General features: G+C 35.1%; 2 protein-coding genes across 2 annotated transcripts; both read right to left on the reverse strand.

The window, feature by feature from the left end:
* Positions 1-25,302: 25,302 nt before the first annotated feature.
* LOC131160775 (citrate-binding protein-like) lies at positions 25,303-26,604 on the reverse strand. The gene is made up of 2 exons (XM_058116659.1): positions 26,323-26,604; positions 25,303-25,743 (listed from the first exon to the last, which is right to left on the reverse strand). Exons 1-2 carry the CDS (start codon positions 26,602-26,604, stop codon positions 25,303-25,305), a joined length of 723 nt encoding a protein of 240 aa, XP_057972642.1.
* Positions 26,605-41,786: 15,182 nt separating this feature from the next.
* LOC131160776 (citrate-binding protein-like) lies at positions 41,787-48,103 on the reverse strand. The gene is made up of 3 exons (XM_058116660.1): positions 47,825-48,103; positions 46,562-46,998; positions 41,787-42,021 (listed from the first exon to the last, which is right to left on the reverse strand). Exons 1-3 carry the CDS (start codon positions 48,101-48,103, stop codon positions 41,787-41,789), a joined length of 951 nt encoding a protein of 316 aa, XP_057972643.1.
* Between the last annotated feature and the right edge of the window lie 23,986 nt (positions 48,104-72,089).

A 72,089-nucleotide genomic window follows, 5' to 3' on the forward strand; every position in this document is an offset into this window, starting at 1 on the left:
ATGCGCCTAAAAAATCAAAGAAAGGGTACGAAAAAAACAAAAAATAAAATAAAATTGTAGCCATCCTCAAAAGTCTTCAATCGAGCCCACCTTCTGGGCTTTTTGCACCTGCACACACGAAATGATCAAACTTAGGTTAAAGGCAGCCTAACTAGAAGCCCAATTTAGGCTTATTTTGCCTTTTGAGGGCCATAGTGGGCTTATGCTAATTCTAAAGGCCCGCTATGAGCCTGTGCCATCTTTTAAGAGCTCAGTTGGGACTTATTTTGGAAATTAAGGCTTAGAGTCAGCTCTGTGGGTTAAAAAAAAATAATAAGAAAAGGAAAAAAAAAAAAGTTATGATGATCAATCCATAAGTGATTTTGACTCTATGATTAGGATAATTGTTTGACAATGTTTAGAAAACTACGATTTCATGCATGATTGGGTAGCATTCAACATCGTATTACGGTAAGCATTTAGAAAGAAAATTGATTTTGCAATTTTTAGTTATTCTTGATTTTGTTTATCATGGGTCTCATAGTCTGAATCACATAAGTTAAAAGACCCTCACTCGAACACCCAAACAAACCTCGAGGTCAAAATCTAAAAACCCCCAAAATCCTACAGAGTTCCCAAATAGCGCTTGAATTCAAATCCCAAAACCACATAAAAAACCTTGAAAATCCCCAAATAGAACCAAAATTTTTACTCGAATGTCTAGGTCAAACCACCCATCACCAGATCAATGGACTAGAATACCCAATCCAACCCGTTGACTCGAGTCAACCAACCCAACAACCCTAATCCAAGTCCACTTGACCCAAGTCAACTGACCCCAACTACCTGTTGACCCTGGTCAACTGACCTAAGAACCCACACCCATTAACTCTAAAACGAACCCAAATCCTAAGTCCACATAAAACCCAAGTTGACCTAAGCCCAATCTAAAATTAGTCTAGACTCAGGCCCAATTATGGCCCAGGCAAGAACCCGATTAAAATAAACTTGGCCAAATCCCTACAAATCTACCTAACTAATCTAGCCCAAACTCAAACCTAACACATCCCAAGCCCACGTAGGCCTTAAACCATCCTAGACCTAGACAAACCTCAAGCTCAACCTAACTAAGCCCAAGACCCCACAACCCTAGCCTAACCCTAAAACCCAAAACCCCAACCTAGCTGTAAAACCAAGCCCAACCTAACCCAACTTGACTAATCCAAACCAAGCCCTTCCTAACTCTAACCCAACCAACCTAACCCATCAATTAATTTTTACATGAATTTCGATTTATGCTTAGTCGGAGTATTTATTTTGTTCCGTTTGGACGTGACAAAGTTACTCGAGCTTAAGTTTGCATATTTCATCTTATTAATCTCTTGATTGGATTAACAAGAAAAGAAGTAAAGTTCAAGAAATTAGTAAATGGTGGAAGCAAAAGGACGTTAAACTCGTAACTCAAGTGTTTGATAAATTGTTTTAGTGAATCTATTTTGTTTTGGTTGCGTTATTGGATTTATATTTTTGGAATCTTGGTAAAAGTTCAACCTCATTTTAGTATTTTTCTCAAGTAATTCCCATTTTGTTTACTGTTTTCATAGACATAAAAACCCCAATAAGAATTTCACATAACATTTTACATCAACAGGTTTTCACTAAACTTTAATTTCACAAATATTTGGATAATCAGTGGTCCCTACGGAATACGATCTTGGATTCTTAATACAACTTGACACTTCTACACTTAGAAGCACAATTCAGAAGGAGTCATATTGCAGGAGTTTTGGTGACAACGATTGTGGTGGTGGCAGTGGTTGTGGTTGTGGTGGTGATTATGGTGGTGGCACAGATTTAAGCCATGCAAAAATAGAGAGAGAGAGAGAGAGAGAGAGAGAGAGAGAGAGAGAGAGAGAGAGAGAGAGAGAGGGAGAGAGAGAGAGAGAGAGAGAGAGAGAGAGAGAGAGGTAGAAGAGATGATAAAATTATTGATAAAACTAATATTTATTACTATTAATATACATCGATAAAATTAAATTTGTGTAAGAGTAGTGTAGACACCCTATTTTTGCCCTAACCAAATAAAACAAGGGGTCCCCTCTTATTTTCTTATTATTATTATTATTATTATTATTATTATTATTATTATTATTATTATTATTATTATTATTATTTTCCTATATTATTAGTACTTTACTATTATTTTGTTAGTATTTTTATTATCATTATTATTATTATTTTTCATTTTTTATTACTAGTACTTTTATTATCTTTATTTTATTTTTACTTTATTAGAATTTTTTTATTTTTCATTTATTTTGTTGTTTTTGATATATCATTATTATTATTATTATTATTATTATTATTATTATTATTATTATTATTATTATTATTATTATTATTATTATTAGCATTAGTATCTTATTTTGGCCATTATTATTTTTGTTAGTTTTGGTAATGTTATCATTATTATTATTATTATTATTATTATTATTATTATTATTATTATTATTATTATTATTATTTATTACTGTTAATATTAATATTATTACTTTATTTTTATTAATATTATTATTATTATTTTATCGATAGTATTTTATTTTTATTTTACTATAATTATTTATTATTATTTACTATTAGTAGTATTATTATTATTATTATTATTTATTACTATTATTACCTTATTGATGTTATTACTATAATAATTATTATTATTATTATTATTTCTATTTTCATTATTACCATAAGAATAAAAGTAAAAAAAATAATAATAATAAAAAGAAAATCAGAAAAAGGAAAGTTCATTAGGGTTTTTGGGGAGATGCCTATTTAAAGGCATGTTCACGGGGTGAACAGGGGGAGGGAGCGCACACACCGGCAGCGCAGACAGAAGGCCAAAAAGAAAGAAAAAAAAAAAGCCCTAACTCTGATCCTCATCTCTCCCTCACAGCAGCGCACAGCAGCACGCAGCCAAAGCAAAAAAAAAAAATTTCTGCTTTTCTTCTTCTTACCCAGGGATTCCCCGGGGGCCTTCCGGGGCTCTCCCTAATCACAAACCTCACCATCCCTCCATCTTCTTCCTCCTTCATTCTCGTTTCTCTCCATCTTGTTCCAGTTCTGGCCGCCGCCATCCACAGTCCTCGCACAACTCCATCTCCGGCCACAGGGGAACTCCCTGTTCCAGCCTCCATCATCACCGGCAACCGTATCTCCCTCTCCTTATCTGTTCAGCTACTCGGCCACAGTTTCAGTAGCCACCTTTCAGAGCTCCAGGGTGCAGAACAGCTACCGTTCGAACCAGCATCCCTACTCCACGGCCACCCTCTGCCCCGAGTCCACAGGCGGCTGTTCCTCTCCAACAGATCCTCCACGCCCACCGCACTGTACTTGCTACCAACCGGAGACCCTCTGCAGTTCCCCACTCGCCCTCGCCGCTACAACACCACACCAGCACAGCCTTTAACTGTGCTGTCACCGTCGCTCCCCGCCATACACCATAGCCGCCATTCCGCTGACAACCCCAAGGTAAGCTCTCCTGCTCTTTCATGGTCACACACACACGCACACTGTTTGGGTTTTAACATTTAAAATTTTAAGTTTTTTAATTGTACATGTATATTATATGATTAATACTAGTTATTTTATATGGCTACTATATATTTATATTATAGTTGTTGTATATTAATTATAGAATTTCTATTATTATTATTGATATTGTTATTATTATTATTATGTATTAGTCATGTATTATTATTAAAGTGTTTATACAAGTATCGTAATAAAGCTTTTATTATTATTGGGTATTGACATTGTTATATTATATCATATTTATGTGGCATATTTACTTTGTTATATATTTTTACATACTTATGTGATTGTTATTATTATGGCCTTATATATTTATATTTATGTTATTATTGGTTGCATATTTTAATTGTATATCTAATTTGCATGTATATATTTTTACGTAATATTATTGTCTATTATGTATTCCTGTGATATTATTGTTTATTATTGTTGTAATTATCATGTTAATATTTAGTTGATCTTATTATATAGTTATTTTATGGTTTTCATCATTGTCATATTGATATTGCATATTTTGGGTTATCATTATTGTCATATTGATATTGTATATTATGGCAGTTATATTGTTTATAGGTTTTTCGATTATTATTATATATTATTTAGGGTTGATTTGTTGCCTTAATTTCATTAATTGTTTTAAATATATATTATTGTTTATTAACATGTTAATTTTTAGGTCGATTTGTTTCCATAATTTCAGTTAGTTCCATATTTATTATTTTGCCTTTTGCATATTAGTTTTAGGAAAGATTTGCTTCCATAATTACATTAGTTGCTTCCATATGTATTATTGCATTTTGTACATTTATTTTAGGGTTCAAATTGTTTCCATAGGGATTAATTGTTTCCATATGTGTATATATTGAGTATTAACTTTAGGGTTTTGATTATTTCCAGGTTGTTATTATTGTATTTATGGGATGTTAATATCTTATCATATGGTAGTGTATTATTGTCATTATTAGTATTACTGTTATTATTATTACGTATGATATAGTATCATTATTATTATTATTCTAAGTTTAGTATTATTATGATAGGAGTTACATTATTATTATTATTATTATTATTATTATTATTATTATTATTATTATTATTATTATTATTATTATTATTATGCGTGTATTATTACTATCTATTAGGTTGGTTTATTATTAGGGTAAGTTATTAGGTGCTATAAGCAAATTATTATTATATAGTATATATAGCATATATGTATCCCTATTATTATTACATGTATTATGGTAATTTAATTTCTTAGTTTATTATATTATTAATATATATTAAAACCTCCCATACTAGTATTTTCCTATAAAAATCTTATATACAATTTCAAAATTTTGGGAGTGTATTTTCTTACTCATTATCCCTATGATTTTATTGCGGGGGTATGAGCCTTCGGGCATCACGTACCCTAAGCTCTGAGGGAATATATATATATATATATATATATATATATATATATGTAAGTATTTATTTATTTATTTATTTATTTTTCATATGTATTTATAAGTTCATAAAAAGGAGTAATTTAAAGACTTATTAGATTAACTTAGGGATAATTTCTAATTAATTAGGTACCGTTCGTAAGAACGGGCGCGTAAGGGGTGCTTGTACCTTCCCCTCGCGTAACTGAACTCCTGAACCTAACTCTAGTAACATAGACCCGTTCTACCCCTAACGGGGTAACAATTATGTGTTCTAACCGCACCAAAAGGTTAGTGGCGACTCCGACCTTTTCCATGATTTTTCCATAAAAATATTAAAATGATTTTAATTTCGCCGCCCGGGGCACACACGCTCCCGGGGACGTCGCGACAAGTAGAAGAGATAACAAACACATATTTTGTTGGGTTTGCTGACATGTGTCAATTCCTGCGGTTATTTTTGCCTATTATGCTAGGCATATATACTAATGTGTAGGTTGTACATCAATTTTTGTCTATGTTGTTGTGCAATAAATTTATGTATGACAAGTAGAAACTACCATACCTCTTATGAATTGCCCCCAACTATTTCTAACTATGTATCCTCCTTCATTCATGTGTTATGCTAGTTGTAGTGCCATTTCATTGAAAACATCGTTGTCATTTCCCACTTAATGTAGTGCTATTATAGCTAGGCATGCTAGTTAAATGTGGTATGTATGCATATTATGGTCAAATATTACTTTGAACAATAGAATATTAGTGAGTCATTCATATTCCCCTAATATTGCTTGACCCTTTGTTTCGACTTGGGATATGATGAGTGTATATACTTCATAGTTTCTAGATTTTCATCTTACCTACTTCGCCAGTTACAAAGTTTTTTCGGATCTCTTCAATGAAAAATATCCTTCTTCACACTTTCTTCTTCATTGAAATGTTCATCCTATATTCTACTAGGCATGCTCCCTTCAATGTTTTTCTTCTTAGTTTTTTACCTTTCTACTCCTCTCTTCTTTGACACCACAAATGGCTTCTAAGAGGAGACTCTTTATAGATGAGGGTGTTAATTATCCCCCATTTGGGAAGTCTCATAAATAAATACTTATTGTAAAAAGTAATTAAAGTAAGTACTTATATCAATAGGTAGTGTTTGATTTACACTTAAATAAGTATTGTTCCAAAAAGTACTTTTGCAAATTACTTTTTTAAAGAAAAATAAGTATTTTTTGAAAAAAAAAATTTCAAATAAGTATTTATAATGAGTAATTGCATACTACTTTTAGATAAGTACTTTATCAAATAAGTATTCTTCTTCATAAATTTACTTTTCCATAAGTGGTTTCAAATGATCCCTGAGCCCATGTCTTAGGTGTGCTTCTCAATCCACCACCCTTTCTATTGGTAGCGCATTCAAGCGTTAAGAGGTTGCAACAAGTCTTTCCTTAGCTGACTTATGGGTTACCAGACCTCAAAAGTTGAGCCTTTAACAAAGCTGGAATTTTTTTTCCCACTATTAATCCTCACCTACAAGTTTGGATCATAAAGGAAGAAAGAATTCCAACACACAAACCCCCTTCCAAAAAAACAATTATTGGATATGCGGCTCATATTGAGTGGAACGCATGCACGAGAAAGCATGTTGAAACAAAGAGCAACATAGCTAAACTGCAGGAAGAAACTATCAATGGTTGGCTTGATGGTTTCAGTCTGCAGAAGGAACAACTCTCGGTAGATAACCGTCGACGATTTTGTTCAGCCTAGATCATTGATTTTGAATCGAGAGATCAATATATAGATTGGGAGATTTCGAAGGATTTTCCACTAAGGATCGCGACATGAGTGTTTTAGATATGGTCTAAGTCTTTTGTACACATAGACTTGATATACAAAACTATATTTTTAACCTTTGATGTAAGCTTGATCAATATGATAGTGAAAATCAGCCGCTTGCTCCCGTAGATGGGGCACATTACCAAACTATGTAATTTCTTGTGTTGTGTGTTCTTATTATTTTATTTTATTCTCTTTGTGATTGTTAATTTCCATATATTCATCATTGAGTGCTTGAATTATTCATTCCAATTCAAATTATGTGTTTCCGTTGCATATTCAAATCAACCAAAAAAAAATAGAATTTTAACTCACTTTTATAGTTAGGCGAGGACTTCATCGACTACTACAAGCAATGCTATATGTCACAAATGTTTTGGTAATATTTCTTTTCATTGTGCACATAAAAACTTCTAGTCTAGCTTATGTCAAATTTATACTTTTTTGTCCCCCCCCCCCCCTCCCCTCAAATGAAGAGATTAATTACCAATTAAAAATGAGAAAAATTAAAATTGGGATATAAAGCATATATATTTTAGAATCGAAAAAATTAAGAAATAAAAATTAATTTCGTAATTTGGCATAATTATTATACTATATTGAATCAAATTAAATCCTTTAAAAAATATAAAGACATGTTCATCTGGAATACTTAAGCATGGAAAGTTGCTCCCTACTGTTAAAGATTAAACCTAACGGTCGGACGGTGGGAGCTCCACCAACGCAACCATTTATGTTGAAATTATTAAGTTGCAGGCAACCTACTCCACTTACCAGCCCACCTCTATTGAAACTAATTCCCACCTATTGTTCTAACAATACTATAAATAGATGTGTGTGTGTGTGTGTAATGTAAAGTGTGGTGCAGAGAGGGACATTAACTAGTGAAAATAGAATTCCTCTGTATTTTGTTTTAGATTATTTATTGAAATCAATTGTGTGTAATTGTGCAATTTCTCACTAAGTTTCAATCACAACCAGTGATTGAGTGTGTTCCCTCAACCTATCAGTGGTATCAAAGTACCCAGGTTCGCTGAAATTCGCCAAATAGAGGCAAACAGACAGAAATTCAATTTTTTTCCCAAATTTGAAGTTGCTCAAAATTAACTTTTGAGCATACCATTGTAAAATTCTCGTTGAGACGAGTCCAGAGGTGAAAACTACATCTTAAACGGAGTCTAGATGAATACACACATGCTAACACGTGCCACCAGACAAATTTGCGTCATCAGCACACGCGTGTAGGAGTACTGAACGGCGACATCACGCATCATCTTCACCCGATTGACATGATCCGACTAGCAAACCCAATCCGCGACCCGACCGAGCAACAAGCAACCTAGATTTGGACCTGCAATCGACCCACGTCCACTTGTCGACACACAGCACACCTAAAAGCTGCCTTGTGGTGTAACGGTAATCGCTGACACCATTAATCTTTGTTAAGTCAAACCGGCCCAGTCAAATCAGTCCAGATTTCTTTTAAGCCGGTTCAGTGGGTTTTAAACCGGTTCTTTGTAACCCAAAACCGATTCCTAAAGTTTTTTGACCTTCTAAACACATTGGTGGTATCATATTTAGCAGAATCTATCCCCATCACTCTATTTTTTGATATATTAAACCTGATGGCGAATAGTACTGCACAAGCAGTGATTCCAAAGCTAATATGGAAGAACTATGACAACTAGTCTATTCAAATAAAAGCCCTATTAATTAGGTGCTCAGGATGTCATAGACATTGTTGAAGATGGGTACAGAGAAACCCAATCAAAAGAAGTCGAAATATCTATGTCTGATGCTCAAAAAACGATCTTGTAATCAGATCGAAAGAAGGATTGTAAGGCAAAATACAAAATCCACCAAGGCCTTAATGAGGTCACGCTCAAAATCATGGCCTCTGCCAAGATATCCAAAGAAGTTTGGGACTCTCTCCATCGAACACACAAACGTGCTGACAAAGTGAAGAAGATTCATCTTCAAACATTACGAGGTGATTTCGAATCCTTAAGAATGAAATCTAATGAATCTATTGTTGATTACCATACACGAGTTATGGTAGTAGAAAATCATTTGAGAAGAAATGGAGAGACTCTCAAAGATGAGAGAATTTGTGAGAAAATTTTGCGATCTTTGGATCCAAAATTTGATTATATAGTTGTGACCATGGAAAAAACAAAAGATTTGGAAACCATGTCTGTAGAAGAACTTGTGGGCTCACTCCAAGCCCATGAGCAAAAAGTCAATAGAAGGAGTGATGATAAAGCACTAGAGCAAGCCCTCCAAATGAAGTTGACCCTCATAATAGATAGATACAATAAAGGGGGGACGTCATAGTGAGGAAGAGGTCGAGGATCTCGTGAAAGAAATTTTAGAAATTTTGAATCTCGAGAAGGTGGTAGAGGCGGAAGTGGTCCCACTAGAGGAGGATGCAATCAACGGAACTATGTCCCAGGAGGCAGAGGACATGGAATAAGAGGGGGATACAATAATTGCCCGAACGTAGACAAGAGAAACGTTCAGTGTTACAACTGCCACAAGTATGAACACTAAAACAATGAGTGTAGAGGTAATACCAAAAATAACAAAGTAAATGAAAATTCTAACTTTGTAGAAAAGGAGAAAGCTGAATGAGAATCATTGATGTTGACGAAGCCAGCAATCTCATGACTGGTAGAAAGAACCCATTTAATGAACTTAATGAGAAAGTTCAGGAAGAGATATCATTTGTTGATCTCTCTAAAGTCCCAGTTCAAGGAAGGGGAAATGTCCTAATCAAGAGGAAGGATGGAGACCATGCTTTTATCTCCAACGTGTACTATATGCTAGCCATGAAAACTAATTTACTTAGTCTCGAGCAGCTTGTGGAGAAAGGCTACCGAATTAGCCTTAGAGATAATTAGATGGTGATAACAACACTCAAGGTAAGATCGTTACTCGAGTATAAATGACAAAGAATCGAATGTTTCCACTCACCATTCAACATGAAACACCAAGGTGTTTATGCGCTATCATCAAATACAAATACTGGTTATGGCATCTCAGGTTTAGACATCTAAACTTTGAAAGCTTGAAACAATTAGGAAGCAAAAATATGGTGAAAGGCTTACCCAACATCCACCACCCAAATGTGATATGTGAAAGCTATGTTCTGAGCAAACAATAGAGAAATTGCTTTGGAAAGAAAGTCGATTGGAGATCTACCATGTCGCTCCAACTAGTACACACAGGTGGGTGTGGTCCATTGAGGCCGTTTTCAAATGGACAAGATAGATACTTCCTCATCTTCATTAATGATTACAGTAGGAAGACTTGGGTCTACTTTCTGAAAATGAAGTCAGAGGTGTTTAACAAGTTCACAAAGTTCAAAACTCTTGTGGAGAAGCAGAATGACTATTGCATCAAGTCACTCCGATTAGACCAAAAAGGAGAGTACAAGGATGAAGCTTTCCTAGAATTCCTTAGGCAACAAGGGATTCAAAAACGGTTCACACCATTATACACTCATCAATTGAATGGTGTAGCTGAGAGGAAGAACTACACGATCCTTAACATGGCCAAGAGCATGTTAAAGGATAAGAATATGCCAAAGAATTTTTGGGCAGAAGCAGTATCATGTGTAGTTTATCTGCTTAACTAGTGTCTTATGAAGAGTATTGATACAAAGATGCCACATGAAGCCTAGAGTACTCACAAGCCCAGTGTGAGTCATCTTAGAGTGTTTGGCTCCATAGCCTACACCAAGGTCCTAGAGGCAAGAAGGACAAACTTGGAAGATAAAGGAGAGAAGTGTATCCTTGTGGATACAATGACAACACCATGAGATATCGACACTACAATCCCATCAACAAGAAATTCATTCATATTTGGGATGTCATATTTGAAAAAAATGAATCCTAGAAGTGGGACGAGGCTGAATCTTCCAAAGATGCATAATTGACACTTGAAGGAGAACTCATACAGATAAAAGAAGTGGCTATCTAGTCATAAGTTGTCGAGCTACAAACACCTCCACACAGTTCACCACAGAGGAATGAATCTCCATCACCAATTGAGTATGAAATCTCAGACATGAGGCCTAGAGGAGCTCGTAACCTTACTGATCGGAATGAATCTACAGAATCTATAGAAGAGTATGTTAAGCTATATTGTCTATTGTTGACCAGCGACCCGGTTAGCTTTGAGGAGGCTAACGAAGAGGACAAATGGAGAAAAGTGGTGGATGAGGAGATTCAATTTATCAAGAGGAACAAGACTTGGGAGCTGACAAAACACCTGAAGGGCCGCAAAACCATTGGTGCGAAATGGGTCTACAAGACCAAGAAAAATACTCAAGGAGAAGTCCAAAGATACAAAGCAAGACTTGTCGCGAAATGCTACAAACAAAAAAGAAGGGATTTGAAACCTAAGGTGTAGTTCCAAGAGGGGGGGTGGATTGGGTTATTTAAAAAATTCTTTAGAGTCTTTTTAAGGGTTCTTGATTTTTTACATTCTTTTAAAGACTTCTTAAAATTTTTGCTGATTAAGCAGTCTATACAAACACTTACTTCAACTATTCAATCCGTAATCACAACAACCAATGCAATAACCATTCAAGCCAAATAAACACCATTCAAGTAATTAATATTAGTTTTGCAATATTCAGCAACCCTATTTATGAATGTGCAACTCCTGTAGTTGGCTTTTGAACTGAAGATTAAAATAACATCCAAACACTTTTTCAAGATCAAAATTTAAATAAACCTTCAACTAATAGGTTTTGGGTTGTTAACCAATCAACGTACTCCCTTATGGTTTCTGCAAAAAATTGATTAACCAACGTACTCCCTTTCGGTTTCTGCAAGCCCAAGAACAAATTAGGTTTTGGTTTATTTAATTTCCAATATGCGTTGTTTTTATAATTGAAACAATTACAACATTCATGCAGTTTATAGTTTTTCTAAAATTTAAAAAGAGTAAAGGGAGAGAGAGTCACACTGCTGTTTTTAAGAGGTTTAGCTTACCCCAGCCTACATCCTCACCTTAGGTCAACCACCTAAGGATTTCACTATACCTTGTTCCTTTTGGGTGGAATAAAAATTTTTACAATAACCAACTTCTTTTTTAGGAAGAGAAACCTCTCCAAGCAACAACCTTTGTTTGGTCCAATGATCCAAGAATACCTTGAACCATCAAAGATCAAGTAAAAAATGAATGGATATCTACGTACAAAATCACTCTTAAATGCAGAGCAAGTTGTACAAGTTAAATCTCAAATCGTACTTCAAAACCAAAACTAAATAGAAAATATGAAGTTCAAGGTTTAGAAGTTAGCAAAGTTTCTTTCTCATAAGAATTTTAGATGCAACTCAAAATCTTAATCCAACAATTTGGTAGAGTTTTCCCCCAGCAAAGGTGTAATCAAAAATGAGTTTTAAGAGAGTTTTAGCATAGAAATCATGGATTGCTTGAATGTATTCTTCATTTAGCAAGGAATGTATTTATAGACCTTTTTAAGGAAAAGTTTCCTCATTTAACAAGAAACATTTGGGTAACTTTTTTAAAAAATATTAAATTATATAATTAAATTTGAAAATCTTCTGTTTAGGTAACTTTTCAAAAAATATTAAATTATAAAATTAATTTTGAAAATCTTCCCACAAGTTTGAAATTCAAAAATTCTCCACATAGTCAGTCGACTAACTTACTCAACTGGGTCACTACTCACTCAACTAGGTCACTTTTTGTACTAGTCAGTCGACTAAGCAGTCCTCTCTTTTCAAATATTTTTTATTTTTAATTTCTTTAAAATATAGTTTACTTGAAAAGCTTAATTATAACTTTTCAAAACATTTTCAGGACTTTTTTTTTTTTTTTTAAGTGCTGGTCTCTAAGTTTTTGTATCTTAAGGAGCTTCACATATCTAAATAGTGATGACTTGAAGTACTTAAAAATATCCTTCTAAGCATGATCTCCTTAATCACTAAGTCTTGCAACCTCTTGAGGTTCAGCCTTTACTTTAAGGTCTGCTTGGCCTTTAAGCTCTTTATGTATCTTGTATTTCTTCAATGTTCGGAGAAGCTTTCATTTGATTGACTTTGATCTCCAGCTTACTTTCATGATTAATTGTGAGTGTCCTTTTACTTAGACCTGAATTAAAACCACTCAACAACACATGTTAAACCATTATTCATTTTGTTATCATCAAAACAAGATTGAAAAGCTTAGTTAGGCTAACAATCTCCCTCTTTTTGATGATGACAAATGAGGAGAAAAAAAAAGTATGAGTGTGCCTTAAAAAGACTCTCCTTTACAACAAGCATCATTTTATTCGCCCTTACAATAAGCATCATTTTAACAATATTTGTAGTTTCAAGACCAATTTCAATATCATACAATATCATGCTCATTACATCAATCAAGTTCAAGTTCATTCAATGTCAAATTCTTCTCCCTCTTTCTTTTGATACATATCTCATGTTCGAATTTTCAATCTCATGCTCAATTTTTGCTCAATAGTACTCCGTCTTTTGATATCAATCAAAAAGAGTAAGATATATAAAATAAAATAAAATAAAAAATTAAGTTTAACTGAACACACACTGCTCAATATATTGCAATATAGTATATATAGTGTGCTTCAATGGTCAAATAGTCATACATATTTCATTTTTGTCATTCATATTGCATATGTGTTGTGTCATCTTTAAAATTTACAATCAGGCATATGTTGTACAACATTCATATTTGCAAAAGAAAAAATTCAAAAGTTATATTTGTCATTCATCATTCTTTCCCTCTTTTAACATTAATTCATGAAAATTAGGGAAAAAGCATACTACAAGCAATGAGTCATAATAGTTCCCCTGAATTTAGTACATTCAGATTTGACACCAATTATGCTTTTTATCATTCCATGCTTCAATTTATTGATTCATATCAGTTATGTGCTCATGGATACTAATATCAGTCAATATCATGCACTACTCATAAATGCCGAATTTCATTTATCTATGTGATCCATTATAAACATACATGTTCAAGAGTCATTTCAAAATTCATGTTTCTAAATCATGCTTAAAAACATTATTCTCAGATATTCAAAATATAGTGAGCCGTAAATCATTAATATTTTTGCATCATCTCTAAAGATTTCAAGATACCAATTTTAAGATGCACACATGTAGCATTTTTCATATCACATAAGCATGAAGTCTATTAAAAAAAAATAAAGGGAAGGAAAGCAACCAAACTAAGTACTGTGTCATACAACACATCAAAGTACAGGCCAAAAATATTTAGAGCACACAAAGAGACAAACCCTGGGTCAGTTGACAGACTGTAGATTTTTCTTTAAGCTTTGTCCTTTCAGTTAGTTTATCTATTATATAGTAGACCAAGCTCTCTTCTAATGGTTATGAATTTATCTTCTGAGAGTGGTTTAGTGAAGATATCATCCCATTGATCATTTGTATTGATAAATTCTAGAATGATGTATTCTTTTTGGACATGATCTCTTAGGAAGTGATGTCTTATGTCAATGTGCTTGGTTTTTGAGTGTGAGATAGGATTTTTAGATATGCTTATCGCACTCATATTATCACACTTAATTGGTATAGTTGTGTATTTTAAATTGAAATCTCTTAATTGATGTTTCATGTAAAGTGTTTATGCACAACAACTCCTAACTGCTACATATTCAGCTTCAACAGTTGACAAAGCCACAGAGTTTTATTTCTTAGAAAACCAAGAAACTAAAGATCTTCCTAAGAAGCGGCATGTGTCATTTATACTTTTTCTATCTATTTTACACCCTACATAGTCTACATATGAATAACTAATCATTTCAAAGTCGGTGTCCTTAGGATGCCATAGCCCTAAGTTCATAGTGCCTATTAAGTATCTTAGGATTCTCTTAACATCTATTTGGTGTGATTCCTTAGGTGCTGATTGAAAACGTGCACACATACACACACGAAACATGATGTCGGGTCTACTTGCTGTTAGATATAGTAGACTCCCAATGATACCTCTATAATACTTTGTGTCTATAGATTTTTCCTTTTCATCTTTGCCTAGACTGATGGAGGTACTCATAGGTGTTCCTATGGGTTTACTATTTTCCATACCGAATTTTTGTATCATTTCTTTTATGTATTTATATTGACTTATAAAAGTCTTATTTTTAGCTTGTTTAATTTGCAGTCCAAGAAAATAGTTTAACTCTCTCATCATGCTTATTTCAAATTCTTCTTGCATACATTTTGCAAACTCTTTACATAGATGTTCATTAGTGGCACCAAATATTATATCATCTACATAGATTTGAATTAAAAGTATGTCATCTTTCTCAGTTTTAATGAACAAGGTACTATCTACTTTTCCTCTTGAAAAACCTTTCTCAATTAAAAATCCACTAAGTCTTTCATACCAAGCCCTAGGGGCCTGTTTTAATCCATACAACACCTTAGTTAATCTAAATACATGATTAGGATTTTCTATATTTTCAAAACAAAAGGATTGTTCAACATATACCTCTTCATTGATATACCCATTTAAAAATGTACTTTTGACATCCATTTGGTATAACTTAAATTCTTTGTAGGCAGTATAAGTTAACAATATTCTAATGGCCTCCATTCTAGCTATAGGGGCAAAGGTTTCATCATAGTTTATCCATTCTTCTTGGTTATACCCTTTTGCTACAAGTCTAGCTTTATTTCTAATGATTATATCATTTTCATCCTTTTTATTTCTAAATACCCATTTAGTTCCTATAATCGAATGATTTTCAGGTTTAGGTACTAATTGTCATACTTTGCTTCTTTCAAATTGGTTTAATTCTTCTTGCATGACAACTATCCAAGCGTTATCTCTAAGAGCCTCTTCAACATCTTTAGGTTTGTTTTGAGATAAGAATGCATAGTGATTACATAGATTCTTTAAAGAAGAACTAGTAGTTACACCTCTAGATGGTTCACCTATAATTTGATCTTGAGGGTGATCTTTTTTGTACTTCCATTCTTCTTGGTTATACCCTTTTGCTACAAGTCTAGCTTTATTTCTAATGATTATATCATTTTCATCCTTTTTATTTCTAAATACCCATTTAGTTCCTATAATCGAATGATTTTCAGGTTTAGGTACTATTTGTCATACTTTGCTTCTTTCAAATTGGTTTAATTCTTCTTGCATGACAACTATCCAAGCGTTATCTCTAAGAACCTCTTCAACATCTTTAGGTTCGTTTTGAGATAAGAATGCATAGTGATTACATAGATTCTTTAAAGAAGATCTAGTAGTTACACCTCTAGATGGTTCACCTATAATTTGATCTTGAGGGTGATCTTTTTTGTACTTCCATTCTCTTGGTAATTCTGGATTTTCTATAGATTCATCTTTTAAGTTTTCTTCATTTACTTCCTTTTCTTCCTTGATTTCCATCTCATCCTCCTTTTTGAAAATATCATCTTTTTCTTCATTTTTGACTTCTCTTGAAAAATGATTTGACTCATCAAAGTCTACTTGAATTGATTCAATTATGGTGAGTATTCTTTTGTTATAGATCCTATAGGCCTTACTATTTGTAGAATATCCTAGGAAAATACCTTCATCCGATTTAGCATCAAATTTTCCTAAGTTATCTTTGTTATTGGGCACAAAACACTTACACCCAAAGACGTGAAAGTAGGTTATGTTAGGCCTTCTTCCTTTCCATAATTCATAGGGTGTCTTGTTTAGGCTTGATCTAATAGAAACCCTATTGATTACATAGCAAGTTGTATTTACAGCTTCGACCCAAAAATACTTGGATAAGTTATTTTCATTTAGCATAGTTCTTGCCATTTCTTGCAGGGTTCTATTTTTTCTTTCCACAACTCCATTTTTTTTTTTGGGTTTTTTGGTGCTGAAAGTTGTGGCTTATGCCATGATCATTGCAAAATTTTTCAACGTCTTGATTCTTAAATTCTCTACCTTGGTCACTTCTTAGTTTTGAGACATTGTACCCTTTCTCATTTTGAAGCTTCTTACATAGAGTGATTAACGAATTACAAGCTTCCTCTTTGTTAGCTAAGAATAACATCCATGTGTATCTTGAGTAATCATCAACAATTATGAAGGCATATAGTTTTTCTCCTAAACTTTGAGTTTTAGTAGGGCCAAACAAAGTGTATGAGTTCTAGGGGTCTACTAGTTGATATATGTTTCTTCTTTTTGAAACTTTTCTTGATTTGTTTTCCTAGTTGATAGGCATCACACACTTTATCCTTGACAAATTTGGTGTTAGGCAAGCCTTTAACTAAATTCTTTTTAGAAAGCTTGGATATAAGATCCATGCTAGCATGTCCTAGCCTTCTATGCCAAAGCCAATTATTTTCACTCATGGCAGCTAAGCAAGTTATATCTTAAGAGTTCAAGTTGTCAAGGTTTATGCAATATACATTGTTCATTCTATGTGCAATGAATAGTGTCTTATGATCCTTAGAATCTGAATTATGCATTTGTCGTTCTTAAATATTACTTCAAACCCTTTGTCGCTAAGTTGACTAATGATTAATAAATTATGCTTTAGACCATCTACTAACAAGACATCATCTATAGTGAGTGAAGAGTCTTTACCTATTTTACCAATTCCGATGATCTTGCCTTTTGCATTGTCACCAAAGGTTACAAATCCTCCATCCTTTTGAGTGATATCTCCCGTCATATGGCTTGAACCCGCTATCCAAGTACCATTTATATTTAGATGGAGTGGTCCTAAAGCAAACCTATAAGAAAGGATTTATGTTGTTACTTTTGGAACCCAAACTTTCTTAACTTTCTTTAAATCTTGTCTAACTTTAGCATTTATCTTCCATTTATTTTTTACTTTGATGTACTTTTTCTTGAGTGGACAATTAAACATAATATGACCTCTATTTCTACACATGTAACAAGTAGTATGTTCATAAATGTTTGTTGATGAAGTTCTTGCATAGTGTTTAGATTGATTTACAAAATATCTCATAAACAAGTTTTTATTTTTCTTGTTTGATGTTCCATTGTAACCAATTCCTTCTTTATTGTTAGTCATCCTTTGTTGTTCTACCATATTTCGAAGTGATCTTTACTTTCGTAAAGTTGTAAATGATTTTTTCTTTTTCTTGAATTTGGTTTTTAAGATCATTTATTTCTTACACTCTCTTGCTATCTTCATTCACTTGAGACTTAGCGAATTTTTTAGACAAGTTATCTACTTTCTTCTTAAGCTCTTCAATCTTTAAATTTTTTTCTTCTTCAACAAGTTTTGAGGATTCAAACTGATTTCTAAGTGTTTCGTTTTGTTGTTTCAAGCTTATGTTTCTCTTTGAGACTTTAATAAACTTGTTTTGTAGAGAGAATAATTCAGATTGAAGTTCTTTGTAAGAGGGCATGCTTTCACACAAATTACTACATGATTCATCACATGAATCTTCATAGAGAGAGTAATAAGAGTTTACCTCTTCATTATGTGTCATGAAGCACATGTTTTCTACTTCTTGATCGCTTGACTCACTCTCCGATTCACTTTCACTTGTGTCATCCCAAGTTGCCTTCATTGCAGGCTTCTTTTTCTTCTTTTCCTTCTTGAGTTGTGGGCATTCTGGCTTGATGTGCCTAAACTTTTTATGATGATAGCAAGTGGGAGGATCATTTTTGCTTTTGTATTCCTTTTTATTACTTTTCACTTCTTTCAGCTTTGGATCCGTTGAATTTTCTAGTGAATTTCTTGTTTCTTTTCAAGAATTTTCAAAGTCTTTTAGTTATGAGAGTTAATTCTTCATATTCTACTTCGCTAGATTCATTATCTTCCTCACTTGAATGTTCTTTCAAGGCTTTTAGAGCTATAGACTTCTTGTTTTTGTTTTCATTGCTTCTTTCCTTCAACATCATTTCATAGGTTAGAAGAGATCCTATGAGTTTATCTAAGGAAGTTGTTTTAAGGTTTCTCCCTTCAGTTATGGTTATGGCTTTTGGTTCCTAAATAGGTGGAAGAGCTCTTAGGATTTTTTAGTTCATCTTATGGGTGGAATATGTTTTTCCTAAGGCACTTAGTGAGTTTATGATATGTGTGAACCTAGTATACATGTTTGTTATAGTTTCATTGGAATTCATTCTAAAAGCTTGGTATTCACTAGTTAACATATCAATTCTGATGTCCCCTAACATCTACCGTGCCTTTATAGGTTACTTCTAATTTATCCCAAATCTCTTTAGCTATTTTCCACGCCATTACTCTATTGAATTCATTTGCATCAAGTGCACAATATAAGGCATTTATTGCACTTGAGTTAATTTACAGCATTTTGTAATCTAATTCGATTAGCTCTTTATTTTCTTTAGGGACTTCTTTTCCATCTACTAGTGTAGTAGGAATTAGATTTCCATTTGTAACAACATTTCATGCCTTCTAGTCCATTGTTTGAAGGTAGATTCTCATTTGTCGCTTCCAAAAAGTGCAAGTTAGTCCACAAAAAATGGGTGGCCTAGTTGAGGATTGACCCTCACCAAAGGGAGCTACACCTATTTGTGCCATTTTTATCTTTATATAGCTACTTGTTAGGTTTTGCTATATGATACCAATTGAAACCTAAGGTGTAGTCTCAAGAGGGGGGTGAATTGGGTTATTTAAAAAAATCTTTAGAGACTTTTAAAGAGTTCTTGATTTTTTACAATCTTTTAAAGACTTCTTAAAATTCTTGTTGATTAGGTAGTCTACACAAACACTTACTTCAACTATTCAATTAGTAATCACAACAACCAATTTAATAACCATTCAAGCCAAAAAAAAATCACCATACAAGTAATTAATATTAGTTTTGCAATATTCAGCAACCTTGTTTATGAATGTGCAAGTTTTGTAGTTGGCTTTTGAACTAAAGATTGAAATAACATCCAAACACTTTTCTCAAGATCAAAATTTAAATAAACTTTCAGCTTATAGGTTTTGGGTTTATAACCAATCAACGTACTCCCTTATAGTTTTCGCAAAAAATTGATCAACCAATGTACTCCCTTTCGGTTTCCGCAAGCCCAATACCAAATTAGGCTTTGGTTTATTTAATTTCCAATATGCGTTGCTTTTATAATTGAAAGAATGACAACATTCACATAGTTTATATTTTTGCTGAAATTTAAAAAGAGTAAGGGAAAGAGAGTGACACTGCTATTTTTACGAGGTTCGGCTTACCCCAACCTACATTCTTGCCTTAGGTTAACCACCTAAGGATTTCATTATACCTTGTTCCTTCTGAGTGGAGCAAAAATCTTTACAATAACCAACCTCTTTTTCAAGAAGAGAAACCTCTCCAAGCAATAACCTATGTTTGGTCCAACGATCCAACAATACCTTGAACCATCAAAGATCAAATAAAAAGGAATGGATATTTGCTGACAAAAACACTCTCAAATACAGAGCAAGTTGTACAAGTTAAATTTCAAATCGTACTTCAAAATCAAAACTAAATAGAAAATGTGAAGCTCAAGATTTAGAAGTCACCAAAGTTTCTTTCTTATTGATATAAGAATTTTAGATACAACTCAGAATTAGAACCCCTTTTTAATCAGCAATTTCATAGAGTTTTCCCCCAGCAAAGGTGTGATCAAGAATGAGATTTAGGAGAATTTTAGCATAGAAATTATGTATTGCTTGAATGTATTCTTCATTTAGTAAGGAAGGTATTTATAGACCTTTTTAAGGAAAAGTTTCCTCATTTAACATGAAGCATTTATGTAACTTTTTCAAAAAATAATAAATTATAGAATTAATTTTGAAAATCTTCCATTTAGGTAACTTTTTAAAAAATATTAAATTATAGAATTAATTTAAAAAATATTCCGTTTAGGTAACTTTTAAAAAAATATTAAATTATATAATTAATTTTGAAAATCTTCCCGTAAGTTTGAAATTAAAAAATTTTCCGCAGAGTCAATCGACTAACTCACTCAACTAGGTCACTAACTCACTCGATTAGGTCACTTTTTGCACTAGTCAGTCGGCTAGGCAGTCCTCTCTTTTCAAATATTTTCTATTTCTGATTTCTTTAAAATCTAGTTTGCTTGAAAAACTTAATTATAACTTTTCAAAAACATTTTCAAGAGTTTTTTTTTTTTAAGTGCTGATCTCTAAGTTTTGTATCTTAAGGAGCTTCACATATCTAAATAATGACTTGAAGTATTTACAAATATTCTTCTAAGCATGATCTACTTAATCACTAAGTCTTGCAGCCTTTTGAGGTTCAGTATTTACTTCAAGGTCTGCTTGGCCTTTAAGCTCTTCATGTATCTTTTATTTCTTCAATGTTCTGAGAAGCTTTCATTTGATTGACTTTGATCTCCAACTTACTTCCATGATTAATCATGAGTGTCCTTTTACTTAGACCTGAATTAAAACCACTCAATAACACATGTTAAACCATCCTTCATTTTGTTATCATCAAAACAAGATTGAAAAGCCCAGTTAGGCCAACAAGATTGATTATGGAAAAATATTTGCCCGAGTTGCTAGGCTTAAAACTATTAGATTACTAATTTCACTATCAGCACAAAATAGATGGAATATTTACCATATGGATGTGAAATCAGCACTTCTGAACGGTTTTCTAAAAGAAGAGATCTATATCGATCAGCCACCTGGATATGTGAAGAAGGGCAATGAAGATAAAGTTCACAAGATGAAGAAAGTACTCTATGACTTGAAACAGGCACCTCGTGTGTGGAACATGAGGATTGATGACTATTTCTAGAAGAATAGATTTGAGAAATGTCTCTACGAGCATGCGCTATGCATGAAGATGGAGACGGACAGAAGCATGTTGATTGCCTGTCTATATGTTGATGATCTGATCTTCAAAGAATTCGAAATGACGAATATTGGTCAGATGGCTTATTTCCTTGGCATAAAAGTCGTGCAAAGCGAGAAGGGAATCTTTATCTCCTAGAGCCACTATGCAAAAGAAGTACTGAAGAAGTTTGGAATGGAAAAATGCAATCTTGTGACAACTACATTTGAAACTGGATTAGAGTTAAGAAAGAATGAGCAAGGAGATGTTGACCCCACATATTTCAAGAGTCTAGTTGTAAGCTTGATATATTTGATGTGCACTAGACCAGACATACTCTATAGAGTTGGACTTGTTAGCAAGTACACAGAGACCCCTGACCAGTCCCATCTAAATGCAGTGAAGAGGATACTCCGCTATGTCATGGATACCATCATTGATGGTATGTTTTATTCATCAAGAGGTGATTGTAAATTTATTGGCTATTCAGATAGCAATTGGGGAAGAGATCTTAATAAAAGAAAAAGCACGATTGGATTCACATTTTTCATGGGAGATACAACATTTACATGGTCATCAAAGAAGCAACCCATTGTGACGTTGTCATCATGTGAAGCTGAGTATGTTGCTGCCAACTCAGTTGTTTGTCATGGTATATGGATCAAGAATGTACTGAAGTAATTGGGATTTCTTCAAGATAACCCCACATAAGTCTACATCGACAACCGATCAGCGATTGCACTTGCGAAGAATCCAGTTTACCATGAAAGAAGCAAACATATTGATACTCAGTATCATTTTATCAAGAAGCATGTCAAGAAGAAAGAAGTTGAACTAATATCTTACAGAACGTATGATCATGTTGACCCTATGGGCCATGCCCTGTTTGATTATGACAAATACTATGGTATTTAATGTCTATCTAGTTTGTGTGCAGGTTTATATTAGCAAACCAATTGATGGCACATGAAGACTTGAAGACTAAAGACCCTAAAGACTCATTGTAATTTATATTTTGTGTAATCTGGGTCTGTAATAGTAATTAGGATATCAATCTGTAATAATGTATGCATGGCATACATGTAGGAACTAAAGCTCAAAGACTGTAGAGACCTTAGGCGGTCGACCGACACCAGGTTTTTTGGCATACTTAAAAAGGCCTTAGAAAGACCCTAGGTCCCAACACTTAGTGCACAAAGTCCCCAATATCACTTTTCATATCAGAGGAATCAAATCAAGGTTAAAATGAACTGAATGGAAAATATTGAGAGGGTTTGGGTGATCGAACCCATGTCGTGTAAAATGGCTCGGGCGACCAAACTAGTCAAAATGTTGACTTTGTGTTCAGGCACCCGAACTCATTTTCAGTGTATCGTCCTCGAGCACCCGAACCTGTGTTAGGACACTTTTCAACTACTCAAACGACCGAACGACAAGCTCAAATTGAGCTCGGGCGACCGAACTAGTTAGTTCGGTTAACCGAATTATGAGCTGGACACCCGAACTATCGAATAAATGCTACTGACTTTTGTTCGGCCGACCGACTCACTCTTTGGGCACCCGAACCACTAAAAACTAGATTTTTGACTAAGTCTGTTCGGGCACCCGAACCTCTGGCCGGGCACCCGAACATCTGGCCGGGCACCCGAACCTCATGGGTTAAAATGATTTTTACTGAATTTTAAACGGGGTAAATTAGATTAATTTTCTTAATGGATTTTTAAACAAATTTAATTATTCCCACGGTGTCCCAAACGGTCAAATAAATCCTCCTTGCCTATAAATACTCATTCATTTGTCATAATTAGTAAGGATTAGCAAAATTAATTAGGGCCAAACTCTCTCAAATTTAAAAAGCCTTCTTTAGCCTATAATACTCCCATACACTTCAAAACTCCATTTTCCTTGATCATTCAAGTGTTGTGAGTATATTTAATGTGCTTGTGCATCATTCTAATTTGCTCATACTCTTATTTGCTATATTGATTGTTTGATTTTTGTTGAGAGTAAAGCATCAAGTTCTTCCACTGATTTAACTTGATAAATCTTGTGTGGGAAAACTTGGAAGGTTGTGGTTCTTGCATTGTCATTGCAAGTAACTTAAACCTATATTTTTTTGTGCAAAAATCATTTTACAAAGTTAGATTTCAAATAACTCTTGTGCTTGCTACATTGAAGAAAATATTTTTGAGTTTGTTTGAATATTATTGCTAATGTACATCTTTGAAACCCTAATCTGAGATTGAGATATAGTTTATCTGGTTTTCAAAGAATAGCTTGTTTGACATACACTCTTGTGCTTGATTAGATAAAGTCATTATTCTGAATGTTAATTGCACACATAGAGCATCGAGTTTTTAGTTCATATATCATTGAGGTGCATTGACTATATTACGCGTATTTGGGTACATACCTACTTTACATGAAAGTACAATCACTGTACCCACTAGATTGAGAAAAATATTGTTATATTTCTAAGCGTGGCCTGAGGGGGTTTGATCTAGTCTGGAAGGATTAGGTTAGGGTCAACCCTATAAATTTGACCTAGGGCCTTCTCCGCCCCGCAAGGAGAGTTTGTAAAGGTTGAGGTCAGCCCTGTGCTAATTGACCTGGTTGTATTAGGTGCCGCTCCACCCGTTAAGTGAGTAATTAGTGGAATCCTCGCACTTGCAAGCTAGAGGCGGGGACGTAGGCACAATTGGTCGAACCTTGGTAACATATTGTGTGTCTGTTTATATTTCTGTATTTTATATTTACCGCACATGTATATTATTGTGTAAATGATGCACATGATTTAAATTCTGCATATTATACTTATCTGTGCATTTGGGTAGATAGACCTAGGTTGTGAATGTACTGTTGCTGAACTAGTTTAACCTAGGAGTAAAAGTTTTAAATTTCAATTCACCCCCCCCCCTCTTGGGAATACACCAAATCTATCAGATCAAATTGCTGATATTTTCACAAAGTCACTCAAGCATGATATTTTTGTAAGATTGAAGACAATGCTCAAAATGATAAAGTCAGGAGAGTCAATTTTAAAAGGGGGGGGGTGTTGAAGATTAAACTTGACGGTGGGACGGTGGTAGCTCCACCAACCCAGTCATTTATGTTGAAATAAACCTACCAGCCCACCTCTGTTGAATTTAATTCCCACCTACTGTTCTAGCAATTACTATACATAGATGTGTGTGTGTGTGTGTGTGTGTGTGTGTGTGTGTAATGTAAAGTGTAGTGTAGAGAGGGACATTAACCAATGAGAAGAGAATTCCTCTATATTTTATTTCATATTATTTATTGAAATCAATTGTGTGTAATTGTACAATTTCTCACTAAGTTTCAATCACAACCAGTGATTGAGTTTGTTCCCTCCACCCATCACCAATCATTTATTTTCTCTATAGTTTTGAACATTTCAAAGGATTATTGGACACCTCAAAATGAACTGGGTGAGTTGGTGACATAGTGTATTATGAGCCTTTGATCCCTTATGTTTCGTTATAACTCCCATATAAAAAAAGTAGCAACATCGCCATAAAAAAATGCATGCAAATGTTCTAACTAATAAAAATTTTGACATACAGAGGTATATGCTCGTTCATACTAATTGAGTAATGATCACTAATTTATTAATTTTTTCCGCAAAATTGCACTCAAACACTCTCTTTTCTCTAAGACTCAAGCAGTACTATTGTTAATTACAACAATTTCCGAGAAATATTGTCTTTCTTGGAAGGTAGTTTTTTAGAATCATTGTCAACTTTTTTCATAACTCTAATTCCCTTCCAACGAGACTCCCCATAAAAAGAAGCATTTTCTTGTTGATAGACCCCAAACTGAAAATGATGGGTGGCGTTCTGACGGTGAGGAGCTACAAGCTTGAGAACGCCATCAATAAAAGTTCTTGTGATTGCAGCTTCAGTATCATGTATCACGTTTAGCTTAAACCACCTATCATATATATTTTGTTCAAGGACGTTGCTCAAATAGTATGTAAGTGTACCATTATTAACTTTGAGCATTAGAGTTGTAGGATGAGTTTTTGCTCCAAATACTTGCATAATGCATACACCTGATGTCCCTGATGGTACATATCCATATCCTTCAAATTGCCAAATACCAGTACTGTAATAGTATCCCTGAGACAAATTAATTCAAATAAAAAAAAATGTTATCAGTGCTGTACAATTGGATGCAATATCAGTCACAAAATAAAATAATTTTACCAAATGACAATGGACCTTAAAAAAGTTAGTAGTAAAATCTGTAATAAAAGTTTAGCGTGTGTGTATGTGTGTAGGATGAATCGTACAGAAGAGGATTGCATAATTACTTAAGTTGTATATTCTCCCAAGTCCCATGCATGTATACAGCTTCAAGGGAAAAAACACAAAAATTAAGGATATCTGGTTATGTAATTAATCATTAAGGTGAATGAAATAAGTTATGCATAATTAAGTTGCTTTGCCTTTTAAAAAAAGAAAAAAAAGTTATATATATTTAAGTGTTTCTAAAGTAAAAACTTTCTGCACTGTCTACGTAGCTCTTCTTCCATGCATGCATTATACATAGCTCATGCTTTGTTTCCGTACTCTTTTAATAAGAAAATTAACCATGCATGCATATGTAACAGAGGTATATATATATATATAATAAATTCTAATGGAAAGAACAAAAAACAAGGAACATATGGAGAATATATAGGAGAGAACGTTTACCTCGACCCGAAGTTCGGAGCGAGGGTGAGTTGGGCTGCCATTTGATAGAGGATTGTCAGTAGAATAAACCCAGAAGTTGTGAACGCCATTCACAAAGCTGTACCGCTTGCTTGCCGGGAGGTCATACGGTTTCAGGTTGTGAAAGTTGGAGTTGCTCAAAGGTACGTCAACAAAACCCTCAGTTGGATCGATGGGCTCGGACCCAGCAGCTGCATGGTGCGCCAACAAAAGAAGATGAACCAGCCCAAGAGACACCAATTCAAGTACCGCACCCATCGCCATCTCCTCGCCTAAAATTTTGTAAGTTATAATATGAGTGATGATTGTGTTTTTGGAGCGATGCTGATGATGCTGTTTAGTGTTGATGAATTGTGTTTATGTTTTGAATGAATGACTTGCATGCATATATGGTGGGTTTGGAGTAAGCTTGGGGCGGCTGGATGGGAAACGTTTAGCTTGGGGCGGCTGGATGGGAAACGTTTTTGAGAGAGAGAGAGAGAGAAATCTTGTACCTTCTTTTTTTAGAATTGTTTAATTTGAAGAAGGCATCCACTAGTGGAATGGAAAGGATGACGATTAGGAAAACATCTTTTTGATCTTGATTAATTAATTGGCTAAGTTTTTTACCTTAACCTAATTATATATTTTCAATTTTGGCTAAAAAGTAAGAATAGGTGGCCATACAATTATAATTAGCTAGAGACAACAGCTACCTAGGTACACATATACGTAATGTAGTATCATATCCCTACAGAGCATTAACTTTACAGATGAATAAGTTGTTCTCCACCACAGAAGTTGGGATTCGAAGTCAGCAGCAAATGCATTTGGGCGGCCGTTGAAAGGCCACCCACCCACCGCCCTCCAGCCACATCAACTCTGCGGACTGTAGATATAAACGTGTCTTGACAATTAAGAGAACATTATCTGCGTTTGATTATGATGAAGACCTTATACGGGCGTGCAAATATCGGTGCATGGGCGGCTGGTTGACTAGGTTCTTTATTATATCCTTGGGAATTAAGTGTCTCAATACCATAGCCATGGTCTGTGAAAGCTTATGCTACATTTTCTTCTGGTGAGGATAAAACTCATTAAAAAGTTGTTGAAAATTCCGTTTGTGTTTGTCCCGCAGCGGAAAATGTGCAGGATAAGATGCTTGTTGTTTATTGAATTTGCATTCTGAACACATTTTCAATGCAATGGGAACGTGAGTGGTTATGGAGATATATGCTAAATTTAAATGAAAATTACTTATTAGGCCAGCCACACATAGAAGGTGCAAGGATGAAAATTCAGACAAGGAATACCTTGTTAAATGGAGGTTTAGAGTAAAAGAATCACCAAAACTATAAAAGTTTGTAGAAAGGAGGAAGAAAGAGTGAGGTCATCAAACTCATATTATAAAAGGTAAAAAGAAGATAGAGGGGAATAGATCAAGGATAGAAAATAATGTTGTCTATGGTGTGGCTCTTATATTTGGAGTTTCATAAATAAGGGAAGGAAGAAGAACATGTGGGGGGGGAGGCGCTGCACAGTAGAAACTCGTTGATGAGTGCCCTGAGCTCGTCGACGAGTAGATACCAAGAGCCAGAATTTGTCAGAATTGTAACTTGTCGATGAGAGTATGGACTCGTCAATGAGTGGTCTTCTTCGGATTGTCAACGAGTGTCGCCTGGGCTGTGAAGAGAAATTCAAAATTTGAATTTGGACGTTGTGGTAGTTGGGTATTCAGAGGGAAACCTCCGAGGGGTTGTTATATATGTCATTATGGGCATATTTCAACATATGCTTGTGTTTGGTCGATGAAGTTCTCTATCATGTGATGGAGGAGGATTCTCCATCGACTGTGTGGCGAAAGCTTAAATGCCGGTATATGTCTAAATCCTTGTCGAACAAACTTTTCATTAAGCAATGATTGTATTGGCTTAAGATGGTTGAGGGCTCAGACTTAAACCAACATATCAACATTTTTAATCCAATTGTGAGTGATTTGGCACGTGTTGATGTAACATTCGAGGAGGAAGATAAAGCTTTGATGCTATTAAATTTCCTTCCTACATCTCAAACTTATGAAAATTTGGTTACAACTCTTACATGGGGCAAAGATAATCTAAATTTGGAAGAAGTGACAAGTGCATTGCTTGGTTTTCATCAAAGAATGGTGATTAGCAATGAACCTTCACATGGTGAAGGACTTATTGTAAAAGGTAATCAAGAACATAGGAGACGTAAGTCCCAAGGAAAATCTCAGTTGCAGTCCAAGAAGAAGAAGAAGGACGTGAAATGCTCTAAGTGTGGTGAAATCGGGCACATAAGGTTGGAATGTCGGAGTGGAAGAAAGGGAATTCTAAAAATTAGCAACGTTCATCAAAATCTGCGTGTGTAGTGGAAGGAGATTCAGAATGCAGTGACAGAGATATGTTGTGTATTTCATCGGGTTCGAAGTGCCTCACAGAAGACTCTTGGATTCTAAATATCAGATGCTCTTGTCATATGACAGCAAACAGAAAATGGTTTAACACCTATAGGTAAGTCAATACTGGTTGTATTTTGATGAGAAATAATATTTCATGCAAAATACTTGGTATTGGAGATGTAAAAACAAAAATGTATGATGGTGTTGTAAGAACTATATATGATGTAAGGCATGTGGAGGGTCTAGGAAAAAGTGTTATTTCATTGGGTATTTTAGACTATAAGGAGTGTAGTTATGAGTCTGAAAAAAGGAGAAATGAAGGTGTGTGAAGGCGATTTGATAGTGGTGAAAGGAGAAAAGATAGAGGAAAATATCTATGACCTACTAGGTGTTACGGTTGTAGGTGGAGATGCAGTCGTTGAATCTGAATTAGTTATTTTGTAGCACATGCAATTGTTAATAATCTGAACTCTGACTTACTAAATAGTAATATTTTGAATCCCTAAAGATTTAAACATCATATAATAAACCAATAAAGATACCATTCATTGCAATCCTTAAAATATAAAATATTACCTATTCCCCCGTCACCTACATTTCCCGCACCTCCCGGAGTAAGCATGTAAACTCGCACCTAGGTAGTGTTCCTTTGATAACCGCCTCGGGGTGCTAGATTGTTCCCCTGATACTGATTAGGAGTGGGTGCATTATTTGGAGGCCCATGACAGTCCTAGGCCAAGTGACCAAGCCCACCGCACCGATAGTAGTTAGCACTCCCAACCCGTCACTCACCCTGATGCCGCTTATTACATATAGAACACTGAGTGCATATCAACTCTTACCTCTTGTCCAAATTTCTATCGTTACCCCTCTATGGACCTTGACTGGTATCAACGTGGAACTCTGGAGGCACACGCCTCTTCCTCTGATCTGACATCTCTGCACCTCTCTGCCAACTCATTTCCATCACGATCGCTTTATCCACCAACTTTGAGAAGTGTTGAACTTGAAACCCCACTACCTATTCGTAAACCCTCTGACTCAAACCCTCCTCAAATTTTTGTGTCTTCTTTGCCTCATCACGTATCATATACAGGGCAAATTGGGATAGCTCCACGAACTTGGGTGCATACTGTTGCATGGTCAAATTCCCCTCAGTCAAGCTAAGGAATTCCTCTGCTTTTGCATCTCTGGTTGACACGGGGAAGTACCTATCAAAGAAAATCTCTTTAAAGTGGCTCCAAGTCAAAGCTGTAGGACCTAGTCTCTGTTCCTCCACCACCTTTACTACTCTCCACCATCGCTTAGCCTCCCTAATTAATATAAAAGCAGCGTATTACATCCTCTGCTCATCTGTGTAGTGCAGAATAGCCAACAACTCCTCTATGTCCTGAACCCAATCCTCAGCCACTATCGGGTCTGCTCCTCCAACAAATGTCAACATGTTTATATGGATGAACTGCTCAATGGTGCAACCCCGCTTCGCAGGTGGGTCATTCTGACCTCTGAAGCCCCGCCTCATCTCTGCCCTAACCTGTCGGGCTAAACCTCGTGGCAATGTGGGGGTATCTATGTCATCCTCACTAGAAGTCTTCCTATGATTATCCCCTTCATCGTCCACGCCTTTACCTCTGGGATCCATCCTTAAGATCAGATAAAAATCTATTTTCAGAATCCTAACATCATAACACAATCAACACAAATATCACACTAGGAATTTAGAAGATATTCAATACACTATACAGGAATACATTGACTCCCTTTCAGAAACTTCTCCCTCAAAAATCAATCCTCTTAACATTCAAGTGCAACTTTTCAAGTTTCCGTCCCACCGCTCAGAAACAAAACTGTCTATGGTTTGCGTGACTTTTCTAAAACTGTCGACTGCTTCAGAAAAATCACAGAAGCCATCGATGGATTTCTACTTCCATGCACCGAAACAACAATCAATGCCTAGTCTACCCATTCCTACCCTCATCATCATTCCTTCCTACACTATGGTAATGATCATTCCTAGAGTCTATATAATCTGTATCCTAAGCTCTGATACCAACTGTGACGCCCCGACCGACCACGTGGGGTTCCGGGTGTTATTTCCCTATAATATAGTCTCTAATACCACAATTATCATATATGCAGCGGAACTAATTTAAAACACCCCAAATACATTACCAGAGTTATATACCATTACCACATAAGTATCTCCAAATAACGTTATTACGACCCAAAGATTCAAAATAAAAAAGAAAGGTTTAATGTCTTACAACCACTTACAATAATTACAATAACTAAACCCTTCCCCAAGCTTTCTAAGCTCGGTCCCCTGCAAGTCTTGAAAATTTAAATGTTCATTAGGGTGAAGCACCTTTCAGTAAGAAGGAATATATTAAAATCAGTGTGTGGCTAACATGAGTTTTCGTGCAGACAAAATATAACCTTTACTTTAACTTTAAGAAACACTGCATTTAAAATTGTAACTCATGCCTATATAAATAGGTAAACATACTTTCCATTTCATTCATAGCATAGTTCTATCATGCACTTTCAATCCATTCATAACATAGTTCTATCATTATACATAAAAGAACCTTTCTGTCTGACAATTATGCAATATCACACCCCGCATGATCAAGTTGTGCGGTACGAAAGCTGGACTTAGCCCGAGTGATCAACCCAAAGCTAAATCAATAAAGTCATGTTCGTAAGTATGACTTGCCAACCCCATGCTGGCCCGTATACGAGAGGAATAATCCCATGATGACCCGTATATGGGAGGGTACAACCTCATGCTGACTTGTATACAAGAGGATAAAATCCCATGCTAACCCATATACAGGGACGAAACACTACTTTTTTCTAGCCAAGTTGACTATTCCATACCACACTTTCACCCTACAGTGTGGTTGCACTATACTTCTTCTAGTAGCTTTGGTACCGAGCTTTCACATGATCATTTATCATTTCATTATCATTTCCGTGGCCCTTACACCACCATACCCTCTATCATTTCACTATTCATGGATTCCTTTAAAAATTCTCGAAAAACCAGTATACTACTATACATTTCCGATATAGCATCATAAAAATCACTACAAAGTGTATAACATAATTTAATCTCATGCCACACAATTTGGATATTAATTCATATTTCCATAAATAATCCTGAGAAAAGGATATCATATATACTTGTATATTCTGCTGAACATACGGGAATGATCATCTCCACAAATTAATTTAACAAAGATCTATTTCGAATGAAAACAAAGATAATCAACCCTAACCACTTTAATCTTTCACAAATACATGTATAATAACTCAAAACCTTTATTTCATATACCCAATTCATTCATAAAATCATATATAGTATTTCTATAATCAGATACTCAGTTTTAAATGTTTCAGCTTTCGAAAATAACTAATACAATCTCATTTCTTTACTTATACTCAACTTTAACCGGCTGAATTCCACAAATACAACTATCATAATATTCATATATCCATATATGGCAATTTAATCGGTTGAATTTAGAAAACAAGCTGACATAATATATTCCCCTTACCTGTTCCTGAAAATATGCCTAAACATTTAGAAGATAAAAACTCTAGCTTTTCAAAATTGCCGCGGGAGCTGATCCAGCAACCTGAGAATGGAGAGGTAGACAATTGGAGAGTGAAAGCGAATCCCAGGGAGCCTGGGTAGAGAGAGAGAGAGAGAGCATAACAGAATAGAGCTCTAGTTTTTATAGAGAAAGAGAGAGAGATGAAGTTTTTCTAAAATAAAATGAGCTAAAACCTATTTATAGGCGTGCTGGCCCGCACGAAACCATCAACGATTTTTCTGGGCTTGATGAAACCGTCGACGGTTTGGCACTTAAAATGCTCTCAGTAGTTTAAACCGTCGACGGTTTTCTAAGATGGCCTCAAACCGTCAACGGTTTGGTGCTGAACCAAACCATCTTCATTCTTTTATTTTATTTTTTTCTTGCTTTTCCTTCCCTTTTATTTATTTTCCTTTAATTCTCGGGTTTGGGTCTCTACAATTGGAAATGAAATTATGTGAAGGCAAATAGATAATGATGAAAGGACTAAACATAGCTGGAAATATATATGCACTACGGGGTGTTATAGTTGTAGGTAGAGCTGCAGCTGTAGAATCTGAGTCAGAAGTTCTATGGCTTATGCGGTTAATTAAGGCATATGGGTGACTACATGTATTCATATGTTCAAGGTGTTATGATAAAGGAGATTAATTAGCGGATTTTGGAAACTTTGAGTGTCTCTCAAGACGTGGAAGTAGGCAAGAGGTCGAACCACGTTAAATTACGACGTTAAGCTTTTCTCCCTTATACTTCTCATATTTATTGTGTTGCTCATTTTATGATATAATTTCTTGCATCTTGCCAAGTCTTTTTATTTTGTAGGAAAGAACAATTATCTGCAAAAGAGTCTATTCCCCCCCCCCCCCCTCTAGACGCGACTCTAGGGCCAACACCAACATTAAAACAAATCTCTAGAAAACCCATGTATAGAGTTCCAAAACACTAGTTGCTAGAAAACAACTAAAATGTCAGCAATACACATTAAATAACTAAAATATATTCAAACCATGTTAACTGAAGAGTTTCTAGTTAAATTTATTTATGACTATGAAATTTGCTACTGTGCTCCTACATCAGATTGGCACTTACCCCATGGTATTTTCTTGAGAAAGAGTAGGTTGGTCAAACCCATATGGTTCAAAAAATTTATACGCAATGGTTCGTCCAACCATTAAAAGATTGTGGGTAAGTTGCAACAAGAAATTCTGCTATGAATGTTGAATCATTGAACATGTCCTTCCGCGTGTTCTTTATCCAAGAACTCATCTCACCCTTTAATCATCTTTATCGCGATTACTTGTCAGAGGTGTAAGAGACCACACTAGATTTTCTTTGGAAAATTGTTGAGGAATCCCTACCAAATCAACATTGATGAATCTTACTAGCATCGGCAACATGTTGTTTCCTTTTTATAATATCTTTACTACATCTTTGGTAACTAGTAGTATAAAGGATCACACGAGTGTGGCAAAAAGTGTTTGTTGAATTTGTGTGTCAAACACTATTTAGAGGTGATGCAAGTCTGGTTTGTTCTAGAGATGATAAATTTGGGTAGGAAGGGGATCATTATTCTAGCCTCCATTAGAAGTATAGGAATGAATGCCATAGGTACCTTATAGAATAAAGGCTTGGAGTGAAAGAATTATATGAGTCACAAATACTCATAAAAATAAGAGAGGAAAGAGGGAGATAATAAGAACTAAACTAAAAAAGGCAAGAAGATAAAGAAGAATAAGGTATAGATAAAGATAATAGAGAGAGAGAGAGAGAGAGAGAGAGAGAGAGAGAGAGAGAGAGAGAGAGAGAGAGAGAGGATCGACCAACCCTAGGGTTAGCTCAATCAACCTTGGCAAAATGGCTGCTTGGTCGACCAACCTCTAGGATAGGTCACTAGACCCTAGGTTGAATGCATCTACTAGGTATTCATAGGTCAACCAAGCCGGTAGGACTATCAAGTACTAGCTAACAAGTTGTCACACTGATCCCAATAGGAAAAAATGGCTAGTTTGACTCCAAATTCTATATATATGTCCTCTAAGCCCAAAGAAAGGAAGAAAATAATATTCACATGGCATTTTCTCATACTAATAGTCTTAATCGCTTTTTAATTTCTCAAATTTGTTTATCTTCTTCAATAAGAGAAAATACCGAAATTCTTTGTACCATAACTTGACATATATCTATGTACCTTAAATTTTTGTATTCATACTTGGTATTTCAAGTTGTATATTGTTCCTTGTATGAAAATATTTCTTTCATATTTAAATATTTTAGTCTCTTTGCCTCCTTCAAAACAAGGGATATAATTGGTGTCCTTACCTTCGTCAAAGTAAGGGGTATAATTTGTGACCTTGCCTCTGTGAAAATAAGGAGATTTATGGAATCTAAAAATGGTTGGGTCTTGAGAAGTGCAATAAGCTTGGAATGGTTGAACCACTATAAAAAGTAGTAGTAATGTGAATTGTATTACTACAATTGCAATATTATATATCACCAATTTCAATAACATTTCATTTCATCGTGCATACAAAAAACTCTTATCATCTCATAGCTAACTCTTAATTAGTGTTCATGAAAAAAACTATGTATTAATCACTAATTACAAACTATAAGAATTTAAAATAGGGACAACATATTTTTAGAACAAGAAAAGTAGAGACAAAATATTTTCCATATTTTTGCATACTTATTATCTATACTCAATTAAATTTACTTTTTAAAAAATTAAAGCCATATTTATCATTAGAGCATGGCGTGGAAAACTCCTCCCTTTTCCCATTTCAATTTTCAACCTTCACAAAGGATTATATACACGACAAAGTGTAAAATATTCCATATAGGTTACATGGTGTATTATGCACTATCGCGTCCCAAACTTGGTGGGGCCTCGAGTGCCATTTCCTACACATATATCTCTGATACCATAATTATAATGACCCGAACCCAAACAGGGGTTCCGGGTGTCCCTGTCCATAGTTCAATATAAACATGTACCAGAAGATAATTAAACCTCAAAACACCTTACCAGAGTTCTAAACCATCCCAGATACACATATTTATCTCCATGTTCTATATATTACATCCCAAAATAAATGAAAACATAATATACAGGTGTCTCACTTACACTTACAGTAACTACCAAAATCTAAACTCAGCCTCGTAGCACGCTAGGCTTCATTCCCTATAGGACCTGAAAAATGAGTTGGATGTTGGGGTGAGACACTTCTCAGTAAAAGGGATTATATTATCATCAGTGTGTGGCTAACATGAATTTTAGTGTGATCATAAAACATTCATATTTTTAACTTTAATTGAAATGGCATTTGAAAACTGAACTTAAACTTGTATCATTGAAAATACATATATTTTCCTTTATAATATAGTTTCTGCTCAATATAGCCCATTTTCGTAAATAACATATTTGGATAGAGAACCTTTCTTATTGACCATCATATAACATCATGAATAACCCCTATCATTGGGTTGTGCGGTCCGAAGACGGGACCTGGCAATATGGTTGGCCGACCACTCCTAGGTCAACATAACATGCTCTAGAGTACGATTTGCCTACCTCAACTTGGTCCGGACCCAGGAGGGTATCCTACTCTTCTCAAGCCAAATCGACTGTCTAATACCAACACTCTCTAAATAGTGTGGTTGCACTAACAATATCACTAGTTATGGTATCAAGCTTCCATAAGATCTAGTCCCTCAGGGTTCATAAACCATATATATAATTTACATAGTAAAAACTGTAACATGATCTCATTTTCATAAATCTGCATAAAACTGTCATGTTCATGAATTTGTATGAAACCTATCATATTGTACTCGGTATAAAAATGTCCTGTCATATCTCTGTATTAAACCGTCATGTTCATAATTCCATATAGAACCTGTAATATCATAACTCGATATAAAAATCAGCATATCATAACTCGATATAAAATCATCATATTCATAATTCTGCATAAAACTGATCATATCTTAACTCGGTATAAACCGTTATATTCATAATTTTATATAAAACCAATCATATTGTAACTCGGTATAAAAATCGTATCTTTCAATATATAATAACATGAAACTATCAGGTTTAATTATGCAATAACCATAAACATTCTCATGCCACATGATTTGAGTGATATTTCATAATATAATAAACTACCGTGGGAAAATATATTTTGCTAATAATAAATGTATGATCATCTCTAGTGTTTATTTTAACTCAATACGTATGTTTTTTAGGAAAAGGAGATTACCACCTCACGCACTTTAGTTTTCCCCAAATAAGAATATAATACAAAAAAACTCATTTTCATATACCTGTTTCAATCAGAAAATCATACATAGTATTCCTTTAACCATATACTTCAGTTTAATCAGTTCACATTTCAAAAATAACTGACATAATTTAATCCCCTAACCTATTCCTAAAAAACTGTCTACAACTTTGGAGAACAAAACCCTAGCTTCTTAACTAGCCAAGAACAAGGACCGACAAGTCGGGAGGAGAGAGAAAGAGGATCAGAGAGAGTGTGTGGAGAGATCTTGGGCTAGAGAAAGAGTAAAAGACTAAAACCCAAATTTGGAGAGAGAGAGAGAGAGAAATATGAAAACTATTAAATTTTAAGCTTACTTTTCACTTAAGTAAGCTCAGACTGAGGGAAACCGTTGACAGTTTTCCTGAAACCATCGATGGTTTGGTCACTTACCAAACCAATTTTCCCATTTTTTTATATAAAAACTCTTGGCAGTTGAAATCTTCGACGGTTTCCCTGAGCTCCCTGAAACCATCGATGATTTGGTCCTTAACCAAACCTTTTTCCTTCTTTTCTTTTTATTTTTCTTTTCTTTTTCTTTTCTTGGTTTGGGTTCCTACATCCTCCCCTCCTTATAAAAATTTCATCCTTGAAATTACTATCCGACACTTATACCAACATTTGGAAATTACTAAAATGTTTACTCGACTCTAAAAAGAGCCAGCAGGCACCCACATAGCAACCCCGTCCCAAGTTTATTAACTACCCTCACTTATGGTGAAAGAATACCATGGTTACATATAAGCTTCTGGGAGATTACATGCAGAAAATCAAAATTCTCCCAAAAACCACTTTTAACCTAAAACCATAAACATACAGTTTAAACTAACAAACCTACTCTAAACGAATTCATATTCAAAAATTAAACACTTTCCAGAACCATTACCCTTACCTAACTAGCACTGGGCCTCGTTGAACAACTTTGGGTACCTCTATCGTATTTCCTCCTATAACTCTCATGAAACTTCCTCAACTACGTCATTACACCAGGGCACTTTCACCAACTGAATATTTTTAGTACGTAGTTCCTGTTCCTTACAGTCTATAATCTGAATTGGCATTTCATCATATGATAACGTGTCCTTGACTTCCAAAGACTCGTAGCTTATCACGTGCGAAGGATCTGGGATGTACTTTTTTAACATGCATACGTGAAACACGTCATGAATCCTAGACAATGCTGGCAGTAACGCTATCATATAAGCAACTGGACCAACACTCTTCAGTATCTCGAATGGCCCGATATACCTAGGGCTTAACTTACCCTTCTTTCCAAATCTTATAACTCCGTTCATCGGAGCAATCCTTAGAAATATCTTATCCACTACCTCAAACTCTAGTTCTCATCAGCATATATCAGTGTAACTCTTCTAACGACTCCAAGCTATTTTAATTCTATCCCTAATGAGTTTGATCTTTTCATAAGTCTGCTGTATAATTTCTGGCTCCAAAATTCACCATTCACCAACCTCATCCCAATACAACAGATATTGGCACCTCCGACCATATAATGTCTGATATGATGCCATCTCAATACTAACTTGATAGCTATTGTTGTAGGTGAACTCGACTAGTGGCAGATACCGAATCTAACTACCTCCAAAATCCAGCACACAAGCCCACAACATATCCTCTAATATCTGAATCATTATCTCTGATTGTCCGTCGGTCTATGGGTGAAACGTTGTGCTAAAGGTCGGTTAAGATCTCAAAGCTTTCTGTAAACTCTTCCAAAACTGGGAGGTGAACCGTGGGTCTCATTCTGAAATGATGGACACAGGTACGCCATGTAGTCTAACTATCTCCTGAACATATAACTCTGTCAGTTTGTTCATAGAGTATTTAACTTTAATCGGAATAAAATGGGCAGTCTTTGTCAATCGATCAACCACTACCTAGATGGTGTTTTTCCCATGAAGTGCCGGTTGTAACCCCGTGATGAAGTCCATGGAAATGTGCTCCCACTTCCACTCAGGAATGTGAAGTGGTTGCAATGGTTTTTCTGGTCTCTAATGCTCAATCTTCACTTGCTGACATGTCTGGCACTACTTCATGAATTGGGCAATTTCTCTCTTCATGTTATTCCACCAGAAAGATTCTCGTAAATCCCAGTACATCTTGGTGCTCCCTGGATGTACTGTATAAAGTGAGCGATGTGCCTCTTCTAGAATGGTTCTTTTGATCTTAGCATCATTGTGTACACATAACCTGATCTTACCCATTGTTTGAGATATCCGCCCCTAGTCCACTCTATACGTAATCCACAATTTTCACCAACTCTACATCTTTCATCTGAGCGGCCTTAATCCTTTCCCATAAGGTCGATTGGACTACTAGACTAGCAATAAACGCCTGGTGATTTCCTTCCACTATTTTCACACCAAATCTTTCTAGATCTATCCTGATTTGATGTTGAGCTACCACTGCTGATACTAATGCACCAACTAACTTATGTCTTATTGCATTAGCTACCACATTAGCTTTCCCTGGGTGGTAACTAATAGTACAATTATAGTCCTTTAAAAGCTCTAACCATCTTCTCTGTCTCATATTCAGTTCCTTCTGCGTGAATAAGTACTTTAGGCTTTTATAATCTGTAAAGATCTCGCATCTTTCACAATACTGGTAGTGCTTCTAGATTTTCAATGCATACACTACTGCCGCCAATTCCATATCATGCGTGGGATAGTTCTTCTCTTATTCCTCAAGTTAACGAGAGGCATATGTGATGATCTTCCCCTGTTACATTAAGACACACCCAAACCCTTTTTGAGACGCATCACTGTAAATCAGAAAACCACCATCTCCTAATGGAATGGTCAGAACCGGAGTAGTGAGGAGTCGTTGTTTCAATTCTTGGAAACTCTCCTCACAATTGTCAATCCACTCATACTTCGCATCCTTTCTTGTCAACCTTGTCAAAGGACTTGGCAGTTTAGAAAATCCTTCCACGAATTAGCGATAATACCCTGTCAAACCCAAGAAACTCTTGACCTCGTGAACATTCTTCGGTCTCACCCAATCCACTACTACCTTTATCTTACTCAGGTCCACTAAAACACCACCCACGGATATTACATGTCCCAAAAATGCAACTTGTTCCAACCAAAATTCGTATTTCTTGAATTTAGCATAAAGTTTCCTTTATCTAAGCACCTAAAGTACCAGCCTCAAATGAGTCTCATGCTCCTCAGGACTTCTCGAATAAACCAATATGTCATCAATGAACACCACCATAAATTGATCCAGATACTTATGGAAGACCCTGCTCATCAAGTCCATAAATGTAGCAGGAGCATTTGTCAATCCGAATGGCATAACCAAGAACTCATAGTGATAATACCTAGTTCGTAAAGTCTTTGGTACATCCACTGATTTGACTTTTACTTGATGATACCTGGATCGAAGATTGATCTTAGAGAAGATATATGTTCCCTGAAGTTGGTCAAACAGATCATCAATATAAGGTAGTGGGTACTTGTTCTTAATCGTCACTTTATTTATTTCCTGGTAATCGATACACATACTCATCGACCCATCTTTCTTTTTTACGAACAACACTGGAGCTCCTCAGGGAGATACGATAGGTCTGATGAATCCCTTGTCTGGTAGTTCTTATAACTGCTCCTTTAATTCCTTCAATTCAACTGGAGCCATCTGTACGGAACCTTAGAGATTGGTGCCTTCTAGAAGTAAGTCAATAGCAAACTCCATTTCATGCTCGGGAAGCAACCTAGGTAAGTCCTCCGGAAAAACATCTGAGAACTCATTTACTACTAAGATATCCTCCAGCTCTAGTTGTTTAAATTGGTGCTTCTTTCACACATGCTAGGTACCCCTAGCATCACTCTAAGAGTAACCACTTTGCCTGAATAGCTGACAGAATCCGTAGTGAAGAGCGCACGCACGATCTGAAAAACTTATACTCCTACTCTCCAGGATGTCTGAACACTACCTCTTTCCTATAGCAGTCTATAATAGCATAATTGGAGGCTAGCCAATCCATTCCCAAAATGACATCGAATCAATGCATTTCAAACACAATTAAGCTACTAAGTATCATTCTTTCTTGAATACCCACTAGATAATTTCTAATCACTTTTCTACTTACTACTACTGTTTCGATCGGTGTGATTACAGATAACTTGGCATCTAATAACTGAGTTTCTACCCTACACAGTTTGATATACCCTAGAGATATGAAAGAGTGTGTTTCTCTTGAATCAAAAAACACAATAGCTTTATTTGAAAACAATAAGATATCACTTGTCACCACATCTCCCGCATGTTCTGCGTCTCGCGAGGTAAGAGAATAAACTCGCGCCTAGGTTGTGTTCCTCTGGTAGTTGCCTCAGGGCGCCTGATTCCCTCCCTGGTATTGATTAGGTGGGGGTGCATTGTTTGATGGCCTATGGCAGTCTTGTGCAAAGTGGTCAGGTCTACAACACCGAAAACAGGTACCTGATCCACTCTGGCATTCCCCCCGGATGCCTTTTGTTACATCTAGAACAAATAGGGTAAGATGGGTTACCCTGATATGCACATTTCCCCATCTCCTGCCTCTGATCTCCACTATTACCCTACCTCCTCCAAGAACCCTAACTCGCACCTACATGAAAACTCAGAGGCATGGGCCTCTTCTCTGATTCAAACTCTTTACACTTCCTTGCAGACTCGTCTCTATTACAGTGGCTTTATCCACTAACTCTAAGAAATTCTATACTTGAAATGCCACCACATGCTCGTAGATTCCCTGTCTTAGGCCCTTCTCAAACCTATGTGCCTTCTTAGACTCATCGGGAACCATATATGGGGTGAAGTGAGACGGCTCAATGAACTTAACTGCGTACTATTGGACTGCCAAGTGCCCCTGGGTCAGGTTTAGAAACTCCTCCACCTTAGCATCTCTGGTGGAAGTGGGGAAGTAACAATCAAAGTAAATCTCTTTGAAATGGTTCCATGTCAGAGATGCAAGGGTTGGTGTCTATTCCTCCTATAGTTTCATAGCTATCCACTAGCGTTTGGCCTCTTCCATCATTTTAATGGTGGCATACAAGATTTTCTACTCATCAGTGCAGTGCAGTACTGCCAGTATCTCCTTGATCTCAAGAACCTAATTCTTTGTTATGATTGGTCAGCTCCTCTTGTAAAGGTTGGAGGATTCATGCGGGTAAACTGATCGATGGTACAACACAAGTCAGTGGTGGGATAGTTTTGTCCCCTAGAACTGCGAATGATCTCAGCCATGAACTGCTGGGCAAAACCACAAAGCATTGATGTAGAATCAATGTCATCCTCATGAGAAGCCCTCTCATTGCAACTTCCTCCGACATTCACATTGTTATCCTTAGGATCCATCCTGAAGATAGGACATAAATGAATTTAAAATTCCAATATCTTAACATGACTAGTACAATTATTTAACTAAAAACCACTTTAAGTTTAAGATATCAATTTTAAGGTTCATTTACACGGTTCAGACACAAAACCGCCGACGGTTTTACTGAGACCTCTGAAACCATCAACGGAAAACCTGAGATACCGAGACCCTGTTTTGATGAAAACTAACACCACAGAAAACCATTGACTATTTAGCCCCAAAAAACTTCACTAATCCTTTTTCTTGTATATGTTTAGTCATTTTAGGGTACCAGCCTCTAACCACAGAAATTATGACCTATCACCCCAACTTAATGTTTCAAATTCTAAATTTTTTCAAGTTCCAGTCTCTCTACTCAAAAACAAAAAAATGTGGATGGATTTACCGTGGCTTTTCTGAAACCATCGTTCTAGGAAAATCACAGAAGACCATCAAGGAATTTCTGCCTTTAGGCTACTAAACAAAACTCAAAATAACCTACCAATATCCTAATCTACCCATTTATATCCTCATCCTAACTAGAACTTATACTCTGGTAAGATCATCTGTCAAAGTCTACAGGACCTATCAACTTGGTGCTCTAATACCACAACTACAGCGCCCCAAACCCGATGGAGCTCGGAGTGCCATTTCCTACACATATGTCTTTGATAGCATAATTATAATGACCCGAACCCAAACAAGGGTCTCGAGTGTCCCTATCTATCGCTCAATATAAACATGCAGTGGAAGATAATTAAACCTCAAAACACCTTGCATGAGTTATAAACCATCCAAGTTACACATATTTATCTTTATGTTCTATATATTACATCCCAAAATAAACAAAAACATAATATACAAGTGTCTCGCTTACACTTACAATAACTACTAAAATGTAAACCTAGCCCCGTAGCACGCTAGGCTTTATTCCCTGTAGGACCTAAAAAATGAGTTGGATATTGGGGTGAGACACTTTTCAGAAAGACGGATTAGATTATCATTAGTATGTGGCTAACATGAGTTTTAGTATGATCATAAAACATTCATATTTGTAAATTTAACTAAAATGGCATTTGAAAACTGAACTCACACCTATATCATTGAAAATACATAGATTTTCCTTCATTACTTAACGTACACCACAAACAGATAAATAAGTGCAGGCTAAAATTAAAAGAATTAAGGGAAAGAGGGATGCAAACTCAGATTTTTACGAGGTTAAACCTACCCTGACCTACATCCTCGCCTTGGGTAACCCACTTAAGGATTCCACTAATCCCACTCCTTTAACTAGGACGGAGCTTCCCATTATAGTCCGCTACTTACAAGAGGCGTAGCTTCCTCCTCACCCAGGTTCATAGCCCGAACCATCAATACAATAAGATGATTACAATTTTCTGCAACCTCAAACACTTCTTAACAAGCTAATGAGTACAATTGAAATCCTAATACATACTTAGATGATATAACTTGCAGCTCAATATAGTGTATGTAATATGATCAATAAGGTCTTTTGCAATAACAACTATATGATCTTTGTATAAAGAATATATATGATAAATATACTTGAAAGATCTAAGTAAAACTTATGGTCTTTATAAAAAAATTTATATGATGAGTTTTCTGCAAAGATCTAAATCAAATATATGATCTTTATAAAAATATTTATACGATGAGTTTTCTGCAAAGATCAAATATATTTAACAATAATAAAGCTGAGATGAAATCTTTGAATAAAGAATAAACGTGATAGTTTTCAAAGATTCAGAGCTTTAGCAAATCATTTTAAAATAAATCTTCACATAACATATATATATATATATATATATATATATGAACTCAAGATTTGGCTCTCAAATAATATTTAACAATCAGTTTGTGAGAGAATAAAAAGCTTTGGGAATAAGATTGAATATCGAAACACAATACTTCATTTACCAAACTTCCAAGAACACGATCTTGATTACAACAATATGAATGAATGCCCTTTGATCTTTAAAATCAACGTAGAGACTGCCCCAAAAGAGTTTGAATCTGATAGAGTGTAAGCAAGAGTGTTCAAGAGATTTCTTTAGAGTTTAGGGTTTGGTATATATAAGTATTTTTGGCCTTTGATTATATTTCAACCTTTGGATCATTTAATTAAGAAATTCCCATGCATTTCTACGCTGAAGCATTGTTCTCCAGCATAGATTCATCGACGAGTTGGACACCTTCGTCGACAAGTGTTCAACACTTGTTTGTCGACGAGAACATAGGTTCGTCAACAGGTAGACTGTCTGAGATTTTTGAGCTCCCGGTATTTTCTCGTCGATGAGAGCAAATCATTTGGCGACTAGTGGCTTTCAATCATTCATCGACGAGACTAGGACATTCATCAACAAGACCTCTAATTTTATCATTTTTCCTCTAAAGTGCCCATCCAACCTAAAACTAATGCAACTAGATTTTTCATGAAATGCATGAGTCCTAAGGTCAAACTAAGGTCTTTTTGAGCTTCCAAATACATCATATGAGATATGTAAATACAAGTAATACACCCATTACAATAGAAAACTTGAAGCTTCTTCATCCTTTTACTCTTCTCATTCCATGGAGTGTGCCAGGTTGTATACGTTTTAAGTTCCTCAAGGCTTCCATGACATCCTTACCTTTCGTGCATGCTAAGTAATGATCATGTTCACAATCTCAATGCATAGGTAAGATACCAAGTGATTTGTCATTATCAAAACAGGATTGGACTCATTGAGTCAACAGCCCATTTTCGCAAATAACATATATAGATAAAGAACCTTCCTTATTGGGCCATTATATAACATCATGAATAACCCCCAAGATCGGGTTGTGTAGTCCGAAGATTAGACCTAACAGTATGGCTAGCCGACCACTGCTAGGTCAACATAATATGCTCTAAAGTACGATTTGCCTACCTCAACCTGGTTCGAACCCAGGAGGGTATCCTACTCTTCTCGGGCCAAATCGACGGTCTAATACCAACACTCTCTGAACAGTGTGGTTGCACTAACAATATCACTAGCTACAGTACTAAGCTTCCATAAGATCTAGTCCCTCAGGGTTCATAAACCATATGTATAATTTACATAGTAAAAATAGTAACATGATCTCATTTTCATAAATATGTATAAAACTATAATGTTCATGAATCTGTATGAAACCTATCATATCGTACTCGGTATTAAACCGATTTTTCATATCTTGATATAAAATCGTCATGTTCATAATTCTGTATAGAACTTGTCATACCATAAGTCAGTATAAAAACTAGCATATCATAACTCGGTATAAAACCGTCATATTCATAATTCTGCATAAAATTGATTATATCATAACTTGGTATAAAAACTGTATCTTTCACTATATAATACCATGAAACCATCATTTTAATTATGTAATAACCATAAACATTCTCATGCCACACAATTTCAATGATATTTCATAATATAATAAACTACCTTGGGAAAATATATTTTGTTGAAAATAAAGGTATGATCATCTCTAGTGTTTAGTTTAACTCAATACGTACGTTTTTCAGGAAAAGGAGATGACCACCCTACTCACTTTAGTTTTCCCCAAATATGTATATAATACCAAAACCCTCATTTTCATATGCCTATTTCAATCGGAAAATCATACATAGTATTCTTGTAACCGTATATTTAAGCTTAATCGGTTCACATTTCAAAAATAACTGACATAATCTAATCCCCTTACATGTTCCTGAAAAACTACCTACAGCTTTGGAGAACGAAACCCTAACTTCTTAACAGGCCGAGAACGAGGACCGACAAGCCGGAAGGAGAGAGAAAGAGAAATATGAAAATTATAAAATTTTATCTTACTTCTCACTTAAGTAAGCTCAGCCTGGGTGAAACCGTCAACGGTTTGCTCACTTACCAAACCAATTTTTTCATTTTCTTATATAAAAACCCTCAGTAGTTGAAACTGTCGACGGTTTTCCTAAGCTCCCTGAATTTGCTGACGGTTTAGTCCTGTGCCAAACCTTTTTCCTTCTTTTCTTTTTCTTACTCTTTTTCTTTTCTTGGTTCAGGTTCTTACATGCACCCATGATCCTTCCTACTTCGATACAACACCACAATATATATATTTATATTTATCAGCATCTCTTTGGATATCATTCAATGGTTCAAGCTTGAGACTTATATATTTGAGGTATCATTTATAAATTCTAAGAGGTGTGGGAAAGGTTATAGGATGGGAGAAGAGCTACAGCTATCTCCTTTTGCATAACCCAAATGTGTGGACTTCAAATTGTTTTACACACACACACACACACACACACACACACATATATATATATATAGTAGTTCCATCACCACAAACAAACAAACAAAAAATTACGCAAATGTACTATTCAATAAACAATTTGGCATGCCAAGACTTAAGTATGGACTTAATTAGCGATCATCAATTTATTAATTTTTTTCCCGCAAAATTTCTTTCATATATGTATTCTCTTTCCTCTAAGACCTCAACTAGATTTTTTTTTTTTAATTACAATAATTTCCTAGGAATATTATCTTTCTTGAACGGCAATTTTCTATAATCATCATCGACTTTTTTCAAAACTCTAATTCCCTTCCAACGGGATTCCCCATAGAAGGAAGCATTTTCTTGTTGATAGACCCCGAATTGGAAATGATGGGTGGCATTTTGACGATGAGGAGCCACGAGCTTCAGGACCCCATTAATGAAAGTCTTTGTAACTGCAGCTTTTGTATCGTGAATTACGTTTAGTCGAAACCACCTATCGTATATATTTCGTTCAAGGACGTTGCTCAAGTAGTAAGTGAGTGTACCATTATTAACTTTAAGCATTAAGGTTGTGGGATGAGTTTTCGCTCCAAATACTTGCATAATGCATGCACCTGAGGTCCCTGATGGTACGTACCCATATGCTTCGAATTGCCAAACACCGGTACTATAATAGTATCCCTGAGATAGATGAATTTAAACAAAAAGAAATTAGGGTGCTATGTAATTGGAAGCTGCAGCATGGATCACAAGAAAATTTCATTTTTTACCAAATGAAAATATAGGTGTCTGTACATAATGAATTAAATATGGATAGCACTTTAGTGATTCCATAATCTATTATAATATGCCATGCGATTACATCACATAAAGCATTTTTCTGAATCAGGTTTACGTGGAAACAACTTCATCAGCTTCCAATGGCTTTTATTATTTAAAACCTTAACTCGTTTTCTGAATAGAAAAAAAAAGGGGGTGGGGGGGAACGTGGGGAGGACCTCTCTCTCTCTCTCTCTCTCTCTCTCTCTCTCTCTCTCTCTCTCTCTCTCTCTCTCTCTCTCTCTCTCTCTCTCTCTCTCTCTCTCTCTCTCTCTCTCTGCCACATGCCCTTCGCATGCAGGTGTAGTAACTGAGAGATCATCAACCTCAGTGCCAGCAGCCATTGGAAACTTAGAAGCCCATGTGGCCTGAAGTATATATTCTAATGAGTCTCTCCATTTGGTTGCTGAGAATAGAGTGAGCTTGAACATATTACTCAAACCAGCATGAGTTTGAAATTTAGCCATGAAACTTTCTGCAGTACTGATATTTTCAAAGAACAAAAAACGAAAAACTTTCCGCAGCACTGTCTACGTAATTCCTCTTCCATATATGCATTATATATATAGTTCACGTTTAATTTGTTTTTATGATCTTTTTTAAAGGAAATTAAATCAAGATATGTTTTATATATATTATAAATAATTAAAATGGACATTAAAGTAAGGAAGATGATTAGAATGTTTACTTCAACGCGAAGTTCAGAACGAGGGTGGGTTGGGCTGCCGTTTGAGAGAGGGTTGTCCGTAGAATAAACCCAGAACTTGTGAACGCCATCCACGTAGCTGTAACGCTGGCTGGCCGGCAGGTCGTAGGGTTTCAGATTGTGGAAGTTGGTTTTGTTCAACGATACATCAACAAAACCCTCGGTTGGATCGACGGGATCAGACCCGGCAGCTGCATGGTGCACCATGAAGAGAAGAATACGAACTAGCCCAAAAGACAGGAACGCGAGAGCGGCACCCATCGTCATCTGCTTGCTAGAAATTTTGGAGGGATATGGTAGGATTAATGGAGTGTTTTGAGTGATGTAGATGATGTCGTACTTGTTTAACTAGGGTTTATGGTATGTGCATATCATATGTTTTGCACGAATGATGGAGTACTTATAGTAAGTTTGGAGATAGCTAGGCTGGCTGGATGGATAATTTTTTGGGAAAAAAAAAAATCAATAAACCTTTTAATTAATTTCCTAGGCGGCATGCACCCATAAAAAGATGGTTTTTCTTTTGCATATCATGCTAGCTACGACGCCGCCCATAAGAAAACTTCCTAGGCTTCAAAACTTTATTAGACGGCTAATTAGGTATATAATTTTACTTTTAATTAAACAATTGTGGTTTATCCTCTAAAAACATCTCACTTCTAAATCTTGGGAAAGAGAAAAAATTGGATTTGGGATGGGAATTTGGTTACCTCTTATTGTATAACCAAAGTGTTATGTGGGTATCTAATTGACTAAAAATTAAATAAAACAATTACAAAAAATTATGTTTTAGTCAATCTGGTCAAATGTGTCCGACCAATGAACATGGCTTTACTCGCAAAATGGAGTTTTGAGATTTTGCTCAAAAAAGGACAGCCTATGAAGAGCCTTAATCTGTATAAAACACAGGTATGATCCAGAGTCCTGGGAACCTACTCATAGCAAGGTTTGTCAAGGATGGGGCTTATGAAAAGGCATGGTGTCTTGAAGGAGCTCGCTAGAATTCAAGTTGGAAGGGACCGTAAAACTCATTTTTTGGTTAGATAGGTGGGTGGACAAAGTGCCTCTCAACAACATCTTCCAAATTCTCTTCAATCTAGTCACTCAAAAAAAATGCAAATGTTTCATATTTGATCATTAGAAATAAGGTCTCTCATCGCTAGGACATCTCTTCCACTAAAAGGATCAGAGTTCCAAACTTTACTCGCCTTGAATTTCTTATGGATATGCTTCATCTTCTACTACCCTTAGATTCAAAGGAAGACCGTTGCTATTGGACACTTATCAAGAACAAAACATTTATGGTTAGAAGCCTTTACTCCTACCTAATCGATAGCAGTTTGGGCAACTCCATTAAAGTTCATTACAAAGCAGCCTGGAACACCTTTATCCCCTCAAAAGTCTCCATGTCCTTATTGTTGGAATTGGTATGACCCCAAGAGGAGGGGTGAATTGGGTTTTTTTTTTAAATTCAGCTAAGTTAAAAAATTACACCGATTCGCCATATATCATATCTCATTCATAATACAAGCGTGTATGTAAATTAATAAAACGACAAAAATAGATGTGTGCATGCAAATAATTATAATTATAATTGAAAGCATACACATGCGGAAATTTAAATGCAGAAATATAATTGAGAGAGAGAGAGAGAGAGAGAGAGAGAGAGAGAGAGAGAGAGAGAGAGAGAGAGAGAGAGAGAGATTTGCATAAAAGATTTTGCCCCAAAAGAATGATTTTAACAATAAAAAATATTTTAGGGGAACTTTGATTAACAATGGATTAGAAACCAAATTTGGGTTAATCAAAGTTACTAATCTAAGTTATGGAGGGGGTATTTATAGATTTTTTAGAAATTTGACCGTTGAGGGACACGCTCAATATTTTGGAAAAGTTTAATTAAAAAATTAATGATGTTTTAGCCCTTAAAAATTTTCCAACCTGAGAGGTTCGGTCGACCCAAGTAAAGGTTCTGTCGAGCACTTTTGTAAGTTTGGTCGACCAAGGCAAATTTAAACTAAGGATATGGTTGACCATCTCAGGGTGATTCTAAACCCTTCATGGGTTTAGTCGGCTAAGACAAAGGTCAGTTGACCATTCATATAGATTCAGTCAACCAAACTTTTTTTGAACTATAACTTCGGTCGACCAAGTAGTTGGAAAAAGTGTATGTGTATAGGTCAATCAACCAGGGAAGGTTAGTTCAAAAAGAATTCGGTTGACTAAGACATGGTCAACATTTTAACTCCAGGGCAAATAGTGGTTCAGTCGACCGTGGTAATATAACACACAATTGGTCGGTCGACCGAGCAAGCCAAAATTACAAATATACCCTCAGGGCGAGTTTGGTCGACTGAGGTGATTTAACATATAAAGGATTGGTCGACCGAGGCCTTATAGCACATGCCTCACATTGCAGGTTCGGTCGATCGAGTCATTTAGTACATAAGGGTTTGGTCGACCGAGACTTTTTAACTAAACTAAAAATCCAACATTTGTTTTTGCCTTGATTTTGACCCTAACCAATTTAAACCTTTTTGTATGATTTAGTTGTTAAGAAAAAGGTTTTCTTTGAAGTGTGCTGGTCCCTAGGGTCTATCTACAGTCATTCTGGGCTTTCATCCATATCATACAGATGCATGCATCATTACAGACCAAAATAATAAAAATAAAATGTAATACAAGTAGAATCAAAATGTCTTCTTCTTTTACTCTTCATTTTCCATGGAATTCGCCAGGTGTGTTTTATGTTCCTAGTAGCATCCATTTTTCAGTATCTTTTGTTTGTGCTAAAATGAAAAACTTATTCACACACTAGCACACATAAGATACTGGTGCTTTGTCAGCATCAAATTAAAACAGGGATTAGACTCAAAAGTCAACAATTTCCCCCTTTTTAATGATGACAAACACCCAAGAGCAAAATGGGATAAGCCCGAAAAGCGCCCCCCCCCCCCCCAAGAATATGCATAATATAAAATACAAATAATACAACTCAAGCATATTCACAAAAGAAGACATTACAAATGATCATGCATTTAAATTTTTTTGTTAAAGCACACGCTTAGATAATTGTCCCTATGATTTGCCTCTAAAATTTTCCCTTTTGGTCATTATCATTTTGTTCAAAAACATTCTCCCCCTTTTGTCATCAGTAAAAGGGTTAAATTAAATAAAAAACATTTTGACCATTTAGAAACAAACTTAGCAAAGAGAACTCTCCTTTTTAAAAAATGATATTTATTTTTCTTAGAAAACTCTCGCATTTTTAGTATAGATTATGGGCATAAAAATAATTGTTTGAAAGATATGGCATTAAGCATCCAAAACAGTTTAACTGGTCATTTAAATTTGAAATGACATGTTAATATGATCAAACCAGAAATATCCTCAAACCATTTCAATTTAAATACAACTTAAGACCCCGCAAAAGATTGGAATTTAAAAACATGCAGCAAATGAAAAAGTAGGTTTGAGCATAGGATTGGCCTAACTAGTTCACATTCATTTCATGTATAATCAATAAACCAGTTATACAACACCCTTAAAAACCACTTGAAATTTCATGACCTAAAGTTTTAATACAATACTAGCACAGTCATTAAGGCATTCAAGCACACAAGCAAGATAAAAGATATATTCTATATAAGTTCAATTCTTACTTTTAAAAATGTACATATATAAATATATATATATATATATATATATATATATGTATAAAAATATATTACCTTAAAATTTTTGATAACTATTGGGAGCTTATGCTTACTGAAAAAGAAACTTTGATTCAAAACTCAAGCAAACATTATTTTTCTGATTTATCATTTAAGCACAAATCACAAAGTAGCAGAAAAATGCAACCATATAGATCTAAAGATATTAAATAAATTTTAAAATAGGGATCATACGGCAAAACAAAGAACTATGGCCAAGCAACATTTTAATTCAAAAAATTTTCAATATAAACATCACATTTAAGCACATGCTACAATAAATTCAAAATAGATCTAAGCCTAAAAATGTTAGAGAGCAACACAAGATAGGATTTTATGTTTAGATGCTCCCCCTATCAATTTGAATTCGTGCTTAGATATTGTCAACTATTATACTGATGCTAATAAAAAAAATCATTGAGAGTTTGAACAATATAAGTACTATTTTCATTCTTAAATAAATTTTATTGTATATATGTTAAACAATTTATATTTTACCAATAGAATTATTCCTAGAACACATGCACTAGAGATCCAATATCAAGTCATGTGCAATGTGTTCATACGTACTAGGAACAATCCATATCAAAGATGATTTGATAAAGACAGGATATGATGTTTAGGGTATCAAAAGAAATTAGGACTCAAAAAGTAGAAACAATGAAAGTCTAAGTCAATTGGGCAGGTGCTATTAATCCTTTTCGCAAGGATGAGGCTTAAACACCCCAGTATATTCTCAAGTACACATAAGTACATTTACGGTCAATGATGAATTTCATTCAAGCACATTCAACTTATGTTCATCCTTTATAACAAGTCTTAGCATACAAGAGAATATAGACATTAAGCACTTATTCATTTTTCTTAATGGTGGGGCTTAAACTCCCCTTGTATATTTGCATGCACACATACTTACATTATAATTCAAGGATGATAGTCAGTTAAAGACACTCATCATATATTCATCCTTTTCAAAAGATTTCAGTATGCAGCAAATATTGGTCATTCAGCACATATGTATGACATATTGTATTTTAATTTAAAAGCATGATAGTCAATTAAGGTTATTACTCAAGATTATGTATTAGGGGTTCAATGAGGATGACACAACTAAAAATACTATTAGAATTGGTGTATTCCCAAGAGGGGGGTGAATTGGAATTTTAACCTTTTCTCCTAGGTTAAATTAGAAATCAATATGATTTAACTACCTAAGGTCTTTCTATACAATCCCAAATGCGCAAGTAGATATAATATACGAAAATTTAAATCTTACGCATCATTCACACTATAACATACACGTGTGGAAAATATGGAGTGCAGAAATATAAACAAACACATGATATGTTGTCGGGGTTCGGCCAACTGTGCCTATGTCCCCGCCTCTAGCTCACAATCCCGAGGATTCCATTAAAGGCTCACTTAAAGGTGGAACGACACCGATACAAACCAGGTCAATTAACACAAGGTTGACCTCAACCTTTACAACCAGGTCAATTAGCAGGACTGACCTTAACCTACACGCCTTAACAAGATGGCGCACCTAACTTTCCTAACCAGGTCTAAACCAATCCGGAACTATTTCAAAGGGCTAGTCCCCCTCTTTAGGTCCGTGCCTAAAATACAACAGTTTTGCTCAATAAATAAGATGGTACAGTGATTATGCTTTCAAGTAAAGCAAATATGTACCCAGTTATGCGCAATCATATGCACCACAAATAAGATATAATATGTAAGCTCAATGTGGTTTAATATATCAACTCTCAAATATATTTGCTATTAATGTATTCAGTGCATGAGAGTGCAAACCTATATGATCTTTGTATCACAAGATGTTCAATCTAAATGCTCAAACAAGGATATCAATCAATCCTTATATATATTTCAACTAGCAGATCTTCTCAATAATATAAATCTTAAGCAACGTATAGATTTGGTTTGCAAAAGGAAATCTAATTTTGTATTCAGCAAGAGATAAAGCTTTATGAATATTCCACAAAGATTTTGACTCACAAACAAATATCACTTCAAATATTTTTTAAGATAAAATACAATAGATATTTGTAAACGATTTTAAAAATATTTTGTAACCAAAATAAAATACGAGCTTCTCAAGATGTTGCAATGAATATAAAATCTCAAAAGATCGAACGAGGTCTTCTTAGGCAGGACTTATTAATTAAGTCTTCTAAGAATACTCAAGGTTTTGCTCTTCAAGAAAATGGAATCAATCAATCAAGACAAAGAGAGCAAGCCTTATGGAACAACCACACTTAAATCACACTTACAAGGATATTTGAGTTGTAAGATCTAGTAAGAATAAGTGTAGGAGGCTCAAAAATGAGTATTATAGATTTTGGGAATTTCAAAGGATTTCTCCTAGTCAATATTGTTAATCCCATACTAATTTGCACAAATAATCTCATATATATATATAGACATGGGAAGAGTTATGATCGTTAGGGACCGAATGGGTATTATTAAGAAAGTTTTAAATCATTTTAACGTAATTAACCCCGTTTAAAATATTTAACCGCAGTAAAAAATTCAGGGCAACCCGAGAGACCCGATTGACTAGAAACCTTTCGGTCGACCGAAGTTCATATGGCTCGGTTGACCGGCCTATTTTTGAACTTGGGACTCTGTCAACCGGAAGTGCATGTCCAAGGTGATTTTTCAGTTTTACCGAGGTTCGGTCGACCAGGCTTATTTGAACTGAGTGATTCAGTCGACCAGACAGTTGGGGTTTCTCCCGAGGACCCTCAGTCGACAAGACAGTTGGTATGTAATTTGGGCTCGGTCGACTAGGAAGTCAAAATGTTGACTTCAAGAGGTTTCGATTGACCAAGGGCTAATTGAACTATACAGTTTGGTCAATCGGGACAAGGTCATTTTCATTTACCCAGACCAGATTTGGTCAACTAGGGCAAAATGAACTGCATGGGCCGGTCGACCGAAAGTGCACAAAGTGTCCATTTCGATCTTGTTTTGATTCACAAACACCTTATTCAATGTTCCTAACACATATGAGTGCAAGGCTGAATGTCTAGAGGTCTCTTTAGGTCCAATTTGAAGACACCGAAAGAATTCGGTGTCGGTCGACCGAAGGTTGACCGAAGGGTAAACCCTAAGGTCATTTTCATTTTGAGCTTACACATTACATCATGCATGTGATATGTGTGATTATTACATACAAAAAGCCCTAATTACTATTACAGACCATTTACATGAATGAATTATATTACAACATAAGAAATTAAGTCTTCAATAGAAATTTGGTCTTTAAGCTTCACTCTCTCCATGTGCATAATGATCTGTCAATTTAAGTTCCTGCACAAAGTCTCAAACACTCATTAGAAACAATGAGTATTTGTCATAATCAAAACCGAGCGTGACCTATAAGGTCAACATTCTCCTCCCTTTTTGATGATAACAAATACGATCAACAAAAATATGGATTTAAGCCTAAAAAAGGCTCCCCCTATCAATATGCATCTACCTTATTTTTAACCAAGTGTTTTACCCCCAATATTTTTGCCCCTTTTCATATACCATCTCCCCCTTTTGGCAATAGAAAAAAGGGCCATTTGAGTTAAAATTCTAGGCAATGGGTAAGAATTACAGTTCTACATGAAAATTTTGGAAAGATTTAGAAAAATTTTGGCAGAGTGCCGTTTGTAAATCGGCCTTTCCAAAATGAATCCTGTATAATTGTAACTTGTTTGAGTTTAAATATTTCCTAACAGTTTATCAACAACTACTCAAACAATTCAGTATGGTCTAACAAGCAAATAAAATTTCAACATGATCATGAAGTGAACAAGAAATTGTGCATCACAAATGATAACCAATATTCATCACATTCAATATCAGCATGCTATATATATATATATATGAAATGTGCACACATAGACAAGAGTCACTTTACAAAGTCTAATCCAATGAGAAATACCAACAATTGTAGTTTAGTTATTTCACTCGAGACTCCTTAAATATCTAATGATTATGTGAAGATGAGGTTTAATTTTTACTTGGTTTTCACTCATACTTTCAAAAAATTTTAAGGTGAATTTTATTATAATCATTTTGGTTTCCCAAAACAAGCATGTATTTTCTCACGATATAGTATGATGAGAGCATGTCAGCCTAATACAAAGTGTTACAAATATACAGTTAAGAATACATATTTGTTTCTCATGGCCTAATGATTTTAATGCTAAGTGACTCCCCCTAAGAGTATGCATTTCGGTCCAATTACTTTAAATATATATGCACAATCAATCCCAAGGAATTTAAAATTTCAACACAAATGAACCAAGCGTAAAATATTTAGATTTTGCACACATAAAAATGTTTCAATCATTTAGGCAAATGTCTACAAAAAATTCGAAAGCACGCCGGTTGTAAACAAGACATTTCCCAAAATTTACCTGCACAAAAATGATTCTCAAACAAATAGTATCTCAAGAGTAAGGCATGTGAGAACCTATAATCTACCAGCAGGCAAATCTCATCAACTGCATCTTTTATGCAAGAGGCATTCTATACTAATCATGCACTTCAATAATATAGTCGTTTACGCTCAAAGGCTTACTCAATTCTGAATTTTACCAAATATATATATGATCATAATCAAAACAGGTAACACATGATAGTATCTGCATATGGTGTGTGTGATCGTTATGATAAAACAAAGCAAAAGTAAAATTTGTTATATATAAATGTACAAACCAGATTATATAACATAAAATGAATCAACTCCACACAATCTGATCTTTTGGCTGCTCTCCTGAATCTAGAACTCCCCTCCATCATCACACACCATCGCCACCATCATTGACATCAAAGTCAAAGTCCATGGTCATCCTATCTCTCTCATCCTGCATCTCCTGAATACGATCGTTCAGCTCACTGAAGCTGACTGTCATGGTCCTCTCTAAATTTGTGAATCGACTAGAAGTAGAGATGGAGAACTGCTGAAATTCGTCACGAAGGGCAGTGGATGACGATGCCAAATCTCGTAGGTATGACAATACTAATTTTGAAAAATGTCCAAATGAGTTAGATAAACTAGTGATGGCAGCCATTAGGTCTACATTTGACGGCTGCATAGGCTGTGGTGGCTCCTGTGGGACCTCTCCCTATATTGCAGCACCCCTAGAAGGCAACCAGATGTTTCCAACCAGCTCATACCCCATAAGTCTCAGGGTGATGCCAGAAAACATATCAGTCGGTCGTATTCTCTTCAGTGAAACCACATTTAAGCATGTGACTCCAATGGATCTAAACAACTCAATCAGGATTCCCTCGTATGGCATTATAATTATGTGGCCAATCGTTTTGGCCATCACATATTGGATCATCAAGTTGGGCAAATCTAACTTCTTTCGAGCAAATAAACAGCACATAATAAAATAGTCTAGGAAAAACACGTGCACTCTAGAACTTGCCTTGGGCAGGACATTATAAGTGATGAAGTGGTGTACAACTCTGGCCTCTAACGTAAACTGTCTATACTGTGGGGGATGGTTTTGGCTGGTCGTGCCTAGATTAGATAAGGTCAGGTTTGCAAATGTGGCAACTGTAAATTCCTGTTCATGAATCTAGGAATTTACCACATCTGGGCACTCAAAATCTCCACGATCTATATCAAGGACAGCTGAGAGGTACTATGCATTGAAACGAACATCAGTCCTTAATACTCGGAAGAAGTACCCATTTTCATCATTACCTAGGTTAGCGCAAAAAAATCTAACGTATGTTGGGTAGTGACCCCCAAGCTAATAGGAAATAAAAGTTTTCTAGCCTTGATATTCAAACATGTCCATTATATTTGCAAAATACTGATTCATGAACTCCAAGTCTAAGATCTTACCCAGTATTGCCTCCTTATGACGAAACTATCGTATGTATCTGACCTTGGATCGTTCTGATATGAAGTATTCGTCCTCAGTGTGTGCTAAGTCGTGGGCTTCAATGTGCTCATTGTGGTGTGCCATGAATTTAGGATGAAGGATGTGAGGCTCAAATCAAAGTTTGCTTGGTAATGTTAGGGGGAAAGGTGAAAGAGCTCTCAAAATCTTCGCGCAAATAAGCTTTGATTGAGGGAAAAGTATATATATATATATATATATATATCACAATTCGGTCGACAAGAAGCAGATACAGTCGACCGATGGTTTAGGTTCCTCATGCACCGACACTGTTCGGTCAACCAGGGCAAATTTAAACTGAGATGGACAATCGACTGAGAGGGAGTACTATATCTATATTCGGTCAACCAAGGGAAAACCGACAAGTTCGGTCTACCAGGGTAGATAGGTTTACTAAAGTTTGGTTGACCATAAGGTCAAAGTCAAGATGGTGGTCGATTGATTGGGAGATTTTACTCAGTCAATGCTCGGTCGACCGAGCATAGTGAATTTCCCTAATTTGGCTCCATTTGGATCCAAAGTTCTCCCTTAGGTTTAGATTATATATGTTACAACATAAACATGATTCTTAGGGATTCTTGGTGAAGAAATATCACACAATTGAAGCACGCACCAAGATTTGACATATTGATCGTAGATTACTTCCCAGTTTTGCAATTACTTTGACTGTACTTTCCTTTGAGTCCTAACTATTTTAGCACCGAGCACTAAGGAGTATGTGACTTATCTTGACCAGTGCTCTTTGATGATTAGAGAGTGTCCTTCAGAAATGATGACATATAGGTGCAATGGTGCATTCCAAGGAATGAGTGAAACCTCACTAAATATGATCGTGGTTTGGTAAGGATTTCCTATGGATGAGATAAACCAAGACTTAAAGATTTCACACTTTAAACTCAAAGGGACCAATCCCCTAGTGGATGCCTCTAATAAGGTTATAGCTATTAGAAGCACTCAGTATATATTAGTCATTTATGATCAGTAATGCTTTAGGCCTATAATGATAACTTGATTTTGATTTAGGCTTTTCATATTCAAAAGTGAGTTCAGGATATAGTGATATATGATATACGATGGAACCCTAACACTCAATTTAGTGCAATGGACAACAGTAGCTTAACTTAAAGTATTATATTTAAGCATGGGTTAAGCATTTAAAAATATTTACTTAACAAAGATGCCTAGTCCATTTGGAAGTGGAATTTATCCAATTTTTGAATTAGCTTGCTAATCTTATGATTCTTAGTATGGCAAGAGTGCATAGTGAATACATATACTAAGAATTTTCATTTTAAGCACAAACCACTTCCTAAGCCTACAGTGATCACAAGCCCTAAACCTAGGAACTAAGGATGGATTAAATGATTATATAATATTAATTTAGATCCATTTTCCCAAAGGTCCTATGGGGTTAGCTTTCATGATTACCCACTTCATCTTCCTATCTAAGCCTCTCGCACTTCTAGATGGTCAAGTAGATTGAATGTGCCATTTCATTTTTCGAAATAAGAAGGCATTAAAATATATATATATATATATATATATATATATATATATATATATATATAAGATTGTGCTTATTTATTCTATTTTTGCTCAATAAGGCATGACAATAAGTTTTGTAAGATAAACCCTTTTTGAAACATTCACTTCTTTTAACTCCTAAGGGTTTACCATGATTATTCCTTTCATTCTTAGCTTTGGGTGTTATGTTAGAATAATCATCCATTTCTTCCTCTACGCAGATCACTTTCAATATCTTCTTAATTTTTTTTTTCTAAGATGGCATAATAATTTTTCAAATCTCTTAATTGTTTTTCCAATCTTTTATTTTCATTTTTCACCACAATTTCCTGCTTAGATAATCTAACTAGAAACTTATGAAGTTTAAATGAAGTCTTTTCTAGTTTGCCATACAAGGGCATGCTTTTAACATTTAGTTTATCACATGATTCATCATAAGATATATCATACATATTATATGAATCATAACATGCAACAACAACAGCATTTTCACAAGGAATACCAGATGATTCATCATACAACATATTACAATATTTTTCACAAGAATCATTACATGCAGTATCAACAGAACTGTCATTATATTCAATATATGATTCAACATATGAAACATCACATGATTTGGCACAAGAATCATCACAGTAATCATCACATGAATTAATACATGCGTCATTGTCAAAGTAGTCATTAGAGGCAACTGATGATTTAATATAAGATATATCATAGGTTTCAATATAAGAATCATCACATGCTTCATTACATGAATCAGTAAATGAGGTAGGATAAGATTCATAGACTTCATCATCTACTAATGCAACCTGCTCATGTTAGCCACTACTTGATCATCGTTTGGAGTGGCAATTTCCTTTTCCTGGGTCTCTCCATATCTCTTTTCCAGCTCAACCCAGATCTCTTGTGCACTACTACATACCATAATCTCATGAAGAATATTAGTAGCTAAAGCACAATATAATAAATTCATAGCAAGTGAATTTGCATGCATTAAATTTATATCATTTTCTACTAGGATACAAATTCCTTTATCAATCACCTGTCGGGCCTTCCAATTCATAGATTTTACAAATACGCTCATTCTAGGTTTCCAGGCAGTGTAATCAACACCAAAAAACAATGGAGGACTGGAAGGTGATTGTCCCTCATTGAATGGGGATACACCAATTTGAGCCATTGCGATATTTTTGCACAAACGTTTAAGTCAAGTGCAACGAGACTCAGATACCAATTGTTAGAATTGGGGTTTCCCAAGAGGGGGGGTGAATTAGAATTTTAACCTTTTCTCCAAGGTTAAATTAGAAATCAATATGATTTAGCTACCTAGGGTCTTTTTATACAATCCCAAATGCGCAAGTAGATATAATATATGGAAATTTAAATCTTAAGCATTATTCACACCATAACATACACGTGTGGTAAATATAGAGTACAGAAATATAAACGAAAACACGATATGTTATCGGGGTTCAGCCAACTATGCCTACGTCCCCGCCTCTAGCTCGCAAGGCCGAGGATTCTACTAAAAGCTCACTTAAGGGTGGAGCGGCACCAATACAAACCAGGTCAATTAGCATAGGGCTGACCTCAACCATTACAACCAGGTCAATTAATAGGGTAGACCTCAACCTACACACCTTAATAGGATGGCGCACCTAACTTTCCTAATCGAGTCTAAGTCAATCCGGGACTTTTTCAAAGGGCTAGTCCCCCTCTTCAAGTCCGTGCCTGAAATACAACAGTTTTGCTCAATAAATAAGACGATACAGTGATTATACTTTCAAGTAAAACAGATATGTACCCAGTTACGTGCAATCATATGCACCACAAATAAGATATAATATGTAAGCTCAATGTGGTTTCATATATCAACTCTTAAATATATTTGCTATCAATTTATTTAGTGCGTGAGAGTGCAAACCTATATGATCTTTGTATCACAAGATGTTCAATTTAAATGCTCAAACAAGAATATCAATCAATCCTTATATATATTTCAACTAACAGATCTTCTCAATAATATAAACCTTAAGCAACATATAGATTTGGTTTGCAAAAGGAAATCTAATTTTGTATTCAGCAAGAGATAAAGCTTCATGAATATTGCCACAAAGATTTTAACTCACAACCAAATATCACTTCAAATACTTTTCAAGATAAAACACAATAGATATTTGTAAATGATTTTAAAAAGATTTTGCAACCAAAATAAAATACAAGCTTCTCAAGATGTTGCAATAAATATACAATCTCAGAAGATCGAACGAGGTCTTCTTAGGCAGGACTTATTAATTAAGTCTCCTAAGAATACTCAAGGTTTTGCTCTTCAAGAAAATGGAATCAATCAATCAAGACAAAGAGAGCAAATCTTATGGAACAACCACACTTAAATCACACTTACAAGGATATTCGAGTAGTAAGATCTGATAAGAATAAGTGTAGGAGGCTCAAGAATTAGTATTATAGATTTTGGGAATTTCAAAGGACTTCTCCTAATCAATATTGCTAATCCCATACTAATTTGCACAAATGATGTCATATATATAGACATGGGAAGAGTTATGACTGTTAGGGACCTATTGGGTATTATTAAGAAATTTTAAATCATTTTAATGTAATTAACCCCGTTTAAAATATTTAACCGCAGTAAAAAATTCAGGGCAACCCGAGAGACCTGGTTGACTAAAAACCTTTCGGTCGATAGAATTGCATATGGCTCGGTCGACTGGCCTATTTTTGAACTTGGGACTCGGTCGATCAGAAGTGCATGTCCGTGGTGATTTTTCAGTTTTACCGAGGTTTGGTCGACCAGGCTAATTAGAACTGAGTGATTCGGTCGATCAGACAGTTGGGATTTCTCCCGAGGACCCTCGGTCGACCAGACAGTTGGAATGTAATTTGCGCTCGGTCGACCAAGAAGTTAAAATGTTGACTTCAAGAAGTTTCAGTCGACTTGGGGCTAATTGAACTATACAGTTTGGTCGATCGGGACAAGGTCAATTTTGTTGACCCAAACCAGATTCGGTCGACTGGTGCAGAATGAACTGCATGGGCCGGTCGATCGAAAGTACACAAAGTGTCCATTTCGGTCTTATTTTGATTCACAAACACCCTATTCAATGTGCCTAACATATATGAGTGCAAGGCTGAATGTCCTAAGATCTCTTTAGGTCCAATTTGAAGACACCAAAAGAATTCGGTGTCGGTCAACCTTAAACCCTATGGTCATTCTAAGGTCATTTTCATTTTGAGCTTACACATTACATCATGCATGTGATGTATGTGATTATTACATACAAAAAACCCTAATTACTATTACAGACCCTTTACATGAATGAATTATATTACAACATAAGAAATTGGGTCTTCAATAGAAATTTGGTCTTTAAGCTTCACTCTCTCCATGTGCATTATGATCTGTCAATTTAAATTCCTGCACAAAGTCTCAAACACTCATTAGAAACAGCGATTATTTGTCATAATCAAAATCAGGCATAACCTATAAGGTCAACAAATACTCAATAAGTGTGTAACAAGTGAATTCTGCCCCTATGTCATGCAATTTCCTAGTCAATAGACCATCATCAAAATTGTTCAATTTAAAAGGATGATGCTCTACCATTTGGGTCCTGAGTGAAAGTACATAAACCAAAGAATTGGACCAAATAGTGTCCATGAACTAATTCCTCCTAGGACTACAAGAAGTGTACATGTTTTTAATTTATATAGCGATTTGGATTTTACATGTACAGATCTATTCAACTATTTGGCATCCAAGGAAACAAATATAAAGACGGTGCATGTTATTAAGTTTAGAACATACTATTTAAGATTCAGCATGCATCAGTTAACTATCTAATTATTTTGCATGCATTAAAAAAATAATCATTAAGTTCACCTAGCATGTATTTTATTATCATTTATTCTAGTACCTGGCTTCATTTTTAGGAAAAGTTTTTTCGAAATTTTGGTAGCATACCGTTTGTAAATTAAACATTTTCCCATTTTTCCACCTATCTAAAACCTTATAGATTCACGAAATCAATTTATAATTTAGGTCAAGGATGCAAGAACCTATATCCACTACTAGCATACAATTCACATCACTGCATCCGCCATACAAGAGACATTCAATATAGGCATGCATATCAGTTGACAATATCAATAGACTGTCCATTAAATAATATATTCATTTTACAAGTAATGGATAGTTGCATTCAGCTCAAAGCAGTTAAATAAAAATTATCTATTCATCGGAAAATTAAACAAGAATGGACATATAGAATTCAGTTCAAATCATCATAATTAACCATCCATCGATTCATGTAACTTTAAAGCAAAGAATGGATACTTGGTGTTCAACTCCCAATTCATCCAATAAAAAGGTATGCATAATACAATAAAGTATTTATTGGATAAGATTTTAAATTTTATACTCCCCCTCTGTTATGCAGCCAAAGAATTTTATATTCAATTAATAATATTTGGCCTCACTAATATTTTCTAATACGGGGATGAGCTTATGCATTCCTTAAATTCAATTTATCATTTGAAAATGATTTATCATTTAAGCTCAATTATGATTTTAGGATTATACATTACATAGCATACGATCAATTTCCTAAAATTCATTACTATGTGATGGACAAAGATATGCTATATTTGTGATATTCATACAAGCATATAAAGCAAAAAAAAAAATATTTCCACTGATAAATCTCCCTTGTCCATTTGAAGGGGGTCCACTAAATCATGATATAGCCAATATTTTCAAACTTTAACCAATCATAATGATATGTATTTGTATTAAGCTTTGATTGGATATTATAAATTTAACAACACATATTGGCATGCTTCTCTTATGGTTCTCAGTATGATAATAATGTATTATTAAAGTTTAGAATTTTGAACATTATACACTATTTAAGCATTTAAGGCATTCTAACCCTACTTACAACAATTTCTAAAATCTTATGAGTGTTTAAAAAAATTCCTATTTAGCTTCTCAAAAGATGGCTTGTAATCACAGAAATATTATATGATTCACAATAATAATCAAACACAAAATGCATCAAGTGAATCATAATATGAACCAACTAATAAATTAGAAGGAGGAAAGATATACCTTTATGTTTTACTCATTCTTAAGCGTTTGAGCTCGGAGTGGGGTCTTTTTCTCTCTCAATTTTTCAAAATTCTTATGGTTCCCAAAGTCCTTAGTACTACTACAAGACATAATCTTTTAAAGACATTAGTAGGTAAGGCACAAAAAAAGTATGCATGGCACTCAAGATGATATGCATTAAGAAGCATGTCATGCAAATTCAATTCATGTTCGGGTTTGGAAAACTTTACATTTTAAAAACATTTTCAATGGGACATGAAAATTTTCGATAAACGCTTTCCAAATCCTCCAATCATTTGATTTTACAAAAGCATTTTCAATATTCAAAGGGTAAAATCTATATAATATAAGCAGTAGAGGATTCGCAAAGTATTAACCCTCAAAACAGGGATACACCATATATGAGTCATTGCAATCTTTATGCAAATAGCGGTTAAGCTTACTGCAGCCGGACTTTGATACTATCTGTTGGAATTGGTGTGATCCCAAGAAGGGGGTGAATTGGGTTTTAAAAAATATTTTGGCTAATTTAAACAATTACACCAATTCACCATATATCATATTTCATTCATAATACAAACGAGTATATAAATTAATAAAACGATAAATGCAGACATGCACATAGAACATACCTCATTTGAAATAGAATGCAAATAATTATAACTATAATTGAAAGCATACACGTACGGAAATTTAAGTGCAGAAATATAAATGAGATAGAAAGAGAGATTCGTATAAAAGATTTTGCCCCAAAAGAATGATTTTAACAATAAAAAATATTTTAGGTGAACTTTGGTTAACAATGGATTAGAGAGAAAATTTGGGCTAATCAAAGTTACTAATCTGAGTTATGGAGGGGGTATTTATAGATTTTCAGGAAATTTGACCATTGAGGGACACACTTGGTATTTTGGAAAAGTTTAATTAAAAATCAATGACGTTTCAGCCCTTAAAAAATTTTTAACCCTAGAGGTTCGATCGACCCAGGTAAAGGTTCAATCGACCACCTTTGTAAGTTCGGTCAACTAGGGCAAATTTGAACTAAGCATATGGTCGACCATCTCAAGACGATTTTGAACCCTTCGTGGGTTCGGTCAACCAAGACAAAGGTCGGTTGACCATTCATATAGATTCGATCGACTAAGCTCTTTTTGAACTATAAGTTTGATCGACCAAGTAGTTGAAAAAAGTGTATTTATATAGGTCGGTCGACCAAGGAAAGTTAGTTCAAAAACAGTTCGGTAGACTAAGACATGGTCATTAACATTTTGACTCCAGGGCAAATAGTGGTTTGGTCGACCATGGTAATATAACACACAATCGGTCGGTCGACCAAGCATGCCAAAATTACAAATATACCCTCAGAGCGAGTTCGGTCGACTAAGGTGATTTAACATATAAAGGATCGATCGACTAAGGCTTTACAACACATGCCTCATGAGGCAGGTTCAGTCAACCAAGTCATTTAGTACATAAGGGTTCGATCGACCGAGACTCTTTAACTAAGCCAAAAATCCAATGTTTGTTTTTGCCCTAATTTTGACCCTAACCAATTTAAACCTTTTTGTATGATTTAGTTGCCAAGAAAAAGGTTTTCTGTGAAGTGTTTTGGTCCCTAGGGTCTATCTACAGTCGTTCTGAGCTTTCATCCGTATCATGCAGATGCATGCATACATTATTAAAGACCAAAATAATAGAAATTAAATGCAATACAAGTAGAATCAAAATGTCTTCTTCTTTTACTCTCCATTTTCCATGGAATTCATTAGGAGAGTGTGATCTTTATGTTCCTGCTGACATCCATTTTTCGGTACCTTATGTTCGTGCTAAAATGAAAAACTTGTTCAAACACTAAATGCACACATAAGATACTGGTGCTTTGTCAGCATCAAAATAAGGATTGGACTCAAAAAGTCAAAACTTATGAATTTCTTCTAGAAACAAAATCTTAATAGCTAAATACCTACAAAGGAAGAGTTAGAATCTAGCCTCTATATATGCCTCATATGCAAACAAAGTTATGAATCAATAGGCCACCTCCTTCTTCATTGATTTTACAGCAATCAAATTTTGAGCTCATTCTTTCTCTTACTTAAGCTTCATTAGGTGATATCCAAATCACTCACTCAATTTATTTTGATCTAGAATTCTTCAAATAATAGGGGTAATATTAGGAAGCTTAAACGAGCAGCTTCGGTTGCAATTATTTGGGAGTAATTATAGACTAAATGCAATTGCAGGATTTTCAACAATAAATAAATAAATAAGCTCCGACTAATGTTGTCTTCAATAGGGGATTTCAAACCTTTTCTAATGGAGTAAGTCTCGCTCAAACTTCAACAAATTAGAATGGTCAGATTTTTTGTTTCTCCATAATTCTTTGGCAAACTATATTCTACTTTCTTTGTTGTTTTCTTTTTCTACTGCCATTTTTCTTTGGCTGCTTGCTTGGAAAATCTCTCTTTTCAATCAATGAATCACATAATATTTTACTCTTAAATTAATAAATTATGTTAGCTTTACCGTAATCTCAAGAGGGGCGTGAATTGGTATTTTAAGATTTAAGCCCTAGATCAATCTCCTAACACCAGTATATTCACAACCCTATGGTCAATCTAGTGCAAGAAATGTAAATATACCGCAAATTAAATAAAGCAAGTTAATTAACAGCACATGCACTAGAAAGCAATAAGGTAAGAGTGACACACAGAAATGTTATCGAGGTTTAGCCAAATGCCTATGTCCCCGCCTTGCCTAACAAGCACAAGGATTACCACTATAGTTGCTCACTTAAACTGGTGGAGCAGCACCTATAACAAATCAGGTCAATTAGCACAGGACTGACCTCAACCTTTACAACTAATCCTTACTGGGCTGGATTACCGCCCCCTCAGGCCACGCCTGGAAACACTCAAATTTTACAATCAGATGGTACAGAAATAATGTTTTCACGTAAAGCAAAAATGTACCCAAATACACACATTCACATACACATCAATAGCATGGATATAGTGTAAGATCGGTGATGCAAGTTTTGTTCAAATCAATACTTAACACAGTATAATTAGTATGATGCTCAAGAGTATTCAACACAAGCAATGACTTGAAATCTAAACAAGATATTTCAATAAAAAATTAATATTCCAAGTATACAAGTCAGATAATCAAACTAGCTTAAGAGAATTTTCCTCAATGTAATATGCACAATACTAGTTTGAAAATATTTGCTTGTTTGAAAAATCTTTGCACACCAAAAACAAAGCTATTGGACACTTGCAACACAATGCAAATATCCAAAGCTTCCTTGGTTTAATCCCACCCAAGATTTATAATAGAAAAATCCATGGGATAAACCTAACCTAAGCTCCCAAAGAAATTATATCAAACACACATACAAGTGGGAGTATTAACACAGAATAGCAATCACACTTTATACAAAAAGAACTCTCACAATCTCATATTTTATCAAAAGGATGCAAGTTTGAGAGTATTTGGGCAAAGGGTGACCTTTCAAGAGAGAGGAATTTTTGACTAATCACTTCGCTAATCGCTCTCTAATCTTGCAAATGAACTCATATTTATAGTCAGGGGTAAAAATATAACCACTTGGGATATAATGGGAATAATTAAAAAAGTCCCAAATGATTAAAATGCAGTTAGCCCGAATTAAACCTATTTTACCGCGATTAAAATAATTTTAACTGGTTGGGGTTCAGGTGGCTGAACCTAAGTTCGGTCGCCCATCCAAACACATGCTGAAAAGGTGTTCATTGCAGTTCAGTCGCTCAGATAGAGCTTCGGTAGCCCGAATCAAAGTCAGTAGCGAAGCTTTGTGACTTCGGGTGCCCAGACCAATATTCGGTGGCCCGAATTCATGGGTTTGGTCACCCGATTTCCTTTTTGAACTAATATGATCAGTCACCCAAGTTGGTGAGCTATCCCTTTTGAGGGGTTCGAGCGCCCGTGGATGGTGTGTGCATTTAAGGGTCGATCGCTCGAGAGCCTAGTCAACATTTTGACTTGTCAACATTCGGGCGCCCAAGGAGTTTTGTACTCCAAGGGTTCAATCGCCCGAGCTCTCACAAGTTGCTTATAATTTCAACACACCTATATATTATATGCTATGTGTGTGTGAGTGTTGGAACCTAGGGTCTTGCTTTGGTCTTATTGAGCTTACGATATATCTTGTATGCATGATGTACAAATAAGAAACATACAAACCACAGCCTAGGTTACTATTACAGACCCATATTACAGACGTTAAAATATACAATTATAAATTACAAGTCCTCAGGGTCTCTTTTTTTCTTCAAGTGTCCTTCCTTGGGATGTTTATTCGAGCCTGCACAAACACTTGACAATCATCAAATATCAGTATTTGTCATTATCAAAACCAGGTACGACCTATAAGGTCAACACTCTCCCCCTTTTTGATGATGGCATATACACCCCCCAAAAAATGGGTATAGCCTTAAGAGGCTCCCCCTAACAGTGTGCATCATGTATTTAACCCAATTTTTGCCCCTACATCCCCCCATTTTGGCAACAGAAAAAAAAAGTCATAAAAATAAAAATTATAGGCAATGGGTAAGTGTTAAATTTATACATTATAAGTTTTGGAAAGATTTTGAAAAATTTTGGCAGAGTGTCGTTTGTAAATTGGACTTTCCAAAATAAATCCGTTATAAATCGTAACCCATTTGAGTTTATATATCCTAACAGTTTATCCACAACTACTTAAACAATCCAGTATGGTCCAATCAATTAGATATAAATTTCAATATCATCATGAAGTGGACAAAATGAGTGATGCATCACAAGCGAGAATCGATATGCATAAAGTCCAATATGATCATGCTATAGATATAAGACATGTGCATACAAGCAATAATCAACATGCGCAAAGTCTTAGGTAAGAAAACATATCAAGAATAATAGCAGTTGCTAAAGACTTGTAAATTTTACTTAAGAGCTCCCCCTAAATTTATGCAATTTATAAAACATCTAAGAAGCTTCTCTACTGTGCATTAAGCCTAACTCACGTCTAATTTGTATGAACCTATCTTCGGGAAGTGGTTTAGTGAATATATCCGCCCACTGTTCAATGGTGCATACAAATTCAAGAGCCTGGTTTAGTGAATATATCCGCCCACTGTTCAATGGTGCATACAAATTCAAAAGCCACATCTCCTTTTTGCACATGATCACGAAGAAAATGGTGTCTAATCTCAATGTGTTTAGTTTGTGAATGTGAGATAGGATTTTTGGAGATGTTGATTGCACTAGTATTATCACATTTAATCGGTATTGTATCATAGTGTAATCCAAAATTCATAAGTTGTTGTTTCATATAAAGAGTTAGGCACAACAACTTCCAACCGCAATATATTTTATTTCGACTGTGGATAAGACAACTGAGTTTTGTTTCTTGGAGAACCAAGAAACCAGAGATTGTCCAAAATAATGACAAGTGTCGCTGGTACTTTTCTATCAACTTTACTACCAACAAAGTCAGCGTCAGTATAACTAACAATCTCAAAGGTAGTATGCTTAGGGTGCCACAAGCCTAATTCTATAGTCCCAACTAGATACCTAAGGATTCGTTTAACAGCTTTTAGATGAGATTCCTTAGTGGCAGCCTGAAACCTAGCACACATACACACACTAAACATAATATCAGGCCTACTAGCAGTGAGATATAGGAGACTTCCAATCATGCCACGATACAATTTTACGTCAACAGGGATTCTTTACTCATCTTTATCAAGCTTAATGGAAGAGTTCATAGGTGTACCAAGAATTTTACAATCTTCCATATTAAATTTTTTTAGCAAGTCCCTGATATATTTAGATTAGCATATGAAAGTTCCATGATTAGCTTGTTTAATTTGTAGCCCTAAGAAAAAACTAAGTTCACCCATCATGCTCATTTCAAATTCACTTTACATGCACTTGGCAAACTCATTACACAACTCATCATTAGTTGCTCCAAAAATAATATCGTCCACATAAATTTGAACATGAAGAATATCATCATTTTAGATTTGATGAAGAGTGTAGTGTCAATTTTGTCATGAGTAAACCCATTTTCTAGTAGAAAACCACTAAGCCTCTCTTACCAAGCTCTAAGAGCTTGCTTCAATCCATATAAGGCCTTAGACAACCGGTAAACATGATCTAGATATTTATGATTTTCAAAATCGAGTGGTTGTTCTACATATACTTCTTCATTAATATAGCCATTTAGAAAAGTACTTTTAACATCCATTTGAAACAATTTAAAATTTTTAAAAAGCAGCAAAAGCAAGTAGCATACGAATGACTTCTATCCTAGCAACAGGAGCATATGTTCAATCAAAGTCAATCCCTTTCGGCTAGTTATACCCTTGGGCAACTAGTTGAGCTTTATTCCTAGTTACTACCAAATTTTCATCTTTCTTATATACACCCATTTTGTTCCAATAATTGATTGATCATTAGGCCTAGGAACTACAGTCCACACTTTGCTTCTTTCAAATTGATTAAGCATGGACATTACCCAAGACTTGTCTTCTATTGCTTCTTTAATATTTTTTAGTTCTTCTTGGGACAAGAAAGCAGAATGATTCACTAGATTTCTCATGGAGGATCTTGTGGCTACACCACAAGATGGTTCACCTATGATTTGATCTATAGGATGATTTCTAATAAATTTCCAATCTCTAGGCAACCCCTGATTTTCATTTTCATTATCCTCAGATGATTTTTCATTTACTTCTGGGTTTTCACTTGCATTGTTTTCAATAGATAATTTTTCTAAGCATTTCCTAACGTCAATATCATCTTCATCATCTTTCTTAGAAAATGAATTAGATTCATCAAATACAACATGAATAGATTCAATCAAAGTCAATGTTCTTTTATTAAAAACCCTAAATGTTTTACTATTCAGTGCATAACCTTGGAAAATACCTTCATCAAACTTAGAGTCAAATTTTCCTAAGTGTTCATTATCCCTAAGCACAAAGCATTTGCAACCAAACACATGAAAATAGGAAATATTAGGCTTATGATTGTTCCACAATTCATAAGGGGTTTTATTTATTGACGGTCTAATCAACACCCTATTCAAAACATAGCATGCAGTATTTATGACCTCTGCCCAAAAATATTTAGGTAATTTATGTTCATTCAATATAGTTCTACCAATCTCTTGCAGTGACCTATTTTTTCTCTCTACCACACCATTTTGTTGAGGTATTCTAGGTGCAGAGAAGTTGTGTGATATGCCCTCTAAGTCACAATATTTTTCTATGTCCTCATTTTTGAATTCCATGTCTCTATCACTTCGTATATGAGTTATTTTATATCCTTTTTCATTCTAAATTCTCCTACAAAGTTTGGTAAATTGATCACTTGACTCATTTTTATGTGTAAGAAATAATACCCATATGAATCTAGAAAAGTCATCCACAATTACAAAAGCATATGGTTTTCCACCAAGACTTTGTACTGAATTAGGACCAAACAAATCTAAATGAAGCATTTCAAGTGGTCTAGTGGTAGATATGAATTTCTTTTTTTTGAAACTAGATTTTGTTTGCTTACCTATTTGACATGCATCACAAATTTTATCTTTTACAAAAGACATCTTAGGCAAGCATTTAACTAGATCTTTTCTAACAAGTTTAGACAATAAATCCATGCTAGCATGTCCTAGGTGCCATAACCAACTAGCTTCATTTACAGCAGAAAAACAAGTGACTTGTTGTGAAACTAAGTTATCAAGAGAAGTAGTATATACATTTTCATGGCGATCGGCAATAAAAAGCACTTTGTGATATGATTCATTTTCTACTATGCATTTGTAATTTTCAAAAGATAATTTATATCCTATGTGACACAATTTACTTATGCTAAGTAGATTATGCTTTAACCCATCAACCAACAAAACATTATCAATG

The sequence above is a fragment of the Malania oleifera genome, chromosome 7 (assembly GCF_029873635.1).
Source record: "Malania oleifera isolate guangnan ecotype guangnan chromosome 7, ASM2987363v1, whole genome shotgun sequence".
NCBI classification, from domain to species: Eukaryota; Viridiplantae; Streptophyta; class Magnoliopsida; order Santalales; family Ximeniaceae; genus Malania; species Malania oleifera.

Bases quoted from the DNA above. Each gene is read 5' to 3' on its own strand.
- LOC131160775 (XM_058116659.1), bottom strand. From the start codon at position 26,604: ATGGCGATGGGTGCGGTACTTGAATTGGTGTCTCTTGGGCTGGTTCAT. The intron at 25,744-26,322 runs GTAAACGTTCTC...AATTTGTCTCAG, and splicing joins GCTCCGAACTTCGGGTCGAG to GGATACTATTACAGTACTGG.
- LOC131160776 (XM_058116660.1), bottom strand. From the start codon at position 48,103: ATGGGTGCCGCTCTCGCGTTCCTGTCTTTTGGGCTAGTTCGTATTCTT. The intron at 46,999-47,824 runs GTAAACATTCTA...CATCTATCTCAG, and splicing joins GTTCTGAACTTCGCGTTGAA to GGATACTATTATAGTACCGG. The intron at 42,022-46,561 runs GTAATTAAAAAA...TCCTATCTTCAG, and splicing joins AATATTCCTAGGAAATTATT to GATGGATCCTAAGGATAACA.